The sequence below is a fragment of the Populus nigra genome, chromosome 18 (genome assembly GCF_951802175.1).
Source record: "Populus nigra chromosome 18, ddPopNigr1.1, whole genome shotgun sequence".
Taxonomy (NCBI): domain Eukaryota; kingdom Viridiplantae; phylum Streptophyta; class Magnoliopsida; order Malpighiales; family Salicaceae; genus Populus; species Populus nigra.
Genome location: NC_084869.1, coordinates 9,170,230 through 9,242,318, shown reverse-complemented (window position 1 = coordinate 9,242,318; position 72,089 = coordinate 9,170,230). Strand labels below are relative to the sequence as shown.

The window sequence follows — 72,089 nt, the reverse complement described above, 5'->3', positions numbered from 1 at the left end:
GGATGGCAGTTTGATGTAGAAAACCAAGTTGAATGATAACTTTGTGGGAAGATAAGGTGCACGGTAGTTTGATACGGGAGCCAAATACTTGTAAAAGATGTTTTTTAGAATTCTCGATTGTTTAAATAAGTATGTTTTATAGAAAGAGAAAATATAATAATATTAATAATTATCGAGTTCTAAAAAGATTAGAATTATGATTTTATTGGGAACTTGACTTTCTAGTGTTAAAAATAGGTGAATATTTTAGAAGAATATTTAATAGAGAATTCTTTAGTCTTTGAGGACTTAATTGAGAAAAAAACATTAATTGGGGGATCATTGGAGACAAGGTCCATAGTAAGGGGATTTGGTTTCAGGTTTGCCTAAAGAAAGTTTGAAAAGGAGGAGGCTTTAAAATGGGAGAGAAGTTGGTGTTTTTGCTTTTGCAGGGACCGTGTACACGTGGCGCTTTATAAAGAGAAGAGCTTTGTTCACGTATTGCGAGGCATATAGTATAGTAAAATAAAACATAAAACTAAAACACTCACTTAAGAGACTGAGATTCCACGTAAGATATCGCACACTACGATTCCACGTGGACAGGGAGACAGAATTTATTTATTATACACACTGAGTGAGAAAATTCCTTGATTGTGTAATTAAATCTGGTTTAATGGGTTAATATTAAAATTAGATAATTGTTTTTGTCTAACTCAAGTTTATGGAGTTAATTCAAATTAAATTGATTAATTTCATGGGTTTAAATATAATCTTAGAAAAAAACATGATTGAATTTTAAACAAAACTTCAAAATGGTAATTGTTTTTTAAAAAAATTATTATGATAATGACAAATTAAATCGATTTCAGTCCGCCAACGACTTGTGTCATGGATTTTATTGAGTTTAATAATTTTTTTATAAAATATTTTTTAAATTATATGATAAAAATATATGTTCACAAAATTGAGCACTAACCTTTAAAAAACTTATTTGAGACAATAATAACCTTATAAAACGCAAACAAAAATAAATTATGCAGTTTATTTCTTAACCATTTCAATATTGAAGGATAAAATTTAAAAATAAATAATTAAAGGATCAAAAACAAAATAAAGGTATTCGACGAGTGGATGAACTTGTCAAACTTATTAACCAGGCAACCTAGACTAGCATACCAAATCTATGAACCGGGTTATAGACTCTAATGGGATTATAATTTATTTTTTTTCAAAACTATTTTTTATTTATCTATATGATAACACAAATAAACGATCGTAAAATCAAATATCAACCCAATACTGAGATGTTGAAAACAAATTAAAAAAAAAATTAAACTCGTCAAATTTGCAAACCATGTCAACCAACAAAACTTGTGAACATGTCCATAGACTTTATAAAATTTAATAAATTAATTTTCTTTGAAACTATATTTTTCACAATATAAAAAAAAATGATGAAAAAAAAAGTCAAGTTTAATAAAAAAAAGAGAGAGAGAAAAGACACCTCAAAAAACCCATTTTTCTTCATAACATTTTTCTTAAAAAAACAACATTAGAAAAATTGAGAGACAAAAGCAAATCAAGATATTTAATATTACAATATGAATTATTTACTTGATTGTGTTTAATGAATTTATTTATTAAAATCAATTCAAAATAGAAATTGATACACATAAGATTTATTGAATAAAATAAAAAGAGTCTCTTAAGATATGTTACTGACCCAATATATTTTGGGTCCTACTCTCCCTACACTTTTAAGTGTATAAAAAAATCTATGATGACTTACCACCTCTCAATCTTATTAATGTTCGTGTAAGAGATATTTATCTTTTATTAATGCATGTATAAAAGATATTTATCTATCATTAATGATAAAAATACCTAATAAATCATTTAGGTAAATGATTCACACTCTTTTCATTCTTCGTATATTTACATATATATTTTTAGAGATTCTTTCTAAAATATCATTATTTTTTTTTCTATAATATTTGGAAACATCTTTATCATTATATTTACTTTTCTGTGATGCCGCAGGAAAATTCAAGATGGTTCAATGCTCGGATGTTAGAACTAGACAAGGTTAACATAAAAGGTAGTAAAGATGTTACAAGGATAATAATTTTTAAAATGAAAAATATATGGGTCCTTCTAACAAAAAAAAAATATAATAAAAAAATTAAAAATAAAATAGTCAATATTGCTAATTCAATTCATTTTTATAAGTAATATAAAAGGTGGTAAAAATGATACAAGGATAATAATTAAAAAAAAAGTAAATATAAGGGTCCTTCTAACAAAAAGATATTTTTTTTATAATAAAAAGAAATAATATAAGTGTAAAATAGTCAAGATTGCTAATTCAATTTGTTTTTATTGGGATTTCAAATAAAATAATTAAATTTAATTATATAGTTTAATATTTTATTTTAAACATAAAAAATATAAAAAATTATTAATTGAATTTAAATAAGGTATAGAATTGAATTTAATACTAGAATATTAAATTTGGTTGAGGGCTTTCAATGGAAACTTTTATGTAGGGGACAAAAGTAATGTTCCTCAGCATTTCTTTGAGAGTGGGCTTTCTATCGGCTGAAGGCATCAGTTCTTGCTTTTGTTCTTTTATATTTTCTTACACTTCCTTGCCTGTCACGCCCCCAGTACCTGTACGCGCACAAAAACAATCGTAAGAAGAAATTTATACAGAATATTTTAAATTCAATTCAATTCAAATGATTAAAAATTGAATTTTAAATGAAATTTAATCTCTAAAAATACTATAAAAATAAATTAGAGATCAACTTCTTTTATTTACAATTTCAAAGAGAGAAAATTTAATATTAAAATTATCTTTTTAAAAGTACACATTTGTCCAATTTTTTTTAAAGATCTTTTAAGAAATAAGATGAGGGTAATGAGAATAATATATAAAATAAAATTATTGAAATTTTATCTTTTCTAAACATGTGAATTCAATTTATTTATTAATTAAATTCAAATCAAATGCTATAATTGAATTTAATTATAATAGAAAATGAATTCTAAATAACGACAAGATTGATAAAATAGGTGTCCTCGACAGGTGTCCGCTGTCCGCTTTAACACATTTCTTGGTTCATTCAATAAGCCAAATCGGTTCCATGAGAAGTTGAGAATATACTCCAAAAGCCACAAGAAAAGCATCAAATCTCTCTTTCTCTGAATTATGAGCATTAGTCGCACCTTTTTCTTTACAAAGAGTATACTTTAATGCCTAGAATAACAAAAAGAAACCAGCATCACTGTTTGCTTTTTAACTTTTGATGATACTATGAGAAATCTCAATGCCTTCCTTTCATTGAAAATTGATGTCTTTACGCTTGGGAATTGCGCAGTGATGCTGATGGCTTCATCAACGACTCTTCATTGGATCAGTGCTCTCTCCATGAACAATTCTTTGATACTTTCACAGCATGCTTGAGCCTAAGTGCATCAAGAACAAGATGCAAGTACTAAACGACTACAATATCCTTGGAATTGCCCATAAAGAAATCCCTTTGAAAGGGTTGCATTATTGTCTGGTAGTGTAAAGAGAGCTGGACACCTTGATCACCATACCAACCCTTCAGAAGTATTACATCATTACTGTTTGTCACTTTCTTTATTGATAGTTAAAAAGCAATATACACCTCAAAGATACAGAAAAAAGGAGAATAATTTATATGTGGAAGGCAAATAACGAAAACTGCCCCTCACGAGAGATTTTAAAAACTATATGTTCAAATCTTAGGGCTTAGCAATGGGGAAAAAACTGCATTTCTCATACGTAGTTTACACAGGAACTCTCCCTTCAGACACATTTGACAGATGACAACAAATGTGGCTTAGTCTGGTAGCTTCAACCGGTTAAACAGCACAAGGAAACTTTGTTCTGGAACAACATAAAGGAAACCCAGATCTGCCCCTTTGACATATGGTCCAATGCCCTGAATGAAGTAATGGAGAGGGATTAAGAAAAACTGCAAACAACTTCAAGATGAAACGTTAGCAAATATCTTGAAAAGAACTTTTGTTACCCTGCCATTAAGTTGAAGAAGTTCACCATCAACCCATCGTGGATTTTTGAAGCCAAATTCTGCTATTCTTCCTTGACCTTTGTAACTTGCCACCTGAATAGAATTTCACAAACTTTTAACTTTCCTGGCTAAGTTGGTGATATGACAAATAATGTGAGCATCATTCACAAATTCCGAGCCTATAATTGTTCCTATTTCTATAAACAGTTCTCTTTGCAGAACTGTAAAGATATATTAGATAAAGAGAATCAACTCTCGTGTTTTTCATGAAAACAGTGATTCAATCAACTCTACAGACTTCCCAGGAACTGCTTGTTTCAACATTCAGATAAAAAAAGGTCCTTTTTTCTTTCATGATTATCAAAAGTTCCATAACACTGAGTTTCAAGAATTGTCAGTGAAGAAAAAAATGCGATGGAAAGGAGAACAGCAACAAAGATAAAAACTATGGCCTAGACCTAGCTACATACCACTCCCAGTTCATCTGGATACTTCCCACGGTTGGAATTGCGACTTCCTTTCCCAATTCTGGCACGAAATGTCACCTAAACTTTGTAGTTGGAGAATTAGTTAGTATAAAATTTTACATTACTGCCATATGTGATGGGTATTAACTTCAAGAAATAATAAAATTGCAAACCTGGCCAGCAGGGACATTAAGATCCCCAGTTAGCTTCACAGCCTCAACATACTCAAAGAACTCCACATCTGAGGATTGGTCATCCTCAATATTCCAATGACCATATTTACGCCTCAATTGTACTATCTCAGTCCCATAAGGCCCAAATGCACCAACATATAGGCCTACGATTCAACCATAAGATTATGGCATAATAATATACATCTCTTTTTGCTTAAATCAAAAAATAGAAAACCATGTGTAAAGCAAGTCACCGTCAAATGGATCTAAACTGCTATTAGAAGTTGTAACTCTACTGAAAGTTGTATACTCAGATAAACTGCTTTGCTTCTGTGCCTGACTAACAGCAAGTTTCACGATTTCACGCACATTTCTTGAAACCTAAGAAAAGAAAATGATCAACTGATTGTCAAACAAAATACAGTAATGTAATCAAGTAGATTGACTGCAGTTAAGTTCGGAGATGTTCAAAAAGTTAGTATGCCTATATTATCAACTAGGTAGGAATTTAACCCAAGACAATAGCATCCACATTCAGCATTAAGGAAAAAAGAAAAGCAAAAAATATTCAGAATGACAATTCTGATGCTGAAACAATAAGATAAAAATTTGACCATTGTCACAGTAAAGGTTTTCATGTAAATTTATGGAAAAGGAGAAGTTTTCTTCTGGCACTACTGCAAAATGTAAATAAAAATCAATAGTCCACTAACTTGAAAAGGGTGTTTTTCTCCTAAAAAAGGATAACAGGCAGATTTGTCCTTACAGTTTGTGTCAGGTTCAACTTAGGTCCCTGAAAAACATTGTCAGGGCTTGTCAAAATATTCAATACAAATGAATGGAAGTTTCCAATGTGGCAAACAAGACATCAAAAAATTTGTTTAGACACGGCATCTTACATAACCATGGGGAGGGGTGAGGCAAAATCTAGCATATATCTTTTTGAATGGTTGGGAAAACAGGCATCTAAAAGTTACAAGGACCAAGTTTTTACAGTAACATTGCAACGGTTTTTTCCCCAAAGGATTGAAGAGGAAGCCTGATGAAAAATATTGTCCAGTACCCCATAGAAACCAATAATCCTATTTATATCAAGATTGAGTTATTTAATAACAATTGGGAGATGTAATGTAAATGGATTATGAAAACTGTCTAAAGATCAAAACCTGAATCTATTGCATTGATCTCACCTTTGAAGAAACTTTGTCTGCACCCCAAAATGCCTTTGCAACATCTGAAGGCATAAGCTCAGATATACCTTTAGCTGTTATAGCTGCCACTTTCACCTTGGATGCTTTACTTTCTTTACTGCCAGAATCTAGACTTCTTTGAACATGTAGTACAAAAGAATCTCTCTCCATATCTTTAATTTCAGCTGGAAGACGCACATACTCATCCTTGCTCGGAGTATCTTCATTGTTATGTACAACCCCTCCAATAAAAAGCTTCATATCTAAATCTTTTCCATCTTCTGAGGAATCACTACTGCCTTCCAAAGCTACCTCATCAGGCTGAATCTCTTCTAGATCACTGGCATGTTCTTCTGAATTCTCACTAGACCCTGTCTTGTCATCATCTTCTTGCATCAACTGCTTCACAGAATCACTATCCTCCATCACTTCCTCTGTATTGTTAATGTTCACAACTTTTACTTTTAACCCAGGAATCTTATCTTTGAGAAAATTTATCACACTTTTTATCCCTTCCTCAGTTGCTTCCTCAATATTTATGCTCTTCTCCTCACTCCTCTCTGTCTTAATGCCATTTTCCTGAACATCCACTACAGATGCATTCTTATCTTCAGAAATGGATGGAACCTGTGTAGATTTAGATCGTGAACTCGTAGAGTTTGTTGAACTTCCTTTAGTTCGTTGCAGACATACTACCTGTCAATGAACACAAAGTTGGAAAATGGGATATTTCACAAGAAAATCTTAAAGAGAACTGAGATCCAAGAAGAGATATTCTCCACAGAGGATAAGCCACATGACTACGAGAACAAAGATTGTTTGAACGAAAACTACATCTCAAAACATCTTCACCCATATAAGATCTCTCTTGTTGAAAATCCTCAGAACTTGTCAAAACATCTGCACCTATAATAAGGTCCTTCTTGGAAATTGTTTTCCTCACAACAGAGTGTATTTTGGACACATATATGCACAAGATGCATTCATGCATGAAACATCAAAGTCTATGTATATACATGCTAACATAAACAACAAAATGAAAGGAAAAATAAAGGAAAACTATTGATAGTTTTCTTCTAGTTGATGATCATCATAAATTTCTCCACGCCCAACATCGACACAGGATGGTGCATATCAATAAACTTTAGCGCTGTGGTCCTAAATTCAGTTACATATTAGCAGGCCAATAATCAAAAACCAAAGGAAAAAACTTCACTTAATGGCTATAATCCTCCTGGCCATCTAGAGCTGTAATTGCCAGCTCTTTGGAGTTCACAAGCAAAATAAGAGTAAAGAGATTAGCTCAACAGAGAATTGATCGGCCCTGATCAAGAGCATATCATTACAGATCCTAAGGACTACACAGTAATCTGCCACATGCAGACTGTTAACAAGCCCACACACCATAAAGACTCGTTCTGTAATCAACTCTAGATTACAGAATTTTCTGAACTTAATTACCACGGTAAATTTCAAGCATAACCACTTGACATATGCCTCACAGCACATTCATCTTGTAGTTCTGAATTCTGGGCATGTGCAATGTCTTCCCTTACAGGTGAATCAGTATGAGCACGTAAACAAAGCCAGCATCATCCAAAAAATCCCATGACTCTCCACATTGGTAATGCATAATTTTAAGTCAACAAGCTCATGAATTTGATCTGTGGTTAGTGTTTAAATGAGGAACAATCTAAAAGGAGAAATTGTAGCTCACTTGCATAGCATACTTTTCCTCGGCATCTTTGACCACAAAAATCTCAAATAATGGAGTTCCAAGAGATGAATTGACCAACTGCCTGCAGAAAATGATATTTTACCAACAAGCTCCAGTGCATCAAACATTAATCAAGATGACAAATATCCTTACCTTGGAGTATAACTCCGGCCAACAAATCTGCCCACGCCAGGTGTTATGCGAACCAGTCTGCCAAAGGGATCATCAGAATCCGATGAGTAGCCCACCCACCAACCTACCTGTTCACTCAGAGCAGAAAATTTAAATTGACATTGCAAGAAAGAATATATGAGAAGAATCAAGAAATTCTGAGATCTAAGTTTGTTGGTTGCTACCTACATTAAACAATACATGATCTAATTAGATAGGCTAAATTTACAATCCAATACCAGCTCACAAAGGTAAAAGAAATATGAAACCAAAGACACAATGTACAAGTCAGGAGACAAAATCTAAGAGCTCCATAATGAAAAGCACTTGGTCCTCACTTATAGTTGAAGGCTTTAAAAATAAAATCACAGGAAGTCATGCCTCCAGAAGGAACAACTTAAACAAGTTTATCCCTTTTGTAGTTAAATAATGGGGTGCAACAAAAAAACACATTTCTAACTCGTCTAAAAGTGCAATGCTCTGTTCACTATATTTATTGTTCATCCAGGCCAAGAAATGCCAATTCTCAATTTCACTAGAAAATGTAAAGCAGGTGACCTGAAACCGTAAAAATATGACTGGGCAATAGATAATTGATGCTAAGGTAATTACCAATCCACTTCCTGTATATTTACACAATTTTGAAGCATCGTGGTATCGTTCTTCCTCTACTGCATTCTGCAGATAAAAGACACTTATTATTAAAAACCGAATATTATGCATGCAAGCCCAGACTTCAAGGGACTGTATAAAGTTCTATGCACACAGTTCTAAGGCCCCATATAGAATTCAAACCTTCAATTCAGACATTATATGGGCTACATTATCCTTTGAAGTAGCTTCAGCAATGGCTATTTTCAACTTTGCAGCCTCTTGAAAGTCTTCATTTTCAATTGCATCCTCCAGTTGAAACTGAAAATAAGGCATTCAATTAATACAAAAGAACAAGAAATATGGATATGCTAGAACTTCTTACTTCAATCTAAGCAGCTAAAAATGAAACTGGATGGATCCAAATTACTTGAGACCATTACCACAGACATATATGCTTAATGTGCAGTTATAATTTATCAGTCATCAAGCATGTAAGCGTACTTCATTATAGAGGAAAACCAGTACTCTGATTTTCAAAAGTTGATTGGCAATCTACATGTTTATTGGCAAAGTCAATTATCTGATGGGTATACCAAAACACATTGTTCTAAAAATACACAATACATGATAGAAGTCTTAATACTAGCATAGCAATAAATAAATAAAAACCATTTTCTGATTCTGCTATATCCCTCATGTCCTTGATACTCAAAACAGTCATGCTATACAATAACTGAATATACCCCCCAGCTCTTTTCGTCCAAGAAACAGCAGTATGGAAGAAGTAGCCACCTCCGCATACATGCAGCACATCTGAATCGCATGAAAGTAGCACACTTTTCTGAAACAAAAAAGTTTTACTTTCCTAGGAAAGATTATTCCCTCGTATTTGAAAAAACTTTTTTTTTTCCTGACTGAATAAAGCAAAAGGAACTATATCACGAAAATCTCTCTGGATGAAGAACATTCACGCAAAAAAATGGAACCACACAGAATGACAAACTATACAACCTTTCTGTTCACATTTTCCTTGCAATTGAACCAGTTGTTCTATTGACATGTTTCCTATAACACAGTAGAAGATAACAAATTGAACTGGTACCACCTATGGGAGCATAAAGCACCTCAAGACCAAGCTAAACATATGAAATCCATAGAAACAAAAAGGCACAGAACCAATACCGATCATAAAAGACCAATATTTAATAAATTGAGCAATTAGGCAAACTGATTACCTGCCAATAAAAAATCGCAATAAACTAGTTACAATTAAAAATATAAACTTCGTGTTTTCAGCTACAACAAATTAGACCCTTTAACATAATCAGGAATTATGCAGACAACAACAAGAACCCGCCACAAAAACATCCAAAGAAACCTATTAAAAGTTAAAAAGAGGTACCTTGAGAACAGAAGCAAAACTTTCAGCTTGTTCAATCTCAGAGAAATGGCGGTTCCATCTGTTCCAGTCCCACTCCAAAGTATTATTGCTATTGTTGCAACGACAGCAGTGCAAATTTGAGTTCTTGCGGGTGGTTTTATTTAGAGAAAAAGAAGAATTCCTGTTGTTGTTGAGAAGAGCAGAAGAGTGGCCCCAACCGAAAAGAAAGCTAAAATTGGTAGACTTGCGGGCTGAGAAATCAATGCAACAAAAGGGTCTTAACTGGGGCACTGTAGTTATCGATTGCCCCATCCCACAGACATTATTTCCCACTATCATCTCTTAATGCTGGAGGGTTTTGAGGTGCTTTAAGAGAGAGGGAGAGGGAGAGGGACAAGGGTCTTTTTGGAGAATTTATTGTTGTTGGAATTTGATGATAACTAATTTATAGTTGGGATAGTTGAGGATAAACTTGTAAGAAAGGGAGAGGCGGCTCACTAGAATATTCAGAGTTTCTTACATGTATAAGATCTATATTCTATGGGATCCATTTTGGTGTACAGCTGGCTAAATTTTACAATTTTTATTTTTATTTTTATTTTTATTTATTCTTAAATTTTAGAGGCTATTATTTCCGTTTATCTGTAAATTTTTAGATTTTTCCCCGACTTTATTGTAAAATGGTAAAACCAATAATATTTGACGCTTAGAGCCCTTAATAGTACAAGTTTAAGTTTCATCGTTAACCTTTTAATGATATGACATGTATCTTCGACTAACTTCATTCTTATAAAATTATTTTAATCTTGATTTCAGTATTAGAGACAACTAGGCCTTATTATTTTCTTCATAAAAACTAATGTTTAGGTGTTGCAAGTAAATTTTCAAACAAGAAACAAAAATCTATTACTTGAGTTATATCCTCACTAGGTTAAATATATTAATTTTATTTTAATTAGATAATAAAAAAATAAATAATAATATTAATCATACCAAAATTAAATATATAAAAAATAATCACAATAAATTATGAAAAAAACCTTAGGAAATATGAAATTAGGTATAAAAAAAGGACAAATAATAGTCTGAATCAATCCGAGTTAGCATGATAGACATGTAATTTAGATAATATATGACGAGACAAACTAGGTTGATCCGCTAAACCTGCGATTTAGGTCATGAGATCGAGATAATCGAATAGAAAAGAAATTGAAGAAAACAACAAAGTCATTTTTTTTATAAATAAAACTAATGTAAAAAATAAATTTTAAAAAAAGAAGAAGATGTAAACCCGCATTAACTTTTCAAACTTATGACCTAGATCATTAGACTAGAAGCACCATATATTAAAAAAAAATCAATTATAAAAAAGGATCCAAAACCAAAAATTAAAATAAATATACAAAGGATAAAAATCAAAATAAAAAATAAATTAGAAAGCAACTACAAAATTTTTATTGAATGGTGAAATTGAAAAGAAAAATAACTTTAATAAAAGGAAAAACAATTAAAATAATAAGGACTAAATTAAAAAATAATAATGTACCATAAATTTAGATTGAACAATGAAATTAAAAACCAATAAAAAATACACAAAAGGGTCAAGAAAAAAAATTAAAAACCAAAAAAACAAAGATCAAAGTGGAAAAAACAACCATGACAAATTGGTATTAAATAATGAGATCATGAAAAAAAACCTTACAAAAGATCAAACTAGAAATTTATTGACGACACAGCTGGCTAGTTATTGAGAGGCCGCCACAATGATTTGGATATTGCCTTAGAAACCACTGTTTGACCATCATCCTATTTCGCACATGCATTTGAAGACCATGGCATAACCCACACGCAAAAAAATACAACATGTGCACCGATCACTTTTTTTTAAAATAATATTTAATACGAATTAAAGTATCAATCTTTCCCTTAACTCACTTAATTAAAAAAAAAAGTGAAATGACTAAGATGACCCAAGATGAAAATTAATGTTTTCTTCATTACAAGGGCATCGTAGTAAATTTCCTTTGCATTTATAATTGAAAACCTAAAATAAAAAGGAAAAAAGACCTCACTAGCCCATCCAAAGCAACTTTTTGTGTTGATAAGGGCAAATTTATCTTTTTACCACTCTATTTCATAGTGTCATTGAATCTAGAGCTATAGTAATTGATCCTATGTTTCCACCCTTTCGTTTTAGTTTATTTTGTTATATATATCATTTTAGAAATATAGATGAGAAAAACAATGTATTTTTTGTTATTTTATATATAATTAATTTTACATCCTTGTTATTTATAGTAAAAAATATTTAGCAATCATAACTTTATGAAATTAATTTTTTTTTTATAAATGTGATAGTTAAGACTTATTTTTTTAATCTTGTATGAGTGGTAAGAGCATGATACTTAACATGTTTGAAATCCTTTGAATTGAATTCACTTCATATGTTTTAATGAAATCTCATGTTTAGAACCATTTTGAGTGTCAAAAATTGAATTTCAAATGAAATTTAATCTTTCAAAATAATATAAAAGTAAATCAGACATCAACTCTTCTGATTTACTACATTAAAGAGGAGAAATTAAATTTTAAAACTAGTTTAGCTAAAAAACTCATATACCTGTCTTTTTTTTAGGAACATTTGAAGGAATAAAATGAAGATAATAATTGTAATATAAAAAATAAAATGAATTAAATTATATCTATTCCAAATATGTAAATTTATCTTTTTTATCAAATGAATTCAAATTAAATATTGTAATTGAATTCAATTACAATAAAAAAGAATTGATTCCAAACAACAACATTTTATCCAGTGGAATGAGCTTTTCCCATTAATTTTCCTCGTTGGAGATTCGAAAGATATCTTGTTCTTTTATATAGCGAGGACCTCAAAATAGGTCTTGTGATTTGTTCCTTTAAAGACTATTTGAAAACATAGTCTAACCCGTATTTCTAAATAATTCAAATTTTGTTTTTACTAGAATTTTTTTTTAATGTTTTTAGATCATTTTGATGTACTAATTCCAAAAATAATTTTAAAAAATAAAAAATATTATTTTAATATATTTTTAAATAAAAAATATTTTAATTTACAACCACAATTATAATTTCAAATAGACAACTTGGTTGGGAAAATCATTAGTTGTAGGCCAATTAATGAGGTCACCTTTAAAGATGGATGGAATAATATGCTTGAGGAGGAATGTTTCCACGTAAGATGTTCTTTAAAGAGGTTGATATTGTTCATATTTTGAGTGGAAGTCCTTAGCTATTCAAAAATTAGGTGTTGATTGTACACTACAAGTGGCGTGTTTTGAAAGAATATTTTCAATTATTTTTTAAAATATTTTTTATTTAAAAATATATTTTTTATTTTTTAAAAATTATTTTTAATATCAACACCTCAAAACTACTAAAATACTACTTATTAAATAAAAAGCAATACTACTTAGAATGGTACTTTGAATATCGAACGCACAACACAGCTTTGCCCCCATTGCTAAATGAAACCATTACTTGCATCATCTGCCTAAGAGTTGATTATAACCTAGTCCTTGTGATTTAGCTAAGATAATTAATCACTCTTTGTGATTTCAGAAATTGTTATTTATTCATTTATAAATTGATCATTTTCATCCATTTCATGTTTTTTTTTTTCAATTCATTTTGATTTTTCATTTTAAAAATAGAAAAAAAGTTTAAAAGTTAGCCAGCATGATCAACATTAATCAAAGAACCAAGTAATTATTATATTATAGGAATTAATTAATTTGTTTCGATAAATTGCAAAGACTAAATTATAATTAATTTTTCGCAAGGTAAAGCATCCAATTTCCCAGCGAACAGTAATTCCATAGACACAAGTGGAGATAACAAATTTGATGAGGTAATCGCGACTTTGACATCAAAAGAAGCATCAAAAGATTTGGATTCAATTCCAGTGCTTGCAAATAGCAAGTTGCAGCAATATTGCAGGCTGTGATTAAAGGGATATAGGTCCCAAATCTTTTCTGGTTCGAATCCAAGCATGGGGAGGCTTCACAAGTCCAAACAAAGTACAGAACGCATAATTGTCTGCACTCAAATCAAACGAGTGGCTGGAAAAATCATTAAAAGGCATTTGAATGATAATGTTATTATGATCTCTTGATCTCAGCTACCAGGCCTGAAAGTTAAGCATACAATCTTGACTTAACCATGCACTTTACTTGAATATTTATACAGTAAGGACCACGCAATATTACTTTTGCCTCAAATAAAATGAAATTTTTTGTTCACCTGGTAGAGAGAGAGATACAACTTTTCAAGGCAAATTCAAGCTCCATTCCCATTAACAAAAAGGCAACAGTTATCATTACTGATTTTTTGTGTGTCCAGAACACCCCATATGAATTGGTGAATGGGGTTTCTTTTCTGTCACAGCATGTAGCAACACAGCAGTTAAGACAGTGAGCATGAACAAATATCAATTAGCTTTTCTCTGTATTATATATAAAACAGCCCAGGGCGTTTTCATTAAAGTGAGATTCAGTGGAACCTAGGTTTTCTCGGCACAGGGTTAATATGTTGTAAATCCAAAATAAAAATAAAAATGACTAGTGATGAGTTTGGGTGGACTGACCCACAAGCGCACGTCCAGCTGATGAAACTGATTCCGTACCTGTTCGTTCCCCAGTTGCCATGTGTGCACTTCCATTCTCAGCAGCTTCCACATCAATATCTGCATCAGTGGGATCCCCAGCATTCCCAGATTGGACAGGCCACAGCAGACCCTGCATTCTCAACAGATAGCTGTGGCTGGAAGGCACAGTTCTCACATAACGGTTGGTTGTTACAGTGGCAGGAGATCTTTCCGAATCAGCACGGAGATTAGATAAGGCACTAAGGTCAAGATTAGGGAAGACTGAGCAGCGACACCGTGGACATTTCACATTCAGTCGAAGCCACTCATCAATACATTCAACATGGAAATTATGAGCACAAGGTAGGCCACGAACCTGCAATATTACTAGTAAGGAACTTTGGTAATTCAAAAGTGTTTTTTATTTTCTTCAAGCCAGATGCAGTGTCATTTGTCAACTCTAACATGTAATAAATCCAATCACACAAAGACAACATGAAACAAAATTGTTTGCATGAAGTTTAACTACCAGTACTAACCTTCTATTAATATGAAAAAAGTGATAATTTTCCTCATGATCATCTTTATAGGTGGTCTAATATGCAGACAAATGTCTTGTGAATAAATTGCTCTGAACTAAAATAGTCGGAATATATTCACTGGGATTGAAGCACATCATTTTTTCCCTTCTGGAGTAGTAAAAAACCTACAGTATACCAGAAGTTCTATCGACAAACTAAATAAAAACAGCTTTTTTATGCATGGAAGGGCTAGTTCCAACAGTTTCTGCAGTGGAATAGACCTTCTCGAGGGAAAACTGTGGCACATAGAAAGCAGAGTAGTCAAAATATTTACCTCGTTCCCTACATAGAACTCTTCGAGGCAGATGAGACATTCACTGCAATCAGTTGGAACGGCCTTGAGCCTGAACTTTGGAAGTTCTTGAATGAGCGCCTCCACTGCTTCTCTCTATGAAAAGACAACAGAACCAGAAAGAGATTATAAACTAACTAAAAGCTATATAAATTTAGAATATTGATACAAGACCAGATTTCTTCAAAAAGATTACTGTGAGTTACTGGAATGGACAATGATCATATGACCCTTAAGTCCAATAATAGAATGCGATGACTTAGACATCCTCCAGAATATATGGAGAGCAAGCAGACACAAAAGAGAGTTATAATAACATTTCTTGGGATACCAGCCCATGCTCTTCTCTATTAAGGCTAATCCATGCTGAGATATAATAATTTGGACTCCCTTCCAAGGCAAATTACAAGAAAAATCTACCACATGTACTTAAAACCGGCTGTTCTGTATTTTCAGGTTATAGAAAACACGAATGTGCATGATGTTGTCCCAATCAAAAGGAAAAAAGTTAATCATAATTCATAGCTCTCAATATTGACTGGCACTTACCTGAGTGGGAGTCAAATAGAGTCCAGGTTGATATGCAGCAGCATCTTGGCCCATTACTCTCATTTCTTGACCTGCAGCTTCAAATGCCCAATCAGGCACTCGGATCAAATCAACCAATACCTGGATGCATAAGCAGGGTGATTAAAAGAAACCATGACAGTAGTAATAATAAACTTTAGTACTTAAGATGCATGAACCATCACCCCATATTCTGAAATAGGAATGCCTTGCTGAGCACGTAAGTGGTGTGCTTGTCTTCGTACCCGCCACTAGAAAAGAATATTAAAATGGTCAAGGATAAGAAGGGGCAGGTGAACATAAGAAAGCATCGAAGAGCAGAATGTTTTGGTTACTTAGGATAAACAATAGCATGTAAAATTAAGGAGAGAAATAGAAGCACAAGGAACTATGATAACCTTTCCAACAGAGATACAAGCGATACCAATCAGTCCACTGTAGCTGAAAAGCAACCATATAAGAAAACCCCATTTCTGACCTTCTTCGGGTAACTGCGACAAATTAAATACATCAGCTCCTGAATTAAGATTGTCTCAAGATGACAATGCTTCCAATTAAGGAATATATATAAAGAACTTACACAATCTCTTGCCCTCGTGAACCAGAGTGTGCCAATTATAGTCCAAGCCCAAAGAAATGGATATAGCAGCAGAGAGAGAATTGAAAGAACGACAATTCTTCCACAAAAACGGGCATATCTTTGCTGCCGCCCAAAATCCCTGAAGGAAGTAAAATAGACGAACAACTTATTAGGCAAGATTAAGCTTACAAAGTGCCTTTTCAAACTTTCAGTAAAAGAACATGCGATAAACTGATGCAAAAGATATTCTCCAACCATACAATTTGACTATATGAAAGGGAAAAAACAAGTTTTCAACAGCAAATGCCTACATTATTAAGAGAATTCACTCGTATGATAACAGGATTAAACCAATAAAAAGCAAGCAAAATCTGCAGCTGCTTGATTGCATGTAATATTTAAAAAACTACTAAAAAGAATACTTCTTCAAGAGCACAAAGATAATGTGGGAGTTAAATCCAATATCTTTATTCCAGCAAATTTCTTTCTCAAAAAATCTCCAAAATCTTTAAAATAAAACTAGAATACTTGTACACAACGCAGAATTCTCATCAAAAGTAGAAGAGCCCATTATTATAAAAAGAAAGAAAGAATTGATGCCAAGGTGTACAAGATAACAGGCCTTACAATCCCATTCCAGCAGCAAGTCCATTATCTATAAACATCAACAAGCGAAACACAAAAACGGTAGTGTAATCAACCTGACCAACAACCATTAGAAATGAGATATAAAAGAAACTGTTAGGTTCACATAATTTATTGGAACTAGAATAAAGATAGAGGCAGAGGGAGAGCTACCATTATCCATATGTGCAATGGGTATGTACAAATATGATAACGCCTCCAATTGATAGCAACAATGATTCTATGAGTGACATTGTTAAAGAAAGAACAAACAATTTCTCTTAGAAATCAAACAAAAGGGTATTGTTAAGATATAAAACCAAGAAAAGATAGTAAAAGATTGATGTTAAATTAATCACCATAAGAAAGCTGCAAGCAAGAAGATTAAGAACTTAAAAGTGTAGGCAACAGCATAGAAAAGATTCAAACTTTCTTGAGAATCAAAGAAAGAAAATTAAAACCCTTAATAAGAGAAAGCCAAAAATCTAAAAAATGTATACATAATAACAAGGATACGCACTTGTTGCTAGCATTGACAAGAAGAAGCCATCGTACCTGCAAAACCCAATATTTTCAAGCAAAAAAATAAAAATCACTTGAAACAAAAGGGCACCAACACACACACAAATGAAGATAAATTGAAGGAAAGATTAATGAGGACAAACCACTTGAAATCGACGCCTCTCATAGCCATAACTAAGAGGAAAACCCTAAAAAGAAGAGGTTATTACAAGAAAGAGGGAGAGTGAGTGAGAAGTAGCTAAAAAAGAATCGGAATCTTTCATTTAATACTAAGTTTTATTTAAAAGCAGTAATTACAAGCAACTGAAACTGGTTTAACAGTAGAGAGAAGGAGAGTTTTAAAAAACAGTAGAGAGAGAGGTGATTGAAGTCTGGATTGCGGGAGGAGAGGAGATTGACGGGAAGATTTTGGGTTAATTGACGGCGTTTGATTTATTTATTTTTTCTTTTCTTTTCAAATTAGGTAAAAGACAGGAAGCAGTAATGGGATTTTCGTTTTTTATTTTTATTTGTTTTTGTTTTAAATGATTGTTGGGCGGCTGACGGTGGGTTGTGAGGAAGCAAGTGGATGCCACGTAGGTTTGGGTTGATGACGTTTTCAAATTAGGTTAGTTTAGCTAGGTGCTTGGGTCCCTTCCATCATGTTTGTAAGCTCTCGATTAAATTCAATTTTAAGATCATGTTTAAAATCATTTTGAGGTTCCACAATTAGATTTTATTTAGAATTTAATATTTAAAATAATAAAAAAATAAATTAAAGGTTAATTTGTAATTTTAAAAAAAATTTAATATTAAAATTAGTTTTTTAAGAACCTTGAATGAAATAAAATTAAAATGATGGAGATAATACAAGAATCAAAATAAATTAAATTCTATCTTTTTCAAATATCAGAATTCAACTTATTCATTTCGTTTGCATTTTCATATACCTTATATAATAGTTTACATGATTGTGTTATGCAGCGATTTAAATAAAAAATAAATGTAAAAAAAATGCTCAGGTCATATAAATTATTTAACATTGTTATTAAATATGTTCTAATAGGTTAGTATTAATATCTCTTGACTCAACTCCTTGTATAGTCTGAATTTAAAATTAACTCGTATGAGAGTTGCCTTGACAAATCGAACGACCGATAAAAAGCATAATTTGACTTTAGAAAAAAATCAAGATAACATTTTTTTAATATTGACGAAGACATATTATATCAACTTAGGTTTCATGGCGTAACCTGCCAAATTTGTGATTCGAATGGGTTTAAGAACTTTGTTTTTTAAACTATTTTTACTTAATTATAAGATAATAAAATTAGACGCTTGTAAAATCAAGCACAAATCAAATGTTAGGATATTTGTTTGAGATTACAATAACCTTATAGAAAGTAAACTAAAATAAATTATGAAGACAAATTCAAAATCAAGCAAATATTGAGGGATGAAATTAAGTATATAAGAACAAAAATGAAAGGAAAACAAAATAAAATGAAGAAGGCACTTCTTTCACTATTCATATGAAGGACGCAATTAATTGTTTGATTATTAAAATTCACTGTTTGAACAAGAACTTAATTAATTATTTGGTTATTAAAGTTAGCTATTTAGATGTGGACTTCATTAATTAATTGTTTGATTAGTAAAATCAATTGTTTTGATGAGACTTAAATAAATAATTGGAGATTTAAACCCAACTCTTTGGATAAGGACCTTAGAAATCAAATATTAAAAGGTTGTTTTTGTTGAATTTATTTAAGTTACCATTATTAAGTTGAATATATAATTGTTTGTATTTGTGTAAATGATCTTCTAAGAAAAAGGTTATTATAAAAGTTGTGCCTTCAGTGTAGGTTATTATAAAAGTTATGTTTTCTGGGGAGTATAATGTAAATGTTATGCCTTAAGGACAAGTTACTATAAATATTATACCTTTGAAGCATGATTATATAAATGTTATGCCATTGAAGCAGGATGACATGATTTGATGTTCACATTAATGGTGATGATTACTATATGAAATTTAATTAACCACAACAACAGAGTCATTATATGAAATTTAATTGATCGCCACGACATGATACTAATTAAGTTAGGTTCGAATTTTGCTTTAAAATGTTTACTGGCTAGTTTTATGAGATCAGACATATCTCTTAAAAAATATTTTGGATTAAGATGAAATTTTACAAGAAAATACTAGATGCATAGAAATATATTTTGGTAAAATTTCAGGTCAATTGAAATTTGAAAACATTTTATTTAAATTAATCAAAACTATTGTTATTGTTTTGGCAAATTTATCAATAAATTATTCTTTCTTGGCTATTTTTCACCTAATAAGTCCAAACCTATAATGGATTAATTTTGGTCAAAATAAGGATATTAAATGAGGCTTATTTATGCCCTAAACTTGTGCATGAGCTTGGGCTACAAGGGTTCCTAACGTGGCTTAAATTCATTGAAGAATTGAAATCGATTACAAGTCCTATATGGACTTGATGTGTTGATATCTAAATGGATCTTTCTCTTAGGTTTCTTTTCCTTATTCTCAAGTAGTCTAAAAATATCAAGAGGACTAAGAGGAGGAAGAAAATTCTAGTAATCAAAACAAACTTTCCTAGTTGAATTCTTATACTAAAAGTTTCGGCCAAAACACCACTCAGGAGAGCTTGGAGATTTCGGCTGCATGGATGAATTCTAGTATGAAGACTTTGTTTTTATTATCCTATTTTATTTATTTGATATTGAATGATTATTTTTAATTTGGGTTTTTTTCTAGCCCATTAAATATTGTTTAGGGATTTATTTCATTATTAAACTTATGTTAGTTGATTCCTAGTTTGGGTCTCTTGGCTTGCAATCTAAAAGGGGTTCATTATAGTTATTTAGAGGAGACTTTATAATATTTTGGTGATGCAAGTTTTAGTAACTTGGTGATAGTAAACACAAATTTCTTCTTTTTGATTATTTGTGGTAAAACATAATTTCTTTGCAGAGACAAAGATTGTACATTCAACTTATCGAAGATTAACTAGATTTGTGGCATCATTAATGTATTTCAGGTTCTTAGGTACAAGGTTATCTCTAGGTCTAAGTTTATTCTAATACCTTTAGCTATTAAGTACAACATTAACTATGGTTCAGGGTTCTATCAAACCTGGTTTTTGGCTTTTTAGGTTGTATTTCAACTTTGTTAAAGTTGTTTAACCATGTGATTAAGAGGTTTGTATCAAGACAAGATCATTATGTGATATTTAATCGACCACAATGATGAAATTGTTATGTGAAACTTAATCGAATGCAATGGCATGCTCATTATGTTAAATTTAATCGACCACAATGACAGGGTCATTATGTGATATTTAATCAATTGCAATAGAGAAATTATTATGTAAGATTTAATTGACTGCAACGATGGGCCTCTTACATAAAATGTTAAGCTAACCATAATAACGATGGTTATTATATTTTAAAGCACAAGTTATAGGTATTTAAAAAGAATTGATGAATATGGATGATGTAGAATACGAACTACAATTATTGAAATGGAATAACAAAAGTATAATTGAAATGAATGCAAGTCATGGTTATTAAAATACAACAATGAATGAAAGGTTGATGTGAAATATAAATTATAATTATTAGTATGGATTAACGAGTATAGTCAGTGTTAAGGCCCTAAATATGAACGTTGTTTTGAGATTTATGAATTTCAAGATTTAATGAAAGCATAGGGTATGATTTAGATTAATAAATCCTTATGATCATTGTTTTGGACTAGTAAATCCATAATGAGAATAAAGCTGGAACTATGATTAAGGTGGATTAATGAATCCATAACCAAATTGAAAGACATAATTTACTTATAGGACTAGATTAATGAATATGATAATCTTAAAGCAAAAGCCATAATTATAGAGTTGGGTTAAGGAAATTAAAGATGAGTTAAGGGTATAAAATTAAGCAAATGGAAAAGGCTTTCTTAAGATGTAAGCCATAAATATGGAAGTGAATTAATAAAAGTAAAATTGACATAAACCACGAGTTATGAGTATTGAAAACAATTGAGGAAGGCAGTTAACCTATAAAAAACAAGGGATGATGATTTGAAATGAATGATTGAACACATAGTGATGAGAGTTTAAGATATTCATTATAGAGATAGCTTAATGTGCATAATAAAGAAAAGGTTAGGCTACTGGTTGATGAAGAGAATACAACAATATAGGAAATCCAACATAGATTTGATATACCAAAAAAAAGGTTAATGATGTTGTATTTACTTTTAATATTATAGAAAGATTATTGGGAGTAATGGATATGAATGTGCTTACTATATATGCTATGTTTTATGTGTTTTACAAGTATATCTATCATCTCTATTTTAACTTTGTACTCCACTTCAGATAACATTTTGAGAACCAATTAATGTCTTGTAAATAATTTTCATATATACTTAAGCTTGAGAAAACAAATGAGTTGTGATGTGGATTGTAAGGAAGGATGACTTTTCCTACACCATGAATGATTTTGTATGTCAAAGATATGTTATAATCTTGTTGTTTACTATATAACTTTGTATAATTATGTTTTGATAGAACTAATTCATGGTGATAATCTTTTTTTTTTAAATTGACCGTATAAGATTGTGTGAATGAACAAAGATGCATTATAAATTATAAGGTATTACAATTGGTATTAGAGTTTATAGTTGTGATTCAGTAGACTACTTGAACATGATATATGTGATAAATATATATTGTATAAGATTTTCTATAGTTAGTTTGTAAGTTTTGGCATATGTATATCAACAATTTAGGTACAACATTGTACATCCTTATGGTGAATATAAAGGAATGCATACATTGTAAGTTCATCTAGCTCTAAATGTCATGGCTTGTTATTTACTATGAAGGTTTACTTCATTCGATTGATGAATTAGACTCAATTTTTATTATTCCAAGTTTTGAGGCATGTTAACAATTTAAAGTGAGGGATCCATTATGATTTGATTTAATATTAATTAGACTAAGGGTAACTCATATATACAATAAATGAATTTGATCAAAATTAGTACTCCGTGAAACTTGAATTGTGCTTAAAGAAATTAGTCACGTTTTAAAAATATTCATGTAGGCTTTGATTTATTTGGTCTGTTTTTTTTTCTAAAAATATTCATTTAGATTTTGGCTTAAGTCAATCTACTTTTTAAGATTATTTTGTTATTTAATCACATGTCTCTAATGATTTTATAGGTAACATGTTAAGTGTAATTTGTTCCATGACAAATGAGTTTAATATATTTTATCAATGGGTTATGAAAGAGTTATCAAGGACAAGAATAAAATCAACTGTTATCTTAACATTACCATAAGTTAAAAGTTAAAACTTTGTATCTATAAATGTACCTTGCTAACTACACCTTGAGAATAGAAAATGTATTAACTATGAAGAGGATTTTCATAATTGTTCTTATTATTGACTAACAGGATAAAGCTTAAAACTGCTTTATAAAAAAATGTCAATTAAAGTTGGATTGGTTTCATATTAGTTGACATGACCATCTAAATAGTTTAAAATTCATAATGTATTTAATGATATCATTACTTTGAAAAGTAGAATTGGATTTGTTTTGAATCTTGCCACAAATGTAGATTGGGAACAATGGAAAATCAACATTTAAAATTTATTATGAGAAGAATATAGATTTAAATAAGAAGAGTTTGTGAAGTAAATGGTTTCTCTAGTGAGAATAATAGGGAGAAAGCTTCAAAATTATATAGAAGACTGAAAAAGCACCCGCGCTTGTTTTCGGATGTAAGTATGAATTTAAATTTCACAGATGAATTTTTATAAGGATGGAAGGATATAAACTTCATGATAAATAGCGTAAAATCTTGACCGAGAAAGAATAAATTAAAAGAAAAATATTTCTATTTGTTGTAAATTCTTATAAACTAGTGTAAAAATCCAGAGAAAATAAAGGATATAGTTATACATGAAAATACTGATGATCAATGAATTTACGAGAATAACCTATGGATAATAAAGGAGTGGCAAAACTATAAATAAAAAGAAAAGTCCCCCTTCCCTTTTCATTAAATTTGGTCGATGCTTGGAAGAAGAAGAGACTTAGTTATCTTAAAATCTTCTCATTTCTTCTTCTCTCTACTAAGTTAATTAGTGACTTTAGCATAAGATTTTAACTTTAAAAAGAGCGTTTAGTGAGAGTTTTTGATGGAAAAACTAGAGAGAGGAAGCTTATAAGATTGAGAAAGGAGTGATAAAACTTAGAAATGAGTTCAAAAGGCATGGGAAATTAGGCTGATACTCATTGGTAAAATATTTTTTTTATGAATCATTTGCATTATTTCTCTTAATTATGTTAGAAAATGAAAAATCTTAAAATTGGATTTGTTAGAGTTCGTGGTTGATTTTTTAAAATAATAATTTGAATGGTTCTTTATTAATTTGTTATGTAATGACATGTTTATTAAGCAAATTAAAGGAGTTTTGGTTAATTATGAGGTTTTCCTATAAATGAATAAGTTGCTAGTTTTGAAAATTAGGAGACTTTTGAAAATTGACTTTAATTTTAAGTTGTTTTGGGTTTTTTTTTGTATTATTGGGATGATTATGTGTTTAATTTTGATTATAATAAGGGTTGAATTGTTTTTTTTATCTATTTAATTATGGATGATAGTATTTGAAAAACATATTAGCATGGAAAATTTGTATGTTGGAATTAAAAAGGGTTGTTTTGGTTAATCGTTGGGTAGTTTGATGTGAGAATGATGTGATAATTAACAAATTTAAGAAAAATTGAAGTAATTTATATATTCCTAAATTTCTAAGTGGCCAACCAAAATTGAAGGTTTGGAGGATTTGGAAATTTGGTCTGATTATGTAATTTTTATGTCAATTAAGGATGTGTGAGATTTATTTATTTATAATTGGGGTGAAATTTGGGTTTGTTGCATGAATGGATACTTGTGGGCATGATTTTTAGAAAATATAGAAATGTGAAATTCTAGATTTATTATGGTTGAGATCTTTACTGACTAAAAATTAGGTTAATTGATGTTTGGAAATTGATGAAATTGAGATTTGGTCATCTAAAAGGTTTTATTTAGAAGTGACCTAAATGTTAGTTTCTGAAATTTTAGAGAATTTGGAATAATTAATCTTGATTTTTTGTTAATTTATATTGTTGTGATATTTTGCATGTTTGATATTGAGTGTGAATAGGGTAGGGTTGATTATTATATGTGTGGTTATGAGATGGTAGCAAGGTGTGAGCATAACTTAAAAGTCAAAATTTATGTCAGGGTCTAGATGCAGAAGATTTTCACTTCTAATATAAGATTTGATGAACTCTATCATTTCCATTACATAATTTCTTTTCTGTTTCCACAGTGAGCAATTGACTTTTTTTTCAAGGAATTAGAGAGTAGAATGGATCCATACTGAAGTGTTCGTATATTTTCATAATAATGTGAATACTTAACTTTTTCTTATGGATATATTAGGAGGATTGTCCTAACAACTTGTGTACTAGATTCAACTAACTTTTAGCCAATTTAAGGTACATTACTCCTGTTAGCATACTTGCATCTAAATTAATTTTACATTTGCTAACAGTTCGTAAAACAACTTGAATTTTCTATAATGCTTAAGATAATATCTTTATTCGGTTTTTCAAAAGAATAGTGTTTTAAAAGTGAAGACCGTACCAAATAAGATCTGTCTCGATCCCAGCAAAATGAAATTCCATGAGATTTAAAGGAATAAATTATGTATACTTACAAAGTTTGCTTTTGTGCTTCATTATTAGTAACCTATTATCTGTATGAAAAACATTAAAAAAAATATTCTATACACTCATATTTTTTTATTTATAAATTTTATCTCTTTTAAGAATTAAGACATGTTACAAACACCAATAACTTTCCTAAGAAATTTAAATTTTAAACCATCTAAAGGTTTCATGAATAAGTCAACTAATTGTTGTTCGGTGTTCATATATTCGAATGACACAATCTTTGATTCAACCACGTCTCTAATTAAATGATGTATTAGATCTATATATTTGGTTCTTGAATGTTGCATAAGATTTTTAGAGATACTAATATCATAATAAATAGTTATAGTTTGTTGAGAGAAACCATAATTATCTAGTATCTTTTTCATTCAAAAAGTTGTGTGTAATAATTGCTTGTTACAATATACTCAGTTTTGCGGTTGACAATGAGATTGAATCCTATTTCTTACTTATCTATGCTACCAAGTTATAACCAACATAACAGCACCCTCTAGTAGTTTTTTTTCTGTCGTTAGTATTACCTGCCTAGTCAACATCTGAATAATCAACTAGACTCAAGTTTGGATCTTTTGAATACCATATATCATAGTTAATTATATCACTAAAGTGCTTTAAGATTCTTTTAATTGTTGTAAGATGTGAATCTTTAGGATTAGATTAAAATCTAGCACAAACACTCACACTAAAAAATTAATCACTAAAATGTTAAGTCAAACTATTTATGATTTTTTTAATATTTAAAGAATCGTGATAGATTGCTAGTCATTGTACTTAATCTTCAAATATAAATCAATCAATTGTTGAATTGATAATAAATTAATTTATTTAATCATATTTTATTTAGGATTGTAATTTACATTTGGGCCAATTTATTAGGAAACCTAATGGGTCACAGTCACACACATAAGAACCACTAGTCAAAAATTAAAATGGGATGATTAATCAAATGTGACTTGAATATAAATAAGTTTTAGAAATTGAACACTAGAATGTAATTTATACAGGGAATTACAATTCTAGACCTATAAAAATCAAGTAGGGACTTAATTGGATAAATTTGTAAAATTATTTTGAAATAATACATGTCATATTATTTAGGGGCGAATTAATATTTTGTAATTTATAGTGTTTTCAGGTTTTTCTATAAATAAAATGCTATGCCTTTTGTTTTTAGTATAGAAATTACATAAATTACAGAACACCTGAAAAAACACAAAAGAAAAGAGTTAGTAATCAAAGGTATAACAATCTCTTTCTTTTAGAAGGGTTTAAGAGATTTCTCACTGGTGATTCATGTAGATTATCGTTAGAGGCCAAACACTTAGATGATTTGTGGTTTACAATAATCTAATTTTGAAACAATTATTGAAAATAAAAAATAACATCTAATCTTCAGATAATCTTTGTATAAACTTTAAACAACTCTAAAATTATATAACAGTATATTTAGACTCCAACAACACATTTTAAATTTATTGTTTTTATGCGTGTATTTGTTTTAGAAAATCCAAAAACAAGATTACGAGTTCCATGACTTGAGTGGGCAGAGCCCTGAGCGCAGTCACTTTGCCCAAATGAACTCCTAGATGGAGGCTAGTTTACTTGTACTAGTCCACCTGATTACTTTACACGAAACAAGACAAGCGAAGAACAAAGTCGAGGAGGATTTACTACCACTAGTTCTTCACCACCTGGAGCAAAACATATCGATCTTTCAAACAGATAGTATAATGTAAAGCAAAAACAAGCCATGAAAATGTTATACATAATTTTCCCTAAGCTGAGCTGATGCAGCTGGAATGCATCCACTGTCTCCTCAAGTATATAAAATATTGAGAGAATATATAAATGTAGCAAGACATGATATATTGAAACTCATCAGTAGCTTAATATTGTCTCAATGGATAGTTTAATTTAGTAACATGTTGCTACTAAGTAAACAGTACATCAATATTCCAAATTCAGACAGAGGATGATCTCTTGATGCTGTAATATGGCAGTCCATGACAGAGGATGATCTCTTGATGCTGTAATATGGCAGTCCATGACATCTGAAATTTAACCTGCTTACACAACAACAGAAACCTTTATTGGTAAAAATCATGCTTATTCTTACATAACCAATGCGATTTTCCAGAGAGTGAGACTAACCTTCATGCATCAGGATCATAAGGATCTTCGTTGTGTAATCTGTCTATTGTTGAATGCCGATCATAGCCATTGCAATATTTTTCATGTTTAATGCACTTGATTAAATGATTTGCAGTCTCGATACCTGTTTTAAATGATTTAACACAATTTCATCAGCAATGATGGAACTTTTATCTTCGTAACAGTACATTCCAATTTCCAAGCCTCTATGTGTTAGTTTGTGTGTGCTTGAAAGCAGCAGTCTCGTATACAAGAGAGAGGGAAAGAACCTGCAAAATATGCAGCATCAGCATATCCCAAGTATTTCGAATAGGTGTGCTCCCCACTAAAATAAATTCGACCAACAGGTTCCTACATTTTACAAAGTAACTAAGGTTATTGTTCTGACTCCTGTCCCTGCCCTGAACTCGGTGTGCTTTTTCATTCTGGAAGCAAAATATGATACCCACTACCGGATTTTGCTTGCTGCATCTACCTCATCAACTGCATTGATAGCATTCACACAAAAACCAGCGAAATTAAACCTGAATCATTATTTATATTTTGTGCTTTTCTCACCTTTAGTTGCATGTGTCTTCGTTGACTATATCCAATAGGCCAATTTGAGAAGCTACCCTTGAAGAACCTGTTGGACCACCATCTAGGAATAAGAATTTCATCTGGTTCTGGGATGTCGTTACCAAACATTTTTTTCAGCACATTCATGATCTCCTCTTGGATTTTAATATCCGGTTGCTGCTCTATCCTCTTTGCTTCCTCATCTGTTACTGTTACAAATAAAATGTTTGATCCTGGCATTTCAGTCTCCAAGTGCTGTAGTTGCAAAAAAATGATTTAGGAAGTCATAGTTCAGTGACAGGCTATACTGGTTTACAGACAATTAATAATCTGCAAGAACACATGCTGCCAGCTTAATTGTTTGAGTATGCACCTGCCATATCGGGTAGTATCCACGTTTTTCGTGGGCATAGAGGAAGAATTCTGTCTCGGGTCCAGTGGGCCAAAACTTGTAAGGGAATCTCAGGAATATCTTGGTGTATACGGCCATATCGAATTCATATATTGCCTGGGTCTTCCATTGCTGCTTCAAGTTTAAGAGAACCTGTTTAATGAATGAAAAAGAATGGGGGAGAGGAAAGGGAGGTGTGAAAGAACTAACAGGTAAGTGTGGCTTGAACACAATGAGGTCACTTTGAAGTACCCCAACGCTCACAGAGACAATCACATATTTGGCTTGGTACACAGAACCATCTTCAGTTTTTACTTGGACTCCACTCTTAGAATAATTGATCTCTCTAACCACCTGTATTGCATGAACATGGATTACTATGATTAATGGCTTGTGGTCTATGGACCATGGTTTTGAGAAACAAGATAGTGATTCTGTTGTTTTAGGCAGCTTATTGTAATGTTTAGAGGGTGGCACATTCTAATTTTCATTTGCCAGGTCGCTGTGCATGCTAATTACACATCCATCATGTACAAGGCAACTGAGATGGACGGACAGTATGGCCTTATCTTACAAAAAAAAAAAAAACCATTCCATTATTTTCTTAGAAGAATTTCATTCAAGATTCTAAACCAGTGGCACCACATGATGATACCTTGTTTAACTTGAGCCTCTGATCCCTTATTACTTCGTGTTTGTGGGAGAGAAACTGCTTGGCAATGTAAATTAGTATACTCTCAAAGCCTCTTGAATCAGCCAAGAAATATGTTTGATCCCCAAAGTCTAAAAACTCATAGCGAGGAATGGTGTTCTTTAAACTTGTCACTCTTGGAGGTTCTGCATCTTCATAATCGTTGTAGAAATAGTCTATAACCATGTCAAGAGGAGTTGTCGGCACCCTATGTACCAAGTTCTCTGTTAATATTTCTATCCAGTTGATCAAGGTTTGGAAGCTCATTATACTATAACAAGAGATTTGTGTTTCCTTACTCTTTGAATAGGCGCTGCGATACCAGTATTGACACATCATCACGATCGTGTCCTGATGCAGATAGTCTAGTGGAAAAGCTCGTGCAGAATTGATCCCTTGTTTCAGCAACTTCTAATGCTGCGCTGACTATATGCTTGGGGTATAATCCACCCCTGTGGAGATCATAGAGAGAAACAAAACAATGATGGATTATACATACTGCGCAATGGTTTTTGTCACTGTATCATGAAAGGAAATTGAAAAAGACTCTTTACTCTTGTTTATAGATGTTTGCCGAGATATTTCCATAATCTGACAAGTAGGTCTTAAGGTTGAGTTTGCTAGCAATTTCATACAAGTGATTGGACCTAGGACCTCCACCAATAACCCAATTTGCACCCAACTCAACAGTGTGTCCTCTAAATTGAACGCTATGAATCCGACCACCAATCTTGCTGTTTGCTTCTAAAATCAATATATCTTGAATTCCAGAATCATGAAGTGTCTTTGCTGCTAAAATCCCTGAGGAGTATACACAATCAGTTAAATCATGATGAAGGACTATCAAGTTAAGTTTCAAATAATGGAAGAGAAAAATATGGACACTTGTTTTTTTCACACATAATGACTAATCTACCATCAAATAAAAAAGTATGGATCTTGACATCTGCTCTTTACCTGCTTCATATATACTAATATAATTATACTGAACAAACCTGACATTCCAGCTCCGATGATGATGACTGTGGGAGATGGTGAAGCAGAAGTCATTGTTAATATGAAAAGAATTGCCAGCACAAGAACCGAGCTCAAAAGCTTCATGACAGATCTCTTGCTTTCGGGGTGGCTTTTCTCTTTGTATGAAAGATAAGGTTTAACTTTTTATATTTGCCCATTGACTAAAATGCTAATCAAACTTTCCCTGTAATAGATAGGAAGAAGTTTACAAACTCTGAATTTCATTATTAGCAAAATAAAACCATTGATTTGCTTACTAGAACCTGTTATGTCTTTTCCATTCACTCTTTTAGCATACATTTTTTTAAATATTATTGTTGCAAGGCAACTCAGTAACTTCTCAACTCAGGTTGACGCTCGACAGTTGACGTCTGATGAATTAAACATCTTTGATGTTTGCCCTTCCATCTTCCCTCCAACTTCAAATTTAATTCTGGTAATTACCTAATACTATCCGTGTCAAGATTTTGTGTTTATCCTGAAATTTAAGTCCCAGAACACGCATCGGTAGTCACTAAATCTTAAATAATAAAAAATGGGAATTTCCTCTCCAAATTGAACAAAATAAAAACAAAACTCAATTCCCCTAACTCACCTTACTCTGGTTGGTATCACTGTCTGCTACAGCTAGTCGGCCAATTCTGTTAGCTATATATCTCTGAAGGACCTATATTAGACCCACCATCTCGGTACAAGCACTATGGCCTCTGGCTTCACGATGTTATTTACACGCATTCCTCAGCATCTCCTCTGCCTTGTTCCCTTCTTCTGACTATCGGTTTATCCTTGTCGACCACGTCTTTGGTGGATCCTGGAAATTCGTTCTCCAAGCTTGCCAAAAGAAAAACAATACGGATTCAGTTTTTAAGAGAAAGACAGAGGAGCAATTTTGAGGTAAGGCGCCGTTAGTTTGATGGTGTCAGAGGAGCAATTTTGAGGTAAGGCGCCGTTAGTTTGATGGTTCAGCTTAGCAAGCAGTAGATTACCTTCGTGGGCATAGAAAAGATGTTGGTTCCAGGGCCTGTATGCCGTTATTTATATGCGATCCTCTCTCATGAATGTGTTGGTGTATTATATAGTCATGCTGAAATCAGATACTAATACCATTCAAATTTATTTATAATCATGTTTCAAATAAATTTGAGGGCGGCGTTTGTCTACGCGTACGCGGCTGCGGCTGAAATAAAACGCAGCAAATATATGTTTGGTTACAGAAAAAAATATCGTTAACTGTTCATGGATCCCACCTTTTACTGCGTTGCAAACTCAACAATCGCGAAGCAGCAGGAGGCTGCTTTTATTTCAACAGTAAACAATGGGCAACATATTTACGCACTGTGCATGCTAATTAATTAGCATGCACAGTGTAACTTGCATACACTGTACACTGTATGCATGTTACACTGTTCATGCTAATTAATTAGCATGAACAACAGTTCCGGTCGGACCGGTTCCGGTTCAAAACTTAAAATACATTGAACCAGGTCCAACCCAGTAAAATAAAAATTATTTTTAATTTTTTAATTGTTTTTTATTTGAAAAATTAGTGTTTAACATTATTTAATGACACTATATAAATTAGACAGAGATCGCTTGATAAAGTAGCATTTGCAGAATTTGATCGCAATTCCAATTTTGTTCTTGATTATATTTTACCTGATGTTATTGCGCGTTTAAAAAACTAAAAAAACTGTAGTCCTTGTCGGATATATTTCATACGTAATGGAATTGTATATATTTTAATGGAACAATAAAAAATATTTTATATAAAGTATTATTTATTTCATGATGTAATAACAAAAGTTAAATCTACAATATTTAAATTAAAAACTATCAATATTAATATATATTTTTTAAAATTATTTTATAACCTCAATTTCAAAAACATTATTAACCAAACACATTAAACTATTTTTTTTCAACCTCAATTTCAACCACAGTTTTAACCAAACACCTATTTTTTCAAACCAACCTCAATTAAAAGTACTTTTTATAAAATAATTTTTTTCAAACCACAACCACAACAGCTACCGCAATATCAAACACACCCAGAGTATACAAGGGATTACTGGTCATGTTCAACGTGTTTATCCTAGTTTCCTAATTAAATCACTGTAGAGAGCTCGTGTTTAACGTTCCAACCTGATCATTGATAATAATTACATTTACATTGCATTCATTCATCTAGTAATTATTCGGAAGGTAGGTGGTCAAGAAAATTCTCCTCCTCTCCCGTTTTTCCAGGATCCGGGAGTGACCATTGAAAAAAGAGAGAGAATATATTATATATATAACACTACACTTTATTGTTATTGTCGTCGTCTTCGTCAGCATCAGAAACAATAATTTTACATCAGCACTTTGAGGAACCAAAAAATGAGGTTAAACATTACTGTTAATTAGCTTGATTGGTATTATCATCGCCCAGGGACTTGGGGAGGAGACAGAGCCTAACTCTGAGAAAGCTAGCTATACCTGGTGTGTTACTCGTGGTATCCTATTTCCAGTCAACCTGATAATTCTATCTTTTTTTGGCATACCATCTCATCATGGTACTCATTCTCTTGGCAGCAAGAAATTATCATTGCGCTGACTTACTAGCCAGCTCGCCATGGTTCCTCCCATAAGACGCATCTTCAGATTCAGGAAGTCTATTGCCGTGGACTGATTTCTCTACCAATTCATGATACGCTAAAGGAAGGAAAAGAGATCAACGTTTTTTACATTCCATCGTGGTAATGGGTGGGGGGGGAGCACATCATGATAAGTGCAGTCAATAATATAACATGTGGTGTACACGTGACCTTAAAGTCTGAGTGGTTGAGCTTGAGCCCCCGTAGGCCCTCTTGGATCCTTTACAAAGCTAAAGTTAGTCCCGTTGTCCAAAAGTTTGAGCCAAAGGTATCTGTGGTGTCGTGCTTCAGATTTGTCTCTCTATTTGGCCATGGAAACTTTATAGACAATTGTTAAGGTAGTGAACTGGCAATTCAAGGTGATTTGTCGCGTGCGGGGCCTATCTTGTTGTCAAATCACCGAGAGGGATTCATCTCATCTCCCCCACCAATCCAAAAATTATAGGGTACTTAAGGTTAATTATGTTCGTCCCTACCTTGGAAATATCCTGAGAATTTGAATAGGAAGAGAACATTATTATTTTTTGATGAAGAATTATAGGTGGTACTGGTTGAGGGTAATTTTTATTAGAGCATCTTGTAATTTCTAGACTTATCCTTTTATTTATATCAAAAATTTATTTATAATTTTGTATTTTATTTTAAAATCAAGTATATCTTCTATCTTTGTGTTTATCTTTAATATATGTGTAGTTATAAAATTTTAAAGAATCTTTCTTAAATTTATATAGAAATCACTACGAACGATATAAGTTTTGTGATTTGAATAAAAAAATATAGATATGTTTATAGAATAATAGATCATTATACAGAAGGTTACAAGGAATTACAAAAGGAATGTATTTTATGCCTTTCGCACTGAAACTCGTCTATGTAGTTCTGTCTCCAAAGCTTAGGAGGAGGCTCTTTATATAGAGAAGGTTGAGACTGACTTTTTAAAAATTTCATAAAGCAAATGATTTGTTTTTTGAAAAGCTGGAAAAGTTACCTGCTGCACTGAATGTTGTTTGTTATTTTTACAAGTGGAGGATCAACTTTTGAAATAGTTGAAATGGAATCTTGTTTGTTTAACCACTTGTGCCGATAGGAAGAGTTGAGCCTGCAAGTTTTGAAAATAGGCTAGAATATTTCTGGGTCTAGAAAAATATTTTTTTTGGATAGTGAACGTCTATGATTTTTGTATAGGAGGAAGAATTCCATAACAATAATCTTCATTATTATCGGTTAGGCTGGCAATGGAACCCGAGGATGATCAAGATAGAGAGGAATCATCATTTTTTATGCTTTGTAAGAGTTGTTTCATAATTTTAAAATACTTTTATTTAGATTTTGTTAAGGCAAGAAAAGTAGAAGCATGAGATCTTCGGGCTAGAAATTTGAATTGAGGATTTATGTTTATAATTTATGCCTTCTTGTGTTGCTAAAGTCATTCCATTACAACAGGTTTTGAACTTTTGCTTTCTGATGCAAAGGAGTCCCACCATTTTACTTTGTATCTTCTAATGATGATGAGATTATCCATGTTGGGTATTATAGTTAAAATACCATGAATAGATCCAAGGGACAAACAATTTGAAACAGAATATGAGAATTGGTGGGAATTTCTTCTCATTTTCTGAAGGTTTAAATTTCTGTTTGAAGTAAATGTAGCTATTTTCAATTAAAGGGTGGGGTTTTATTACTTCATAAATACAACTGAAGTAATCCCACCATTGAAGAAACCAGTTTGGTAAGTTTGAAGTCTTGATGGGATTATTAAAATAGCATAGCCAAGAGTGGCTACCTTTATTATTATGAAGGAAAAAGACATTGAACCATACTTGTTGATAATCCCAGTATGAATAAAAACCGGCAATGAAATCACCAAGTTTGACATGATAGCAGATAAAAAATTGGATTATTTGGTGAAAGGGTTGTTTCTAATTAGAAGAATGAATGGTATTTTGGATAATGCATATAGAGTAGGCATATTGAGAATGATTTTGTTGTAGTTTGAAATGTTTGAATTTGACAGATCCTGTTATTTCAAATATTGTCATGTAATAAGATTGAGATTTGAATAAGTCTCATGGTTTGAAATACCAATTTAGAGGGAAGATTTTTTGTAGTTGCAATAGAAGGATCAAGATGGAAAAATCTATTTTTTTTATAGTTAAAACATTTTGATAATTTGGTTTTTTCAATATAATTAAAATTTTCTTTTGAAACCTTTTGAAATAGTTCAAATGAAATATTTGAAATAGTCCCATGGTTTGAAATACCAACTTAAAAGCATGTGTCTAAACTATTTTGGGAGCTAAAGGATTGGCAATGTGTAGGCAAGGAATCTCTTGAACCTATTTTTTAATTTGTCGAATGATTTTAGTATGTTCATCAGAGCAAGAAACAATGTTCTTTCTTAGTCTATCATATAGGGGTTTTGCTATTCTGCTCACATTAGGATATAAGTCTAAAGCATAATTAAGAATTCCTAAAAAAATTTGTAGCTGGGTTTTATCTAGAATTTTTTCATGAAATTTACTAGTAAAAATAAGGGATCTCTCAATAGGTGCAATAGTTTTTTAGGAGATATAATGATCAAGAAAATGAACACGAGTTTGAAAAAGAAAAAAATTTATTTTTGAAACAACTAAACCATTTTTCTTTGCGATATAAAAGACTATTTGTAAATGTTTAAAATGTTGTTCAATAGAATTTTTTAATCGAAATGGCATGACATTCCACTTGTATTGACCAAATAAAACTGTAAATATAGTTTAATAACGATATTTTGGATGAATTTAAATTTGCTAAAATCCTGACATCATATGAAACTTTGAAAATATAAATGCAAAATGTAATTTTTGTAACAAATGTTTTTTGTTTGGAATTGGATATCTAATCCATTTCAAAGCTTTGTTCAGGAGTTTATAATTAATGAAAAGCCTTGGTGTGCCTATTTTAATCTCAGAATTTTTATTAACATTGAAAGTTGTACATGACCAAGGTGATCTAGATTTTTGTATAAAACCTTTAGACTCTAAATCTTTGATCTCAATACAACAATATTGTTCTAATTCAACATTCATTTGAATATGTCTTGCTTTTGTAGAAATTTGCTTTTCATTAAAACTATCTTCATAAAGAAAATCAACAACATGTTGTTTTCTCTTTCAAAAGGCATTTAGTAAATCGAAATAAATTTCCTTTTCTATCTTGCTTTGAAATTCTAAAATTCATTTTGGTAAAATAGGATTTTATAATTGCTGCTTAATTTATTTTTTTTTGTAAAAAGACATCTTTTCTAAGATGCATAAGATGAATTTGTTTTTGTTGGATCAGTGCATTAATGTAATGAGTATGAATATAATATGCTTTTATTAAATTTAAATTCCTAGTCTTTGGCTTTTTTAGGAAAGAAAAAACAAGTTTCAAACCATTGATTTTTGAAATAATATTTTCATAATTAATTTTGTAAGGAGTAATCATGTCAATAAAAGGAGTGCCAAGAATAATAGTACGATTAATATCATTAGTAACAACAAAGAAATTCTTAAGATAAAGCCCGTTATTAAAAAAATATTCTTGAGTTTTATATTCAATAACTAATATAGTATTATTTGCTGCAAAAAGTTTTTCAAAAGTGCTTTGTAAAAACCATTTTGAAACTATTCATTCTTTAATACAATTCAGATATGCATTTATATCAAACAAGGTAATAATGTCTATTTTAAAATCATTTTAAAAAATTAATGTAATTTTTATGATATGTTTTTTTTGAATTAATTTGAGTTAAAACATGTATAAAATCTTTAGAAACATGCTCAATGTTTCACAATGCATCTTTAGAAAATCTTTATGGTTTGGTCTTCTATTTCTGATTCAGAATCAAACTGGTTTTCTAATTTTATGAAAAAGTGTTTTAAAATAGCAAAGTTTTTTTGTTGGGTTTGTTTAAGGATTTTTAGTTCAATCTTAAGAGTTTTGATTTCAAATTATAGATCTAAGATAGTAACAACAAGTTCATAGGTGTTTGTACTGTTTGATGGCAATAATGATGATCTTTAGACAAGTTGTGGTGTTTCTAAATTGTTAAAGAAACTTAGGAGTATATCTAGGTATGTTTTTTGTAGCTAAGGGTCATCAAGTGTTTTTGATAGCTTCAAGAATAAACTTTTGATCATAGGTTAGAACATTTATTTGTTTTAAAGTGGTGTGGTTTGATGTATTTGAGTTAGAACTGGATGTTGGTAACTCATCTATTTGGAAAAGTTCCTTAGAAGGATCTGATGGGTTGGATTCAATATCAAATGCCTCAATCAAAAGGCTTTGAATATGGTAAATGACTTCCTCTTCTAATTACAGTTCGTAATTTTGTATTGATCCTACACAAACTAGAGGTATGGCTTTTCTAGCTATATTTGTAACATATAATATTTTTGGGGTCAAATTTTATCTTGGGTTTTAATTTTGACTGGAACGGTTTAACGAGCTTTTTAGTGGTATTTTTGCAATAAGGATCAATTTTGCTATAAAAATATTTTCTATATTTGTGGGCTATTCTTTTGTGAGGTGGCTTATTTGGCTTCGAGGTGGTAGGTTTGAAGCATAAACCATTACAAGTTGGCTTTGGTAGAGATAAATCAAATTCTTGAAAAAAATTATCTAGTTTTTGTCAAGTTCTTCTCATCTCTTATTTGAGGTGTCTTTGGAGTTTAAGGTCTTGATAAATCTTAAGATCTTTTTTTTTTGTAAAACTAACAAGCTCACCATATGTTAATTGGTCATAAGGGACTATTTTAGGGACAAAAGTATCTTTAATGTTGTTTCTGACTTTTTCCCCTAAAAGGGTTGACAATCTAGCAAGGAATTTTTCTTTCTAGAAAGGTTGGTTTGAATCTTCTCGGAGCATGACATGATTAAGGAAAGTGTTTTTGTACCATTTAAAGTCACTGAGTTTTTTACATCTAAGTTTGGAAATGAGTTCAACATTTTTGTCTTTAAGATGAGAAGTATCTTTTACAAAATATAGAGAAATAGTTAAAATAAGGGTTGAGACTGCATCTTAGATGGTGTTTTCATTAGAGTTAAGGATGAGTATCTGATCTTCAGTCATTTGGATGGAGTTAAGGATCTCAAGGTGTTGGGTTTTAGTGAGATGTTAATCCCATCATCCTTTTAAGAGTTCAACTATAGCTTTGTTTAACGTTCCAGTTTAGGTTTTGTAGGCATTAACAACTATAGTCATTTGTTGTAAGATGTTTAGGATATTGTATTCAGACATTCCATCAATGTTCCATTCATAGAGAGAAGAGGCATTGAATTTGTGATGGTTTGTAATGATTGTTTCACTATGTATGGCTAGATCAAAGACAATAGTTGTTTTAGGAATAAGATCTCTCAAAACAAGTTTATTGATTTCAAGAGTGTCTTCTTGAAAGGTTTCTTCATCAGAGGTCCGAGTTTGGTAATTTTGAATAATCTTTATATGGCTTGTAAAGATTTGAGGATTATTACTAACTTGTGGGGTGTCAATAGCAATAAAGGTGGGAGATGAAGCTTCAAGGTGGTTACGGTGGTCTTTAATGGCTCTAAGAAAGTCATTTTTATTATTTTGGAACTGAGTTTGGCTAGTCCTTATGATTTGGAATGGCTTGAATACTAGATTTTTTAGCTTATGGTATATGGATTTTATAACTTCAACTAGAGAAACAATAATCCTTTGGATTTGTTTCTCTATTCTAGTCAATTGTTTTCCTATGGTATTGAGGTTGGTATTGGTAAAGTTGTTATGCTTGATAATATTTTTGGTGTTTGTGGTGATATCATCACTTAAGTTTTTGTAAGGGGCTACATCTAGAGTTTGACTATTATGAGGGATTTTGAGGTTTCTTAAAGGTGGATGTTTAGACTCAATGGAAGTACCACTAACAAGTTCCTGAATAAAAGTTTTACTTCTAGATGTTATGGGACATGCATGTTTTGTAAATGAATATGTAATATAATATTCAGTTACATAAAAGATTCGAATCAAGATAAAAACAAAATGTGTACTTTATGTAATGTAATGAAATTATAAAAATATTTTTGTGTTTCATGTCTTTCTTTCATGAAGGTTTTGAAAAACCAAGATCTCTTTTATAGTTATGGTTGCTATAAAAATCATCAATAATTTTTTTTATTTACAACAAAATCTACTTCAAGAATATTTAGCCTGATTTTGGATGTTTTCAGTTACAAATAAAAATGTTGGAGAGATTGATGGAGAAAATTGATCAATTTTTTTAATCTCGGCGTTTTGAAAACTAGTGCTAGGAATATCAAGATTTATTGTACTTGACGTAAAAGATTCATTTGAAAACCTAGAACTGGTTGGTCGTCTATGAAAGAATAGTTTAACTTTACCATCTCTAAGAATAGTTTAACAAATAACAAAAATTTTGGTTATTTGTTTGAGTTGAATATTTGGTTGTAGTGGTTGAACAAGCTTAGGTTGAGCAGCACCTTCGAGGATCCAGTCTTCCGGTAAGGTAACATCTTTCTATTGTATAGATTTAGGTACAACTGTATTTGATCTATAAAGGTCTATTTATGTTTTCTAATATATATAAACTAATATTATTGATTATGTTTCTATATGCCTTTTTATTTTTATTAATTAAGAATATTATAAGTAATATTGGGTATATTAGTAATTAGAAAATAATTTAGAGAATAAAAAAAAACCTAAAGTAAATTACACTTTATTTTGTTAAACAATCAAAATCTACATCAATAAAAGGAGTGAAAGGAATATCAAGGAGCTTATTTGATCTAGGGCTAAAATCTTTGTATTTTCTTCTTCAATTTAAGCCATGTGTTCTTTATCCTGACCTTTTAATTGAGTTTGTTTTTGCATAGTAGAGTTATTGAGAAAGATCTAATAATTAAAGTTTTTATGATATTTAATTTTTAATTATTGTTAAGGATTGTGTAATATTATTGGAGTTTTAGATTGATAAGAAGACTTTAAAAGTGTTTTTTTTATATTAGTTTGAAGTAATAGTGAAATTAAGGAGTTTGAAAAAATGATGAGTTGGTAACTTTAGACTATCGTAATATGGTCTTTCAATGAGTACTATGGTTAGAATTTAGTATATAGTTATATATGTCATGCTTCGATTTGATAGGTTATTTTTTCAAATCAAAGTTGTGGATTAAGAGTCATCATCGTTGAAAGTAGGTTGAATCTCTAACTTTTTTTATTTATAAGAACATAAATTTTTGAAGCCCACTCCTGGTTGATTGGAGAGTGCAATCACTGTAAATATTTTATGGTCCTAAATTTTTTTGTTTCACTTTAACATGTTACCAAAAAGTTTTAGTTTTTTTTAATAATTTTTACAAATTTATCAAAAAATTGTTTGTAATTATTGAAGTTTAGTAGTTAATAATTGAAATTTATTTTAGATAGTGAACAACTTTTATAGTTTGGTTTGAAATGTTTCAATATACAAAAATTAATTGATTTATATGTAGAATTTGAATACATGGAAGGTGTTTCATAAAAAAAACTTGATTTCTATATGAAATTAATTTATTTACTTGATAAATGATTTTTTATAAAATAGTTGGAGTAAATAATTCTCAATAACTCCACTTTAATTATGCTTAGAATAGTGTTTTAGTTGAAATAAAGATGTTCCTTAGCCTTTTCTGATAGTATTATTATTTTTGGACCATAATTGTCATATGTTTTACATAAATATTTTTACATTTAATAATTAAAAATACATATTTTATAAGTAATATTGTGAGATATGGTGTTGGGTGATTTTTGAAGGAAATTTTAGAGTCGTTTAAGCTAATGATATATTTAAGTTTTGATTAAATAAGAAATTAGAAACAAACTATGTATTGCATTGGATAATAGTGAACATATAATTTATGGTGATTATTATGGCTAGGATGTTAGGAGTGCATGGTTGTCTTTAAGGCTAATCTTGGATTTGCATGTTATTAGACAAGTAATTGTTCATTTCTTATTAAAATATTTAATGTTTAATAAATTAGGTGGATCATGCTTGATAAATGATTTGTATATAATGTTAAGTGTTATGTGAAAGTATATTTATGATTACAAAAGTGTTTTGAATATGATATGTTTTTGTGAACTCATTAATGGATTGAACGTGCATATAAATTTAATTGATTATGCTTTGACTTTGGCTTTTAGGGTAAAATATTACCATTTATAGATATATCTATTTAGAATTTGATGCATAGTCATATGATGAAATGTGACCCATTGTTATTATGGTTAGAGTAATTGTAGTTCTTCAACTTTGAATTTCACTTTGAATATTAGTGTGCAATCCAAGTTTATGAGAAACAATGTTGTAAAGTCTGAAAAAATTAGGTAGTGTTTATTTATATATAATGTTTTTTCAATTTATTGAAAATATTTTTTTTAAAATAGAGAATTGAAGAAAAATGGTTTATTAATTGAAAATAAAAATCTTTTAGTAAGAAGAAGAATATATTGAAACTCAAAAAATATATGAAAGCTAGTAATCTTGGAAACTTCATTAAAGATAGACATGTTGGAAATTTCATCATGTTAATAAAATTTGATTGCTATATTGAGACAAAAAAGAGAGAGGAGATAATGGAGATAAAATGAGTAAATTTGACACTAACTCATGTTTTAAAATGATATAATTTTATTTTAGAAATATATTATTTTAATATTATTTTTACACCTTTAACTTAAAATTTATATATATATATATATATATATATATATATATATATATATTAATTTTTGTATTTGTCACTTCTGTTATAATACACTAATCAAACACAAGATTTAAAGACTTAATTGGTGGATCGCATTAGTTTTTTTATAAATTATTTTTTTTGGATTGCATCATTTTTTTTATAAGTTATTATTTTCCCTCACATTATTGAAATATGTACTCTTTTTTATTATCATAATTGGATACTCTAAGTTGTTCAATATCCATAAAAAAAAGTCAACTCTTTTTTCCAATATCAATGGTGTCATTAAGATGTTTTAAACTCTGAATTGTATGGCTAATTAGAGTACTGAATATGCTTTAACACTTGTTTTGTACTTTTCTCTGGTCTTTGAGGTCGACATGCACGGCATCCCTATCATATGCTATCTTCTCCATACTATATAATAAAATAAAGAAAGATGGGTCGTGTGGGACTCGGTTGAATTGCTCGGATCTTGCAAGATATGAATGTGATCCACTTTGCAATGATAAAACTTTAATTTAAGCGCACGCTACATGTCCGGCCCCCAAAGTATTTGATTAGACTATGGAGGATTTGAACACTATTTTCACCTTTTCCTTTGGTGTCCCTGCCATCTTTTCTCTTTTAATTTATTTTGAATCAACAAAAAAAAATCAAAATAAATCGAATTCTGCATTCCCAACACAAAAATCCGAACATAACATTGATGGGAAATCTTGCAAAGCTTCAAAAACAGGTTGAATGCTGTCGTGGTAGTCCATCCCTTGAAGAGTTTATTGCTGATACTGATCCTCCTCCATCTCCACCTAAATGAAGGATTGTACAAATTGTGAGACTCTTTGTACCTTGCACATATTTTCCTTAATAGTTAAACAGAAAATGCATAGAGATGCTGCTACTGATCCTTCTCTTCTACAAATGTTGGCTGCTATAGCCCCTCCAAGTTTGGTTCCTAATGCACCGAAGCAAAATCGTTTGCAGTGTCAACACAAATCAAGATTGGCAAGGGTCACTGGTAAGAATGCACATATGGGTGTTTTGGGAGATCAAACCTGTAGAGTAAGCACCAGTGACAGATCCTGGATATTCATTAATTCTCTAGATGCTGCATGCAAAATCAGACATCAAGATATCATAAACGTGGAACTAGGAAGAATTTACAGCAAACTAGCTACTAATTTAGATGTACATGTCAGTACCCGCCAGAGTGGATAGTATTTTTTATAACAGTTGTTTTTTTTAAAAAAATTTGTTCGGAAATACATCAAAATAATATATATTTTTTATTTTTTAAAAAATAATTTTTAATATTAACATATCAAAACAATCTAAAAAATACAACAAACGATAGCGATGAAATCGGTTCAGGTCAGTTGGCCAGAACTAGTAAGGAAATTTTAGGAATATCTTGGTACATATGGTCATGCTAAAATCGGATATTGCAGGTCTTCTCCATAGCTGATTCGTACTCAAAATAAGATTCAGTAATCGCCAGTACTAATATATATATATATATATATATATATATATATATATATATATATATAAAAGATCCAGAAAGTGAGCAATGAAAATTGATTTGAATAACCTGTTGAGTTGAAACAGAAAATCTCTCAATTAGAAAAGGAAAAAAATAAATAAATTCAAGAATCATACTCACACGTAACTTAGGCCTGAAATCAATCAGGTCAGTTTGGAGGACTCCAACGCTTACAGAGACAATAGCGTACATGGCTTTGTAAATGGAACCATCTTCAGCTTTGACTGCAACTCCATCCTTCGTGTATATTATAATCTCTCAAACTACCTGAATTAGAGTTCAAAACAAAAATGCACCTCAGCATTATTACCTTGCGTGCATGATGTAGCTCAAACTTCCTATGGCTGAGTGCATTAATTCAAGATCCCAGCAAAATGTGCTTAAAAGGTTACATTAATTAGCTCGAGTCTGGGGTCGCTAGCTTTTCAAAGAGGACAAGAACTGCTTAGCAGGATATTGAACGACAATCTCAAAGCCCCTGGGATCTGCTACAAATTAGGTAGGGGTCCTCTCCGGGGTCCAGGAACTCATTTCGAGGGTATTTGCGCTTCAAACTTGTCACTTTCGGTGGCTCTCCATCTTCGTAGTCATTGTGATAGTAGTCTATCAGACTATCACCATTTCAAGTGGGGTTTTCGGCTCCCTGCAGCCATGTCCATTACTCTTCAATTGAGACGGAGAAGATTAGTTTCAGGAAAGAAAAAAAAAAGGGAAGGTTTTTACCGTTTAAATAGCCACTGCCTTGCCAATATTGAGATATCAACAACCTTCTTGACTCGGGTAGAAAGAAATGTCGAAAACTCTGCGCAGAAGTCATCCCTAGCTACAGCGATTTTAGAGGTTACTGTAACTGCTGCGAAGATTATTTTTTAAAGTGTTTATTTTAAAAAATCTATTAAAATAATATTTATTTTAAAACAATATTTATATATTAAAATAATATAAAAACATAAAAGATATTAATTTTTAAAAAATCATGAAATGTTAATTGCACGCAACCTAAAAACCAACCTCAAAAACCTTTTGTCTCCGATCTCCACCAACTTTTACTTTTTCGGATATAGTACGCCACTTTAGAGTAAAAAAGATGCTTGTAATAGTGATACATTGATTTCACTGGTTATAGTTAAGATGATCATTAAGAAAAGAAGAATATTAAAGACGAGTTGTTTTAATTTAATCACTCTTGTTTAAAGGTGATTGATGTTAGATTATCATTCTCATCCAGGGAGGTTTTGAGCTTGAGTTTGTCGGCCATTTCTAATACTGGATTATAAAAAAGTTAATTTACACGTAATTTAACTATATATTCGTTAAATTAGGTTTTATTGTTCTGCCACCGCTATTAATGGTTGCTTCTAAAAAAAATATTTGAAAATATGGTATTATTTTATTTTTAAAATATTTTTTGTTTAAAAATATATAAAAATAATATTTTTTTATTTGTTAAAAATTATTTTTAATATCATTACATCAAAATAATTTAAAAAAAAATTAAAATATAAAAAATATTTAATTTTTTTAAAATATTTTTAAAATACAAAACAAATAAAATGGTAAGTGTTTTGGCTGCTAAAATTCCTGAAAAGTTACCCAAAAAGATGAAGGCTTTAACATTCAATTACCCAAAAAGTGTTGTTTTTTACCCGCATGACGTGTGAGTCTAAATTCAAGAAGAACCTTTCATACCGTACAAAAGTAAAAGTGCAAGCCATAATGTATGTATATAATCTAGAATATATTTAGAAGTATAAAAGTGAATGTTTTTTAAATAATTTTTTTGCTGAAATATATATTAATGATATTTTTTTATTTTTTAAAAATTATTTTTGACATTAGCACATTAAAACGATTCAAAACATACAAATCATATTAAATTTTAGCAAAACAAAATTGAATTTTTTGAAAACGTGGTTTGCACCGTGTTTCCAAACGGTTTCTAGAGCTGTTGGTTCAGTATTTTTTGAAGAAATGACAACTTGACATTCCGGCTCCAATTAAGAAGAAATTCTTGGATGTTTATTGATGTAATTTATAGTGTTTTTTATTTAAAATATATTAAATAATATTTTTTATTTTTAAAAATTTATTTTTGACGGCAATACATTAAAAAAATTCAAAAATATAAAAATAATTTTAAATAAAAAAATAAACCGCACTTTTAGATAGGATAGAAAATAATAACAATTACCTTTGCCAAGAGCTTCATTGTTATGCAATGAGCTATTAGTAGTTGGCTTGAGTTGCGGGGTTAGGTTACTCCCCTTATAGGCAAGATTTTGGCTTATGGATATAATTAATTAATTGATAATACCAATTAATTAAGGAATATTTGTTAAATAAATTCTACTATTAATTATTTTTCATGATTTTTTTAATGATATTATGCAGGGCGTGTCCTTTTCAGTACTGAAAATCTTTGTGTTACGCACGAGGCAATTATTGGATGGAGCAAATATTATTGAAAAGATTCTGAAATTGGAATTTGAGTAATGTTGTCAATTCCTTAATATTTAATTAGAGCAGTCATGTCAAGCTAAAGGCAGACATCAACACTTTAAAAAAAAGTAAAAAAAAAAAAACTTTTTAGGCTTTAGCTGTCATTTCGATTTTTAAAGTAAATTATAAAGACAGTAGAGATAGCGAATCTCCTGTTTTTCTTTGTTTTGATAATAAGACAAGATATCTAATCATTCTGATGCAGCCTTTCCATCGTTTACTGACGGTTTTTTTTTTTAATTGCTGAGAAATTTATATTTTAAAGTATTTTTATTTGAAAATATAATAAAATAATTTTTTTAATTTTTTTTGATATTTATACATTAAAATAATTTAAAAATATTATAAAATTAATTTTAAATAAAAAAATTTAAATTTTAAATCAATGGTGTTTTGACCGCATGTCAAACACCTCTTAAAGCTAAATAATGTGTTATTTTTCTTTCTATATTATCATAGTAGCACAAAACATAGTTATTAAACTTTGTCCAAGGGTTAACCTGACTAAGAGATCGGGGCCCGGGTCACACGTGTTGACCTGGATCAATCTAGAAAAAATTAAAAAAAGTAACATTTTAATATCCTACATGAAAAAGTTAGGAAATATTTCATGTGGATGTAGGTTATATATAGCTATCTCACATAAAAATTAAGAAATATTTGATGTGTATGTTGTTTATATATATAGTTATCCCATTAAAACAAATTAAGAAATAATACATGTAAATAAAGACAATATATATATATCTATCTCACATGGAAAAGTTCAAAAACATTTCTTGTGAACAAAGGCTATATATATATCCTCTATGAAAAAATTAAAAAACATGCCATGTAAATGAATGTTATATATATAGTTATCTCATATAGAGAAGTTAAAAAACATTTCATATGGATGTAAGCTATAAATATAGTTATCCCACATGAAAAAATTAAGAAACATTTCATAGGGTTAGAAATTAAAAAAAAATATGAGGCCAAATATTCACAAATTAATTTTATTTTCTTATTTATTAAATTTTTTTTTAAAAAAATTAGGTCTCACCTAGGTTGCGCCGGATCACCTGGGTTTCGAATTGACTCAGACATGTCACCCAAGTTTGACCAGGTCAATTGCAAGCCCGGTTTTTTACCATTTAAAACTCGACCAAGGTCCCGAGTCACCCAGATCAACCCACTAAGCTAAGCTGGATTTCATATCTATGTCACAAAGTAATTTCTTAACTAGCACAATTAAAAACATATTTCTTAATCTAGCATAGCAAAATATATATATATATATATATATATATATATATATATATATATTAAAAAACATGTTATGTTAATGAAAGGTATATATATAGTTATCTCATATGGAGAAGTTAAAAAACATTTCATATGGATGTAAGTTATAAATATAGTTATTCCACATGAAAAAATTAAAAAAACATTTTATGCGGTTAGAAATTAAAAAAAAATATGAGGTTAAGTATTCACAAATTAATTTTATTTTTTTGTTTATTAAAAAAATATTTTTAAAAATTGGGTCTCACCTAGGTTGTGCCGTATCACCTAGGTTTCGAGTTGACCAGACATGTCACTCGAGTTTGACTTGACGTGTCAGCCGAGTTTGATCAGGTCATTTACAAGCCCAAGATTTTACCATTTGAAACTCGACCAAGGCCCCGAGTCACCTGGGTCAACTCAACCCGCCAAGTTAAGCTGGATTTCATATCTATGTCAGACTAGCACAATTAAAAACATATTTCTTAATCTAACATAGCAACATAAATATGCATAACCTATTCAAACATGCATGTACTATATGCGTGTTCACTAGTTATGCATGTAGCATATGCACAACCACCAATAAAAAATGTAGTATATATGCGACCTCTAACAATGCAAACCTTTATCCTTTCTCATCCCTTTCAGCTCTTTGTCAAATAAAACACAATTTCAAAAACAATACAATCTCAAAAACAACAATTGAATCCAACAAGTTATTGTTTAACACAACCATTTCAAAAAATTCACATACTTTTATAACAAGTAATTATATAATTAAAGAAAATTAATCTAAAACCAAAAAAATTCATTACAATATACAATCTCAATTTAATTACATAATGAAATTGCATCTAACATATTAATTCGTTGATGGGTGTACACCATTGAAACCACGAGTATATCATCGACGTGCATGATAAACAACCTTATCCTCCTCTATTACATTGTCCAAACATTGAGCCTCCCCAACCTTATTAAATGAAGAACGGCATGATGAGAATCGAGTATTGAATTTGTCACGCACAACATCATCAGTAACATCATAAACTACAGTCCCGACACTCCAACTGTCACCTATTAAGAAATTCACCTAATATATGATAAAAATATATATATAATTATTTATAAGATATAAATAAGATTTTTATTACAAGTTAAAAAAATAACTAATCCATACATACCAATTTATTATATCTTACTGCTCGAGACTCATAATTATTCAGATTACATGTCAACCAATGCAGAGTGTAACATGGACGTCTTGTAACATGCTCCCATGATGGTGTAATGAATTATCTTATTATTTCCGTGAACCAAAACATATAGAGATCTAACTTAATAGGTAGATACTACTATGTAAGTATGTGTTATCTCCTCGCATGCTCAAGATTGAAATATTCTATATGAACTATCAATCAACATCAATTTTACCTTGCGATTAACAACATGTGTCACACATGTGTGGCATCGCGACAATCATCCTTTTAGACCAGGTTCTTATTGTGGTGTGGAAATAACAAGAAATTCTTGTTATTTTTTGGTTAAAAAAAGGTTTTGAGTCGCCACCTAATATTTTGATCACTATAAATCCTAACTAGTCTTCAAAGTTTGGATAAGGGGATATGTTGTGTATAGAGAGGACAATATCATCCTTGGTACACTCTATAGTAAGTATTAGACAAAAAAAATTTAATACTTTCATTTATCACCTAGATGTCATTGGAGAATATTAGATCGAATAAACTTAAAATGAAGGGCATATTTCAAAACCAACGAAGAGGGAAGGCTACTACATGTTAATATCTCACAACGAGTCTATTTATCTTAAACATCAATGGGTGCATGATAAAATATATTTTTTTCATTATTTAAAAAAAAGTAAAAATACTCAAATGATATCATTAATTAATGAGGCATTTATGAATTCTAAAATGATGTAAGAATGTAATTTTTTATTTTCTTATATGAGAGAACGACCATGATGCAAAACTTTGAAGATGGTAAATCTTTTATTTTGATGGTCATAAAATGATGCAAACCAAACTAGGTTAATTGTTTATTGAAAACTCATGAAAACCTTAATTTCCAGTACATAAGATTACCATGGAATGAACATAAACTCATGTACAAGGTTAAAAATAAGCTTCAAGCATACTATTCCATAAATCCTTATATGTGAGAAAAGGATACAAAGGAGACAAGGAAAAAAAAAAAGAAGTCTAATGTCTACTGTCAATTCTAGGCAATGATATTAAAGAACTCAAATATTGGTATCTCCCTTAGAAAAAAAGCACTACACTTGTACATTTTCACATGATATTTTCCTTGGCACAAGTAGGTCTTCATAAGCTTCCAAACACAAGTACACAAGCAAGTATATCTCAAGGTTTTGTAATAAAATAACAATCTCCTTAATCATTACTTATTTTGTACCACAAAGAAGAAAAACAAGACTTTAAAATCTACCACCTAAGGCTACCATGAAAAGCTAGGTTACATATTAAAGCAAAGGTTAACCACACGCCATTGTCCATTTATCACAATAAAAGTATGCATATAGTGAGGTTCAGAGGAGAGGGGTATTAAAGGCAACTGGGAAACCATGCCCTTCTAATTCTAACACCTTTTTATTCTAGTCCTTAGACCTTCCATTCTTCTAATTTTGGTCAAATCAACTTCTAATTTTGATATTTTATTTAATTAAACACCTTATTATTCAATTAAGTCCTTTTAAGTTTGTTCCACTTCCATTTAGGTGCTTGATTTTTCAATTTAGGCAATTTTGCCCTAAATCTCAATTTTTCTCTTCAATTAAGCCTCCAATTGATTGAATTGGATTCCCAAACTTTGATATCTTTTTTTATTTTAGTCCTTGATCTTTTAATTTGTGTGATCAAGACCAATTTCAATTATTTACCCTAATTTTCTTCAATTAAACTCCAATTTGCGAGCTAACATAACTTTTCAACCAATTGTAAATTAAATTCCTGCCCCCAATTTGAAATTGTATTTCTTTTTCTTCGAATATGTCTTTCTAAAAAATGACTTTTTGAACATGTTTTATTTTAAAATTATTTTGCAATTTTTTTTTAAATTAAGAGGGTGTAAAAATTAGGTTATAACAAGCTTAAATATGTTTTGATACGTTTTCTTAACCTATAAAATGTGTTTTTAAATATTTTGATGTTAAATTAATGACTAATTGTAGTTTTTATTTCTTCTTAAAAAACAAATTATGAAATAAAGTATTGAAATTTCTTTAAAGGAAGAGAAAGATGAATTTTCCATAATTGACATCCAAAAGTTTCATTTGATTCCTCAAGTCTCAATTTTCTCATAAATCATCCCTCTTCTTTTAGGTTATTACATTGTGGTCCTAAGTTTCTTTTAGGTTATTTTTTCACATTTGATTCCTCTAGTCCTTAGATATTAAGAGAGGAGAGAAAAAGTCATAAAAAAAATTAAGGAGAGAGAAAGCTCTTGGTTTGTCAGAATTTGGCCACCAATATTTTTGGTTTTGGTGTACATGGATTTGAATTTAAGAGAGAAGCTTAATAAAGGTGGTTTGTGCCTTCAATGATGCCAAAAAAGTAGATTAAATTAAAAAAAATTGTTTTGATTTTTAAGTTTACGCCATTCAAAATGTGTTTTGTTGTTGGAAACAATGTTTTAGAGCTTCATTAGATGTTCTTTTTTCATGTTTTGAGGAGAAAAAAACGATTGAAATTCAGGTTTTTGAGATTTTTCAATCATGAGAGAAACGTCTAGTGACTAGAAAGATTGTATGAGGACAATAGATTGTCCACTAATGTGAACGACGTGTCGTAGATAGTTATATATATAGGAAATAAAACTTTCTTGGGTTCCATACCCTAAGCATGTGAGGTTGGCTATAGGCCTAGAGACATTTACATTGCAGCCCTATGAGTGCATTTGTCATCCTTTTAGACCAACATGTGCCTACGCTTGATTCTCTAGGTTTTCAAGTTTGAAACAAATTGGCATGATAATCAATGATATATATATATATATATATATATATATATATATATATATATATATTCTTTGTAATTTCTTTAAATATTATCATAACTTTTTATTTGAGTAATCATGCTTTTAAAAAAATTATGTTCCCTCCAAAATTAAAAAAAAAAGAGATTAACGAATAATAAAATAAAGTTTTGGCTAAATAAATGTATTTTTTTTATTTCTTAATATAAATCATTTGAGTTTTTAATGGTACGATATTTTAGATGATAGAATTCATGTTAACAAGCTTGTAATTTTATCATGATAAATTATGAGAAAATCATTAATTTTGGATTTTGTAAAAGATGATTATGAAGAGATTTATATTTAACATATTAATAGTTAGATTGTTATTGCTTGCTTTTGCTCAACCTTTTTAAATAGCAATGTGGAAAAATACAAAGGAAAAGAAGCATGACGTGACAATTGTTTGACTTAAGGATAATGTAGTTCATACTAAATATTTTTTTTTTATTATAGGACAACAACCATCAACATTGAATCTAACTAGCAAGTGAAGTTCGATCAACAATTACACATTATTATAAAACTAATGGTTATTGTGCTGGGTTTTTCAAAACACATATATGTAGTGAAAACTGTAAATTTAAAAATTTTCAAGAGTCTCAAAGATTATTAAGGTTTATACAAAGATTACTTGAAGACCACATGTTCTTTATGGCTTTGAATAATGGCTTCAAGGCTGGGTTATTGAAAACCACAAAGCGTCCAAATATTCGGCCTCTAACAGTAATCCACGCAAACCATCAATGAGAAATCTTCTAAACTCTTTTAGAAGAGAGAGATTGTTATACCTTTGAGTGATAGCTCTTTTCTTTTGTTTTTTAGATATTTATGTATTGTACTTTCCTCACTTTAGAAAATAAAAGACATAGCTTTCTATTATAGAGAAACCTAAAAACCCTATAAATAACCAGATATCAATTTGCCCCTTAAATAATATCACATATATTATTTTAGGCTAATTTTAGAAATTTATTCAATCAAGTCCTTACTTGATTGTTTATAAGCTAGAATTGTAATTCCTGTATAAATTACACTCCAGTGCTCATTTTCTAAAACTTATCTACATTCAAGTCACATTTGATTAATCATTCCATTTTCATTTCTCATCAATAATTTTTATGTGTGTGACTCATTAGGTCCCCTAATAAGTTGACCTAAATATCACAATCCTAAATAAATATAATTAAATTAATTAGACAAATTAATTTATTATTAATTCAAAAAATGATTGATTTATATTTGAAAATCAAGTACAATGTCTAACAACCTGTCATGATCCCCAAAATATTAGAAAAGTCATAAGTGGGTTGACTTAACCTCTTAATGACCAGTTTCTTATTATAATTATTATCATTTCATAAAAAAATATTCTGATTTAAACAATATATCATGAAATGTGTCAACTGTATCAAATCAGATTTGTTCTCAACACCATAGTCATTGATTTTTTAAATAAGTTTTGAAACTCTTTTCAAATCTCATTCCACCTTGCGCCAAGACTTATAATCAATACTATTTGAAAACAGATGAAATATTTTTTCTAATTCACATAGGGTGATAAATCTTTTTTTTATTACTTAAATACCTTTATATAGTTCATGTTATATCCAACATTTGCCCATTTATTACCCTTAATTATGACAACGTGTATGAGGATCAAAACATAACACTCCCTATATAAGATAATTTAGTGATCTCATATCTAAGAATTACTTACATAACTGTCACGTGAGCCTTTCTATGGACATAAGTGATCTCTCCATATGAAATTCTCATGCAAGCCAATTTAGTGTACATGACAATTGAGAAACACCTACATTTTAGTTCTAAGTATCCCTCATACTTCCGCTTATGAGAACAATTTGTTTCATTTCTTAAAGAAAATAACATAATATGAACCAATCTCAACAACTCTAATTAATATCCAGTTTTAATAGAGCACTGACCAAGAATATGTAGGAATAATGTTTTGATATAATAGAAATCTCATAATTATAACAACTTCATAATTTTCTTTGCAAAGTATTTTTTATCCCAAAAACTTTATCTTTACTCTAGATTTATTAATCAAATATTATATTTCTTAATAAAATATTTGATGAATATTAAAGATAAATAAACATTTATTAATATATTAAATATATTTACATGAACAAAGTCAATGCCTCATTTAACCAACCGATTGTCTACAAGATATATAAACTAACAATCTTTCACTTGTACTAAAGTTAATAATTCTTGTCTCAAATACCATATCACTCTACTTGAAGATAATGTTTTTTACTGAGACACTGGCTTATTAAGAAGATCAATAAAATATCTTGGTAGGTTGTTGAGTAGTAACTGACTTAATTTTTTCCAATATCTTCGTTTTTAAAGAGAATAGTATAACATATGAAACACTTGTATACCTTACAAGAAGGCATATCTTGATCTTCTTTTCGCCACTTATTTATCTTAGTTATGGTCGATGTATCTCTTTCAAATAGTAGCATCCATGATCAAATCTAACCTTTGTCATTATTGATGAGGCCTTACTTTTATAATTATCTTTTATTAAGAAGGCTTAAAAGTAGCTGTTATTATTGTCACTTTGGGAAATAAGACCAACCTCGAGTGTCTTTTGAATCTTTTTCATAAAGATAACACAACTAATAATGTTATGTCTATATGAGTAATGCCACTTGTAGTATTTATTTCTTTATTAAAAGAAGAAATATTATACTCCTCATTTAGGCCAATATATACTCCGCATTTTCTTTATTTGTGTTCCTCAATTATCGACCTAATATATTGGCCAATTTTATCTTATTTGTGTTGTTGGTTAATTTATAGTTTGTTATTAGTATTAAGTTTAATTTCAACTTTCTCAGCACTTGGCTAGATAATTTTTATGCATATATTTTGCTATCTTAGTGATAATCTTGTCCACTTTCTTGGAAATGTTTTGAAAAGTATGTTTTTTAATTTATTCAGGATCAAACACAACTCTATAATAAATGAAGATAGTGTTGAGGTAGGAATCTTCTCCACTCTTTCTTTAAAGATTTTTATATCACTATTTTATCTTTAATAGAAGTCAATCATTGTTTCTTAGTGATAGAATATGCAGGATTAATCTTAGTCTTGTCTACAACAAATTTTAGATGATCTTGTGTGCCTCTAGTCAGTAGCTTGAACGGTGTTTTTAGGCTGTTTGTTATTTTTATACCCAAAACTTGTTTCTTTGGTAAGGTGAATGGATTTTTTATATTTCTTTACTATTGTGTTTAGGTGTTGCATTATCCTAAACTGAGTTTTGAACAGCTGTCATTGTTTTTATCAATTTTCAAGATCTGGAACATCTTAGTAGTTGCTGACTTGATCACCATCATGATCATTAAGTTTAGATGATTTTTGTTGTTAATAGTGTTTACACCACTTAGTGTGAGTTGTATTTTTAGGCCTAAATATCTTGGTAGGTTGATGAGTTGTAACTGGCTAAGCTTTGCTCCCAAATCCCTCCTTTAAAGAGGATGGTATAACATATAGGTTACTTCTATACCTTACAAGAAGGAGTATCTTGATCCTTTTTTTGCCATTTATTTTTCATTTCTATGGTCGATCTATCTCTTTGAAATAGTAGCATTTATAATCAATTCCAGCCTTTATTGTGATTGATCAGGCCTTACTTTTAAAATTATTCTTTTTCAATGAGGCTTGGGAGTAACTATTATTGTTATCATTTTGGAAAAAAAATCATTATTAACTTCATCTACTTTTCTAAGAAGCAAAAATGACCAACCTCAAGTGTATTTTTAATTTGTGGTTATGATAATTCAGGGTTTAGGGTTTGGAATCAACTTATAGTTAAGGTAATTTAGGGTTTTGATTTGGAGTTAATTTAGGATTATGGTAGTTTAAGGTCTGGGCTTGGGTTAATTTGGAGTTTCGATCGAAGATATGATTAGTATTCATGTTTTATATTTAGAGATGTAATTACTACTCACGTGTTTAAGTTAAAAATACTATTATTATTCGCGTCTTTATGTGTTGTTTCCCTAACTTTTCTACCATGTATTATTTTAACAAAACTTCTGATCAAGATTGTTAGAAATAAAAAAATACCTTGTTTCTACAACACTCAAACACGTTCCTGGGTGATCGGCCTGCAATTAGTTAAGATAACATGATAAAATGCAATGTAATATTTAATAAAAGTTTGCTACAAGGGTTTTATTAATAAGGCAAGCGAAAAGTATTACATGCTATGATATACTGCAATATTAATTTTACGATCAATCTGGCACAGCATATCACGGATTTTGGGAGAAAGTAACTATCTGGAAGCATATTAATTTTGATGTTCAACATCCAGAAATTTGTCAGCTAACTTCGGCAATTGCTGCCTTCGGCTTGATTTATAAAATTCCTATTAGAGTTATCAAACACCTCAACGGAAAGGATTGAAGTGTGGATTCTTATTCCTAGTCACCAAATATCACCTACAATCTGGCTTTTATACAATCATGTAACTGTCATCGTTCATTTTGCTCTTTTTCATAGTTTTAGATTATCTTTTCTTTTCTTTTTCTATGCATTTAGATCTTGTATTTAGAGTTATTTTTCGGCTATATATCATTGTTCTTTAAGAAAAAAAAAAAGATTTAGTGGTTGTTTCTAATTGAATAGATGATATATTGTTTGTATTTTATCTATTTGATTTCTTAATTTTGTGAAAGAAGGAAAAAAGTTTGTATGAATTTAAATTTCGCAGCATAGAGGGCTTCATTGTATGTTAAAATTTCAATATATTTTTCCAGCAAGATGGTCCAGAATCTTTTGAATTGGGCTCTCTTCACATGCAGATGGGTCTAATTAGGACCCCATTCCCCCTCTGAAACGGACCCCATTTTCTTCAATGGTTTTGTTTTTATAATTTTCTAATTATTTCAAAGTTGAATTAATTAAATTCATTTTTTTTTGTAGTATTCGTTTAATTGAAATTAATCCGCTTTTATTTCCACTTTCTGTAAGTGGGCTTAGAATTTTTCCAACTGTTCAAGGACTCCTCTGCATAAATCTTCTCTGTTTTTAATTATCTAATAAATAGCTTAATAAAAATAGATTATCTTTTCATTCATTACAAAACTTTCATGATCCCTTCCCCATACAAACATCAGTCTTTCGATTCATTTGGCTCAAGGTTTAATTATTTCAATTACTTAGGAAATCTTCCCGTTTTCTTTTTTTAGAATAAGCCTATCCTCTTTTATTGATTCATTATTTGGACTTCAAATTAAAATATCAAAACTATTCACTAATCCTAAATAGGAATATTGAAAGGACTCTTCTAATTAACAATAACTAAAAGGGATCAATAATAACAGAAATTATAAATGTTTTTACTGTGAATTGTATTGTTTGGCACTGTAACGAGAGTTACTATGAACTGTAAGTAATTTAACTATAGATTGCACTGTTTAATATTAAAAATAATATTATTTGTATTATAAATATTGTAGAGCCCTTGGCGGCTTTACTCTCCTGTGTGATTTGTCAAAAATTATGAGTGAGACATTGCCTCCTATGTCAAAAGCTATTGAATCTGGCTTGATAGCTGCACTCAACACTATTGGGTCTGGCTGCCAAGCCACACCCAAAACACTTCCAAAAGGAGTCAACAACATTAGGTCTTGTTGCCTAGCAGAACCCAATAGTATTGGCCCTGGCTGATCCAGACCCAAAACACTTCAAAAGGGGCTCCACCGATCTTGGATCTGGCTCGGCAGCAAGATCAAATATCCTTGGGTTTGGCTGTGTAGCCATACCCAAGGATATTATTATTTTTATTACAAATATTTTAAATTTTATTAATATTAATATTCAAAATATTATTATTTGTATTATAAATATTTTTCTTATTATAACTAAAAGTATTCATATAACAAATAGTTTTATTTGTGTTATAAATACTGTAGAGCCCTGGGTGACATTCCTCTACTGTGTTTTTTTTTTTTTGTCAAGAATTGCGGTTGGGTGTATTGTCTTCTCTACCAAAAGCTATTAGGTCTGGTTTCGTGGTGGGACCCAACATTGTTGGATCTGGCTGCCAAGATAGGCCCAAAAGACTTCCAAAAAGAGCCAGCATCGTTGGGGCCTATTGCCTAGCAGCACCAAATAGTGTTGGGTTTAGCTGAGCCAGACCAAAAATATTTCAAAAGGGGGTTGGGTCTGGCTGCCGGCCAGACCCACCGATCTTGGATCCAGCTAGGCAGTGGGATCTAATATCTTTAGGTCTGGATGTGCAGACATACCTAAGGATATTATTATTTGTATTATAAATATTTGAAATTTTATTATTATTAATATTAAAAATCTTATTATTTGTATTATAAATGTTATTTTTTTATAATAATTAAAAGCATTAATATAAAAAATAGTATTATTGGTGTTATAAATATTATTATTTTTACTATAATTAACAGTATTAATATTAAAAATAGTATTATTTATATTATAAATATTGTAGAGCCATGGGGGGGCGTTCCTCGACTGTGTTTTTTTGTCAAGACTTACGGCTGTGGGCATTGCCTTCTCTGTCAAAAGCTATTGGGTCTGGCTTCGCAGCGAGACCTAAAGTTGTTGGGTCTGGTTGTCAAGCCAGGCCTAAAAGACTTTCAAAAGGAGCTAACAGAGTTGGGTCATGTTGCCCAGCAGGACCTAATCGTATTGGATTTGGCTCAGGCAGACCCAAAACACTTCAAAAAAGGGTTGAGTCTTGCTGCCCATCAAGACCTACTGATCTTGGGTTTGGCTGGGCAGCAAGACCTAATATCCTTGGGTTTGGCTGTGTAGTCATACCCAATGATATTATTATTTGTATTATAAATATTTTAAATTATATTATTATTAATATTAAAATTATTATTATTTGTATTATAAATATTATTTTTTTAATTATAATAAGTATTAATATAAAAAAAGTATTACTTGTGTTATAAATATTATTATTTTTATTATCATTAAAAGTATTAATATTAAAAATAATATTATTTGTGTCATAAATAATATTAGTTTTACTATAATTAAAAGTATTAATCTTAAAAATATTATTATTTGTGTTATAAATAATATAAGAACTTAGGTCAGACGAGTTTAATATTATTATATTCATTAATATATTAAATTTATAAAAATACTATTACTATAAAAAAAACATAAAATGTATTTGAAGGATAAAATTAATTACTATTACTATTATTTATTATTATTATTATTAATTGAGTCAGGCATCCTTTTCCAGACCCAAGAAACTTGGGGCTAGAAAGGGGCACCTTACCCAATAAACTTAGGTGTGGTTAGAGTGCGGCCCCAAATCTTTTGGGTCTTGCACCATGCTTGACCCATGACTATTGGTCCTTTGTCGGGACACAGTTGCTTCGGTCCTTCGTTAGGACCTAATTTCCTTGGGTTACGTCAGGTCCCAATGCTCTTGGGTTTGGCGTCAGAAGCCAAGGCTAATGAATCTTGCGTCAGGATCCAATTCTCTTTGGTTCGACTTCACGGTCCAGGGCTAATAAGTCCTATGTCAAGACCTAAGGTTCGTGGGTCTTGAGTTTATAAATATATTTATTTATAATATAAATTTTTATTAAAAATAAAAGGTGAGCTCGTGATATATCCCGGGCCACCTAACTAACTAGTTATTAGTAATGTTGTTTCTTTATTTCTTCAAATCTAAGACTTTACTTTATATATAGGTTATCGATTCAGTAGTAGATAGGAATGGATGAAATACTATTTTTTTAATTAAAAATTAGGTTCAAGTCCTTTTCCGACATGACTGTGCTATCTCGAAAATAATTTCCACATATTCATCCTGAATCTTTTTATGTATGTTTTAACATACTAGTAGAAAGAGTAACCTGCTTTGTCTGACTTCGAATAGTGTAGTTGTAAACATATTAATGTAAACATATTAACGTCCCACATTATTGGTCGATTGATAGAGATTCAAAATCTATTTAGAAAAGAATCATGAAATGTTATGGTTTCTAAAGATGATTTTCCTTGAAACAAACAACTGGACTACACTTAGATTTATTGAATTTGTTGCTAAAATATGGGTATTAAACTCAAAACTCTTGGTAAATGACTAGCGACCTGAGAAAATAAAAATGAAAGAAATGACTATCTTTTTCTTATGATCTCCTTTTATTTTATAAATATTATAGACCGATTATTTATTTATTTATTTATTTATTATATCTTTTCTATATTTTTTATTTATTGTTTTTATTCATTTAACTATTTCTAAATAGTAACTAGAGTAAAAATTTATTTAATTTCTATTAGTTAGAAATGGATTTTTTTTTTCAATTGTAAATTTCTTATTGAGAACAATACTAATGTTTGATGAATAAAAAGCCTATAATAAGAATATGGTTGAAATTGATTATAATTTTTAGGAAAACTTATTGTTTGAGTCCATTTGTTTATTATTTTGCTAAATTTGAGATATTCTATATTCAATAAATGTTTACTATGATTTTATATGAATAAGGTAAATTTGTATAATCTCAACAAACACTACAACTAGTTTGATGACACTTATGGTGAAATCCTAGACAAATTATTACGTAGAAAATAATTTAGGTATTCTTTGAATTGATTGAACCTTTCAAGCATATCTAGTTCTCATCTTTGTACCTAACCACCCTTTCAAGTTTTGTTGAATTATAATTTGGCCTTATAATTTCTTTTAATATCATATTCCCTATCCTATTCGATCATAAACATTGATTTCCTTACCGTTTAAGAGAACTAAGTTCTTACAATTTTATTTGTAGAAGAGTATGTAAGGTGAGAGAGGTGGAAATTCTACAAGTAAATTTTATCATAAGCTATGGTATTAAAGTAATAAGTTTGGGATTGTAAAAAGTTAACAAGGTGTTGGGAACTTATTTCATTTCTAATTTTATTTAAAAAAATAAAGAAAAAAAATCAAAAATGAAAAAAACATTGTGATCAATGGTTGATATTACATGATGTCAATTTTTTTTATAAGAGAGAGAAAGATGAGTGTGGAGTTGAAAATAGTTTAATAAAGGATGTCAAAACTAATGATGGAAAGAGTCTTCTAATTTGTTAATGTTGAAGATTTTTTTTTTTTTTAGCCTGGATCTTTGAAAGCATAAGAGATGTTTTTAAAGATTGAAAGGATGGAGAATGCTCTATTCTTATTAAAAATTTAGTTCTCTTGCTTTGTTTGAATCTTATGTTTTCTTTATATCCCTCACCTTAGCCTTACATTGCAAGCCTAATAAAGACCTATTGATCATTAGTAATATCTTTTTTCTACATTATTAGAGAGTGATTTGTAAAGCAAGTGATATGGTTCAGTCTCGTGATATGACTCAAACAAGGTTAGATTTAGATTTTGGCGTAAAATTTTTAATAGTCCAGTTTTACACAATTTAGCATAACTCTAAATCCAACCGTTGGATCGAGCTGAAACTTTACTAGAAGATTCCAAAGGTATTTGTCTATGTTAGGGTATGTTTTTAGGTGAATTGAAATTTAAAAAAGACTTCCGATATAAGTCAGAAGAGGCTATATGACTTTTGTTATTTACTTCCTTTTAATGTGTGTACTTTTTATTTGGCAATGATTCTTTTTTTAAAAGGGTGTGACAACTTGTTTTGGAAATTTTCTAGTTCCACAAGAATCTTTAATAATCTGAAACATAATTTCTAAGAGTGGCAATGATTCATTAATGTTTCAGAATTGTTTTCTTATAAGGATTCCTTATTCATCCTAACTACACAAGGAAAGAAGGGTTGATGCTATTTAATAACAGATTAGTTATTTTTATTATTTTCTTTTATTTTTGGGCTTAATTAAAAGTTTGTTTTGAGTTAGGATCTAAGGCTTGTTTGGATCAGGTTATGGGCTTTTCAGTTTAGGATTTTTAAGTCAGTTTTGAGTGGACCTTATATAAGAGATGATATTACATGATGTCAATTTTTTTTATAAGAGAGAGAAAGATGAGTGTGGAGTTGAAAATAGTTTAATAAAGGATGTCAAGACTAATGATGGAAGGAGTCTTCTAATTTGTTAATGTTGAAGATTTTTGTTTTTTTTAGCCTGGATCTTTGAAAGCATAAGAGATGTTTTTAAAGATTGAAAGGATGGAGAATGCTCTATTCTTATTAAAAATTTAGTTCTCTTGCTTTGTTTGAATCTTATGTTTTCTTTATATCCCTCACCTTAGCCTTACATTGCAAGCCTAATAAAGACCTATTGATCATTAGTAATATCTTTTTTCTACATTATTAGAGAGTGATTTGTAAAGCAAGTGATATGGTTCAGTCTCGTGATATGACTCAAACAAGGTTAGATTTAGATTTTGGCGTAAAATTTTTAATAGTCCAGTTTTACACAATTTAGCATAACTCTAAATCCAACCGTTGGATCGAGCTGAAACTTTACTAGAAGATTCCAAATGTATTTGTCTATGTTAGGGTATGTTTTTAGGTGAATTGAAATTTAAAAAAGACTTTCGATATAAGTCAGAAGAGGCTATATGACTTTTGTTATTTACTTCCTTTTAATGTGTGTACTTTTTATTTGGCAATGATTCTTTTTTTAAAAGGGTGTGACAACTTGTTTTGGAAATTTTCTAGTTCCACAAGAATCTTTAATAATCTGAAACATAATTTCTAAGAGTGGCAATGATTCATTAATGTTTCAGAGTTGTTTTCTTATAAGGATTCCTTATTCATCCTAACTACACAAGGAAAGAAGGGTTGATGCTATTTAATAACAGATTAGTTATTTTTATTATTTTCTTTCATTTTTGGGCTTAATTAAAAGTTTGTTTTGAGTTAGGATCTAAGGCTTGTTTGGATCAGGTTATGGGCTTTTCAGTTTAGGATTTTTAAGTCAGTTTTGAGTGAACCTTATATAAGTCCACATAAGCGGTCCAATAGGGTTAATTTTTCAAGAACTATTTAAATTTATGTAACCAAAATTTTGGCAGCCATTGATGAATATTACTTTTGAATTTTTCAGTTTTAACATGTGAGAGTGATTCTTGCATTCTTCAGTTCTTGAACGAACTGAATCTGACTTATCAAAGATTAACTGGCTTCGTGGCGTCATTCTACTTCATTTCAATAGTGTTGGTGCCTTGGGGCAGGTTTCCTTTATGTCACACTTTTATCAGATCTATTTTGGCTTTTCGGGATCAGATCTCAATCCTGATTGTGGATTGCATGCCCAAGTGATCACGGGGTTCGCATCAGCAAACCTATTGAGTTTGAAATATGAATTTCAAAACTAGAAATCCATTTCATATTTACTTGTTTACATAAAAATCATTCGGGGAGCTAATAGTAAAGTGAGAATGGTAGGTATACATGAGTTATATGATTGATAATTAGGTGAAATTGAGTTTTAAATTAACTTTTGGACTTATGTGATATTGAACGATTTATTAGAACTATAAATCTTAGCCAATCTTTAAAGCAACACATTTTATGAATTAAACCAATTCATCTTTTTAGTTGTTTTTTTCTCTTTTGCCTTGTTTGAGAACAAACAATAAGTTTCGGGGTACATGATACAATTAATTTTTATATGATTTTTACATGCTCTTACTTTTAATTTTATTTGACTTTAACTTCAATAAATCTATTTTATAAAAACTTTTATTCAGATATAAAAATAAATAAATTCATAGAATCATGAGATTTGGAGTGAAAAGTCAATATTCAATCTTTGAATTCTAGCTAAACATTAGCTTTAATTGAATTGAGGCTCATGGTATTAAGAAACCCATTAAGAGGTCTAGTTGATTTGTGTAAACATTTTGAAAAAAAATAAGAAGGAAAGTGACATTTCCTATTGTAAGAATAAGAAAATTTCCTTACTTGAAATTTTAGAAGTATGTCTTGGTAAATCAAGCACAACGTTCTCTATAGATATCCATTTTAAAAGATGGCGTCAAAAAGAATTAAGAGAGAGATCTACAACTTTTATAATTATAACTTTGTCATAATATGTACATGCCTGTGTAAATATAGGATCGAAAATAATAAGATTTCGATGTGAAATGGAAACTTGGGATGAAAAGAAATGGATAATAATATAAATATTAAAATATATTATGTTTAGTGGAGGGATGACATCCAAGAACAAATATAAAGCTATTGATGAAGTTTGAAAGAGAATTACAATTTTTGGGTTCAAAATTTGTAACATCGGCGAAATTGATAACGAGCTTCGATAGATAAAAGAATAAAACAATGAGAAAATGATCCCATGAAATTAGTGTGGTAATAAAGAATAAACTATAAGAAAGTATAATACATAGAAAAGGCAAGAGATGGTACATGAACTGTTAAAAATTAGTAATATTACTATGAAATGATAATAAGCTCGATAAATAAATAAAAGTAAAAAATATAAGATAAATATATTTTGAAATAATAAAATAATCTTGAGGGTTTATTGGAATAATTGATGTGATTTATACAAGAATGTAATAAGAGAATTCAGTTTTTTGATGAAAAATCACAATTTGATTTGTTTTATGTTAACATGTAGAACTCTCAATATGATTGTCTGATCAAGCTACAATTTTGTAGAGTCTCTTGACATGTTTTGTTACCTTATTTTAAAATTATAGATCGATTAGAGTTCGAGAAGGACTCACAATTTATATAGCAACCGGGTAGTTTACGTAAAAAAAACAATAAAGCATAAATGATTGGAAAAATTATAAATTAGCATAGAACCAGCCTATAAACCGAACTAACTCCTAGGTAGATTTCAGGTGCTTATGTAATGGCTAATTTTAAGGTTGAAAATGACAGAATTGGTTATTTCTTTCTTCATAAAAGTTATATCTTTATATCTTAACTTCCAAAAAAAATGGAAAGAAAAGAATTGTAAAATGACTTAAAAATGGAATAGGGTTGTTAAATTTGATAAGGGGCTCAAGATATTAGTCGATGTTCATGTTAGAATTTGATTTAATTAGTGAATCATAAGGGTGGTAACTTATAGAAATAGGTATTTTGATATTGAGGATGGATGGTTGACCCCATGTTCTCGAGGAGGATTTAAAATTTAATTCAAAAGAAGTAATTAGAAAAGAAATTGAAATTGCTATGAAATGACTTATTCGTTCATTGAAAAAATAAAAGGAATGTAGAGGGGTATGAGAATAAACATAGTAGGGGATTAGAATAAAATATAGGTGGGAAATCTCATAGGTTGAGAGGATTTTACTTGGTAGTTTGGTAATGGAGAATATAAATTAAGTTAGTAACATGACCTTAGACAGATAAGGGTGAATTAAGTAACCACATTGATAACATAAATTTTAGTTAGGTATGAACTAAATTTGGGAGTTATTTTGGCAGCCTATTAGGGTGGTATCGATGATTGTGTGATGGCCATTCTATGATGGTGTAAAAACTATTTTCTATAATAGAATTAAGTGTAATATAGGGTTGGGTAAGCAATATATCCATGTAAGAAAGAAAATTATTTTAGTGGTGCAACAAATAAGCTTTGAGATTGTCTTTAAGATAGCATAATGATATGATTCGAAAGCTATTTGTTAGTGTAATGTGTATAAATTTAGAGTTGATTTTGGAACAACATTGGGATATGAAAAAAAATTGTTTTGTTAGTGTGATGGGGAAAAAAGGATGGTCATTTTGTGACAATAATTATGATGTGTTTTAGGAGTTGTTTAGGCAATATAAGATATGAAGTTAATGGTTGTTTTAGAATAATAATAGAGAATAAAACAAAGGCTGATACGACTTACATCTCAGTTATATATTGGATTATTATAGTAAATTAGGGATTTGTCAAAATAGTTCTAAAGTATTGATTTAAGTTGTCTAAAAACTATAGGACTACGCACTTAATTTGGTATAAACTAATAAAAATCATGGCACTTAGATTGATAAAGGTAAGTAATGGAATATAAAGTTGGATTCACATTTGAGAGTGATAATTGGAGTATAGATATTTGTAAGGAATGTTAGAATTGAATTGATTAATCGATAAGTTTAAGTATGAAAATGATTGATTAAAAATATAGGAAATCAAATAATTCTTGATTTTGTGCTAAATATCTTTTAATGACAGTGATGATAATTGGATATATTACAATGTTATTTGTTTGTTTAAATTTTAGCTCTGATGCACCAGAAGTAGTAGCTCGATGCTATAACTTTTCCTTTTTAGCAATAAGTAGTGATTATGAACATTAAGGCATCTTATATCTTTTGGTCTGTAACTAAGTTGATTATGAATTTATAACATGTGATCTAAATGTTTTTATCTTCTTACATCTGTAAAAGTTATTCAAGTTATTAATGTTTATGATTTCATTAAGGTTTGGATGTTGTTTCAATTGTTTCATTTGCAATTTTCTTTAATGCTAAAAGGGAATGTCATTAATAGAAAGAAGATATGGAATTGTTGTTGAAATAATGATGCAATATGATCCAAGATGATTGGTTTCAAAATTTAGAAAATCATTTTAGAAACGTACAAGTGTTTGACAATAACTTGGGATGTCTTGGATATAGACGAAACTCTGTTGAAATTTCGGTAGTGTTTATACGAATACTTTAAAATGTGTACGTAAAAAAAATACATTGATTGTCAACGGACCAGGACTAGTGATTATGCATTATCCTAATCTAACAATAAGGGATGTTACACAATAAGTCTCTTTGAAGAAGAAAACAAGGCTAAAAGTAAAGGGTTAAAATCTACTAGTTTTGGAAACAAAACTAGGAAACAAATAAAAAGAGATTTTGGACCAAAAAAAAAAAGAGGAGATCAAGGAGGAGGAGATAATAGCCATAGTGTATAAAAGGAGGTTTTCTTTACCATTTAAAGAGAGGATAAACGAGAAAAAAATGAACCAGACAAAACCACACGATGCAGTGGAGTTCTTCTTCAACTAATTCCAAGCAAAAGAGTTTTATTTTTCTTCTTAATTTTCTTTTGATGTGTTCCAATAAGAAAATGATTTATTTCAAATTCATTATGAACAAGTTTTTATTTTTCTAGGGCTATGATGTAGTCTAGTTTTGATCATATAATTTAAATTTCAAGCTATTTTATTTCCATTTTTTTATGTTGATATTATCTTATTACTTAAATTTCTAGGAAATTATTGTTTGATATATTGAACCATAATAAGATTGACATATAATTTATGATTAAAGGCTTTTAGGATTAAACACCATTAATTGAGCAGAAGATAGGGATACTTTATCGCGATTAATGTGATATTTGATTAAGGAAAATGTAAAAAACTTAATGAATCTTCAAATAACTTAATTTACATAGATATATGTTGAATTATTAGTTGGAGAATTTTTTAATATTATTCGAGAGAAAACATTAAATAATTAAGGGATGTTTTCTTATCATCAACGTGAATATTTGAAATGTTATAAAAAAGAAATAATAAATAGTATGGGATTAGCTATGTGAAATCAAAATCTCTAAAATTATTTTTATTATCTTTATAACTTTCAGTTTTATTATTTGTTCTTGTCAAACACTTTAGTTAAATTTAAGTGGTAAATTCTATAAAAAAAATTTGGTCCTATATCTAAATAAATAATTTGGTAAATTTCGATACTTAATAGTATAATTAGTCCTTATAGGTTTAACACTCTTTTCTTTAAAAACTTTGCTACATGTTACAATTTTGTTCACTTACAAATATTTTTATCTTTCTTGAGCATTTGTTTTGTGCTTATTTAATCATTTAAACTCCTTGGTGATGTTATTTCTTTGATTTCTTTTTATAAAACCAATAAAAAAAGAAAAACAATGCTAAATAGTGTTAAACTCAAAGTTTATTATTAACAAAGGTCCATAATTATTTAAATCTTTATGTTTTTATCTAATACAATACTAACAAGATTTTACATTTTATAATTTTGATTCAGAAATTTAAACATGTCACAATAAAAGAGTAGCTCTTTATCCATGTTAACAAAAAAAGGTAAGCTCTATTCAAGTATCTCATCAACTCTCTAATCTAGTACCAGATAAGACTTTAACACCATAATACTAAAGAAAGAGGTCAGTGACAAGGATATTGATACTAGAAAAAAAAGAGAGTTTTGTGTAAGAGCATTTTCTAAATAAATATATTGATACGAATGTTAAGTGGAATGTAATTATTGTTTCAAGATGCTTGGTGGAAAAACCGCGTCATCATAAAAGAATCATTTTTGGTAAAATCTAGAACAAGTCATTTATAAAATCATTGTAAGTATTATAAGAGATGAAAATATCATGATGTACAATAAAGAATGTTAGATAAAAAAGTTCTCAAAAAGTTAGAGTAAAAAATTTGTTACATACACTTTTTAATCAAGAGAGTTCTAGGAAAGAGCTTGCAAATGTCATCGATAGTTGAGCATGTTGGATTTTAGAAGTGCTCAAATTTCCTTTAGCTTTAGTTTAAGGGTATATGCTAAAATACCATTAAAAGTGACATTCTAAAAGTTTATAATTATGAGAAATAAAGAACAATATGAATAACTTAGAGAGCAATGTTGGTAGAGTGGCAATAACAATGACATGCAGACTTCTAACAATCATAAGATGAGTTTTATAGCTGTTATCACGTAATTTATTCGTTATGAGTGGAAATTACAAAGCCATATACTAAGGTTGAACTTTAGTTAATATATGTTGTCATTAGCTTTTGTAATATATATATATATATATATATATATATATATATATATATATATATATATATATTACCATGTTTTAACTTAGATTTATTTATGTATCATGCCCATACACACAAAAAAAATAATATTGGTCGGAGTTTTGATTTATCCTTTTATAGATTGGAAGATTGACGCTAATTTGGCAACAATTGCATTGGATAATTGCATAACTAATAATACCTTGATACTTGAGTTGAATGATAAATTACAAGTTTGTTATTTCATATTAAATGGTGATTTGATTCATATACGTTGTTGTGATCAGATTTTAAATATTGTAGTTAAAGATGAGATAGAAGTATTTGAGAGTGGGATTAAAAAGATTAGGGAGAATAAGAGTGGGATTAAAAAGATTAGGGAGAATATACATTATTAGACAACTTCACCAAAAAGAGATATAAAGTTTGAGAAAATAACTTGTTATGTATGTATTCCTATAACCAGAAAGTTGAGTCTTAATTGCCCAATAAGGTAGAATTTAAAATATTTGATGCTTAAGATTACTTTGATTCATAAAGATATATTTATCCAACTTAAACAACAAGTTTCTAAATACAGAAGTCTCTTAAGTGATTCTGATTAAGAGTTTTTAAGTGTAATTTATGATAGGTTGAAGAGGTCACTAAATTTGTTTCTAAGATAAAGTATTCTATAACTAACTTGTGCTTTCCAAAAATTTATATGATTATATTGGAATTGTAAAATTGAGTTTCTTATCTAATTTCAAGAGCATATAAAATAGTAGTGGATATATTAAATTTTTTTGATAAGCATTGGATGTAATTAGTGGTATTATAGGAGTTGAAATTGTTCTTAATCCACAATATAAAATGACTTTGATTGAATTTTACCTTTGTAGAATATATATGAGTGATAATATGAGTCATTTTTAGAAGATTGATTGCTTTTGCTATGATGTTGTGTATTTTTTTATTTGAATTAAAATAGAGATAATCTATAATTATCTATGTTTAATCATTTGGGTGTTACCTTAGTTGGTTAAACTTGTAGTTGATTGGTTGAATTTGATAACTATGTGATGCAAATTAATAGAACAAAAATTTCACATGCTAAGACTGAATTGGGTCATTATTTAGATAAGGAGGTTTTGCATACAAAGAATAACTTTGATACTTTATTATGGTTAAGGGTTTAAAGTGGAAAATATCCAGTCTTGCAATCAATTGCAAGAGACTTATTAGTTATTCTTGTATCTATTATTGTTTAAGAGCTTACTCTTAGTACTCGTGATGATATAATGATGAGTTTGCATCATTGTGGATTCCATTCAAAGTCTATAAAAGCATTTATATATGCTCAAAATTTGTTATTGGCTATTGAAAATAAAGGTATTATATATATATATATATATATATATATATATATATATATATATTAACAATTTATTGAAGCAAAACCCTAAATTTTATTGTATTTGTATTGATTTTAAAAGGGATAACACTATATTTGAATAATTATGGCACCATATTTTGTGTTATTGATAGTGGTGAAAGTGGTATAAAAATTATATTATGAAAACATATGAATTATGTTTAGGGAAAAGAACTTGAGTATTGGTTATTAATTTTTTATTTATGTAAATTGTTGTATCGTGGCATAACTCATTTGATATTTGAAAGAAAACCTATAGATGCTATATGAGGATTTGATTTCAATGGAATTATAGTTGAACTTGTAATTATAAATAGATAATTTCAAGTTTTGGGATGAATGTTTTTTAACCTAGCAAGGATTGATGATAAGATATTAAGATTTTATTTTCTTATTGGGATGAATTAATGGTATATATTTGCATCATTGTGACCACGTAATGGGTACGAGTACATGAATAGATTGTTGAACTCAATTAGGTGGGTATCCAAGATTCATACCTGTTAGGTTTTGAATCATACATGGATAGTAATTTTGAATTTGAGTTCGAGTATGAATAGTATAAAATGTACTCATTATCATTCATAATCATTCCTAATCAAGATCCATTATGTAAACTTCTATGGTGATTGGTTTAGCCGGCCATGCTTCATCTCCAAATATTTGTGTGATCATTTTGTTAACGATCATTCCATGTACTATGCAATGAAATTCCTGCTTAACACGAAATTAAATTAATAAAAGTTTTGTGTTGTATACTTTTGTTTTGTTGGTGGAAAAACTTAAACAATTGTATAATTTTATCCTTCTAAAAAATGACACCACTGATGATTATATTGTTTAGGCCCCGTTTAACATTGTAGTTCAACCGTGTTTTTGAAAACATTTAAAAAATATTTTAATTTCAAAATATTTTTTGTGTTTTTAGTTCGTTTTGATATTCTGATATCAAGAATAAAGTTTAAAAAATAAAAAAAATATTTTGATGCATTTTAAAAAATATATTTTAAAAAAAAATATCTACTACACTCTCAAATAAATCTCTGGTAGACATAATTATACTTGGGTTAATAATACAACTGTTGCCCTAGAATTTGAGTAGCAATGATTAAAACTAACAAACCTTCTCATGCGTATGCTCTTGCAAATATGCATCAGCACTTAATTGTGTGTAAAATAAGTCTATCTGGATCCTTATATGAGTGCATTTCTTTGTTAAGAATGAGAAAAAAAAAAACGCGTTGATTTTCTTTGATGAAATATTTATATTTATCAAATTTTACAAAATGAAATTTTTTAATATGTTAGCATAAAAATATATGAACATCATATATCAGCAACCATTTTGTTCACAACTATAAAAACCGTAGCTAACAGTTAAAAGTCGCAACAAAATCTTCAGCTTTCCCACGCATTCCCCAAGTGGGGTCCGTCCATTCACTTTGCTAGCTAGCAAAAAAAACATTCAATCTACTGTGCTACCATCAAAGTCCATGATCGAAGCCAGCACTTTGACGGACCGTATCTTGGGTTTCACTCTAAAATATGGCATGCTGTTGCTTTAGACTGCGCAATCAGTTGCCTGTAACACGCGCACTTTAATTTTTAAGTGATTCGTCGGCGGTACTGTGAAGACAATTTTTGTTTGAAAATATATTTAAATAATGTTAAAAAAAAATCTCAAGAATTTTAGAAACACACAGACAAGCTCTGAGTCTTTGAATAGGGGGGTTGGATGTGACTATTGAATGGATTGAAGCTCGAGGGACTGCTTGCTGGTTATGGTGAATGCTAGAAGCCACAGGCACGGACAAGACCAAACCCAGCAAAGATTTTGTTCCTTCAAAAGAAGAACCTACCTTCGCAATGGAACATCGGATTTCTTTCTTGGCTTTTGTGTCTCTACTTGTATTTTTGTTTCTTCAGCTTTATGGCAAAACAAACCTCGAGTGAATACGGCAAGCTAATTTTCTTTTGTTATCATTAAAAAAGAAGCAAAAGACTTCGCTTTCAGAGTTCTTATAATTAAAAAAGAAGCAAAAACTGAATATGATTGATCTTGTTATAATCCTAGCTTGTTGACTGATTGGATTTGAAAGGTTTCTTAAGTGGTAATGGGCAGGGTGATTAGCGATTAATCAGTCTGGCTGTTAGGAATATGATTTCTCCGTTGGGAAAAACAAGATTAATTAATGATTGATCTTGTGCATAAATCCACAGCAAGAGAATATAAGCTGAGATTTGATCTCATGTTGGAAAGCTAGCCAAGATTCATGTAGCAAATGATTTCTTTCTTGCAAATAGAGAAGCCATCAATGGTAAAACACAAAAGTAAATTCCAACTTCGTTTCCTGTAACAATTTTCAGAGACGAAGAAAGTCACGAATCAAATCAAGCACCGTTTCAAAATAAATTATGCAACCGCTAGCTACCCTCTGTCCGCAATGGTCCAAGTCATGTCGTTCTCAAAGATCCAGTGGCAAACCTCAATTTTCCCAGGGCTGGACCCTAGGGCAACAAAGGCTCCATGTTCTGGACCCCAAGCTGATGTGTCAACATGACAAATGGCAACACCGACGTTGATCTTTTCTTTGCTCTCAACATCAACAATGTCCGCCTCATAAACCCTAACTCTAGGTACCGAATGACAGTAATACAGTAAATACGGGTACAAGCTTTGGTGACAGGACACTGATTTGGTCACTTGTCCGCCGTTGATCCCTTCAACCGATCCGATCATCACTCTTTTCTTTGACCCATTAACATTCTTGGTGGTCCTGACCGTCACGTTGTGGCCCAAGACCGAGACTGCAAAGTCGATCATGTCCTCGACAGAACCAACGCATCGCTTGGTCTCACCGTGGCTTGGTGCCCTCTCGCACTCAGCCAGTGCGTTGATAAGCACGCGCGTCATGGTTGAGTTAGCTGACGCATGAAAGAGGTCCTTGAGCTTGGCCAGATTTGTGGTTGAGAATGGTAATTTTGAAACAATTGACCTGGGTAAAAATGACCTCTCTGGCATTTTGTCCC

The 72,089-nt window shown here is 30.1% G+C and overlaps 4 protein-coding genes and 1 pseudogene across 9 annotated transcripts in view; all 5 read right to left on the bottom strand.

The window, feature by feature from the left end:
* Nucleotides 1-3,504: 3,504 nt before the first annotated feature.
* Nucleotides 3,505-10,228, bottom strand: LOC133678679 (protein EXECUTER 2, chloroplastic-like). Its single transcript, XM_062101116.1, has 11 exons — nt 9,758-10,228; nt 8,557-8,673; nt 8,374-8,439; nt 7,744-7,850; nt 7,591-7,672; nt 5,874-6,569; nt 4,938-5,064; nt 4,684-4,847; nt 4,514-4,588; nt 4,044-4,136; nt 3,505-3,953 (listed from the first exon to the last, which is right to left on the bottom strand). Exons 1-11 carry the CDS (start codon nt 10,073-10,075, stop codon nt 3,852-3,854), a joined length of 1,947 nt encoding a protein of 648 aa, XP_061957100.1. The 5' UTR covers nt 10,076-10,228; the 3' UTR covers nt 3,505-3,851.
* A 3,966-nt stretch (nt 10,229-14,194) lies between these two features.
* LOC133678004 (E3 ubiquitin-protein ligase SIS3-like) lies at nt 14,195-17,981 on the bottom strand. Of its 2 annotated transcripts, none has more exons than XM_062100148.1 (10): nt 17,670-17,981; nt 17,521-17,559; nt 17,179-17,245; nt 17,008-17,081; nt 16,381-16,519; nt 16,199-16,291; nt 15,986-16,051; nt 15,783-15,902; nt 15,216-15,329; nt 14,195-14,736 (listed from the first exon to the last, which is right to left on the bottom strand). In XM_062100148.1, exons 1-10 carry the CDS (start codon nt 17,696-17,698, stop codon nt 14,335-14,337), a joined length of 1,143 nt encoding a protein of 380 aa, XP_061956132.1. In that variant the 5' UTR covers nt 17,699-17,981; the 3' UTR covers nt 14,195-14,334. The 2 variants fall into 2 exon arrangements, with proteins under 2 accessions (XP_061956132.1, XP_061956133.1); XM_062100149.1 differs by having other exon boundaries at nt 17,525-17,559; nt 17,670-17,977.
* A 9,064-nt stretch (nt 17,982-27,045) lies between these two features.
* LOC133678274 (polyamine oxidase 7-like) lies at nt 27,046-31,204 on the bottom strand. Of its 5 annotated transcripts, none has more exons than XM_062100553.1 (12): nt 31,134-31,204; nt 30,743-30,978; nt 30,126-30,625; nt 29,685-29,931; nt 29,430-29,582; nt 29,095-29,338; nt 28,650-28,793; nt 28,422-28,571; nt 28,049-28,303; nt 27,760-27,841; nt 27,491-27,614; nt 27,046-27,402 (listed from the first exon to the last, which is right to left on the bottom strand). In XM_062100553.1, exons 3-11 carry the CDS (start codon nt 30,229-30,231, stop codon nt 27,493-27,495), a joined length of 1,503 nt encoding a protein of 500 aa, XP_061956537.1. In that variant the 5' UTR covers nt 30,232-30,625; nt 30,743-30,978; nt 31,134-31,204; the 3' UTR covers nt 27,046-27,402; nt 27,491-27,492. The 5 variants fall into 5 exon arrangements, 4 of the variants coding, with proteins under 4 accessions (XP_061956537.1, XP_061956536.1, XP_061956535.1 ...); XM_062100552.1 differs by having other exon boundaries at nt 30,126-30,331; nt 30,411-30,625; nt 30,743-31,146; XM_062100551.1 differs by having other exon boundaries at nt 30,126-30,331; nt 30,743-31,146.
* An 11,091-nt stretch (nt 31,205-42,295) lies between these two features.
* LOC133678857 (polyamine oxidase 1-like) lies at nt 42,296-44,335 on the bottom strand (annotated as a pseudogene).
* A 26,998-nt stretch (nt 44,336-71,333) lies between these two features.
* Nucleotides 71,334-72,089, bottom strand: part of LOC133678104 (polygalacturonase 1 beta-like protein 3) — a 2,329-nt gene continuing 1,573 nt past the window's right edge. Inside the window, exon 2 of the mRNA XM_062100302.1 lies at nt 71,334-72,089. This exon is cut by the window's right edge and continues 1,240 nt beyond it. Within this exon, the coding sequence (XP_061956286.1) occupies nt 71,488-72,089 (602 nt within the window). The 3' untranslated portion in view covers nt 71,334-71,487.

Excerpts from the sequence above, each read along its gene's own strand:
- LOC133678679 (XM_062101116.1), bottom strand. The coding sequence starts at position 10,075 with ATGATAGTGGGAAATAATGTCTGTGGGATGGGGCAATCGATAACTACA. Across the intron at positions 8,440-8,556 it reads ATATAATGTCTGAATTGAAG|AATGCAGTAGAGGAAGAACG; the intron begins GTTTGAATTCTA and ends TTTTATCTGCAG. Across the intron at positions 4,589-4,683 it reads TTAATGTCCCTGCTGGCCAG|GTGACATTTCGTGCCAGAAT; the intron begins GTTTGCAATTTT and ends TACAAAGTTTAG.
- LOC133678004 (XM_062100148.1), bottom strand. The coding sequence starts at position 17,698 with ATGGCTATGAGAGGCGTCGATTTCAAGTG. Across the intron at positions 17,246-17,520 it reads TCAATGCTAGCAACAAGTGC|AATCATTGTTGCTATCAATT; the intron begins GTATCCTTGTTA and ends TGTCACTCATAG. Across the intron at positions 16,520-17,007 it reads CTTGCTGCTGGAATGGGATT|GGATTTTGGGCGGCAGCAAA; the intron begins GTAAGGCCTGTT and ends TACTTCCTTCAG.
- LOC133678274 (XM_062100553.1), bottom strand. The coding sequence starts at position 30,231 with ATGAAGCTTTTGAGCTCGGTTCTTGTGCTGGCAATTCTTTTCATATTA. Across the intron at positions 29,932-30,125 it reads CATCGGAGCTGGAATGTCAG|GGATTTTAGCAGCAAAGACA; the intron begins GTTTGTTCAGTA and ends TATACTCCTCAG. Across the intron at positions 28,794-29,094 it reads AGAGGCTCAAGTTAAACAAG|GTGGTTAGAGAGATCAATTA; the intron begins GTATCATCATGT and ends CATGCAATACAG.